General features: G+C 34.9%; 1 pseudogene; it reads left to right on the top strand.

Annotated features, from left to right (window-relative positions):
- Positions 1–38,625: 38,625 nt before the first annotated feature.
- On the top strand, positions 38,626–66,449 carry LOC110656711 (protein TPX2-like; annotated as a pseudogene).
- Positions 66,450–68,169: the final 1,720 nt, after the last annotated feature.

The raw sequence follows: 68,169 nt of genomic DNA, 5'->3' as shown, positions 1-68,169 counted from the left end.
AATAAGTTTACTGTTCACGTGCACTGTTCATGCTGCACTTTTGGGTTTTGGCAGATTTTGGTCCAATTTTGGTCAGTAATTTGATCAAGTTAAGTTCATAATTTGGCCTAACTTTATTCATATGAAATGTTCTACTATGCCTTAGGTTTTCATCGGTTCAAGAATCGCCTAAATCCGAGTTTTCTAGAGAGAGTTATAGCCATCCAAACATTACTGCTCAAATGAAAATTCTGGAAATCTCAGTACAGTAAACTTCACTTTGCTCAATGATTTGATTAGGTTAATGGCATAATTTAGATTGGTGTCCTTCATGAAAGTTGTTTGTCTATATATTATCTTGTTGCTGTAAAAATTTCAGATCAATTGACCGTATCTACAGTGAGTTATGGCCAAATGAACAGTTACTGTTCATTTGGTCATTTCTGCAGGGGCTGTTTGCAGGGTATCCGGATTGGGGCCAAGTTTTGGTCCTCTTGCTTTGGTCTTTTGGGCATGGTTTCTTCAGAAAAAATGTGTCATTATAAGCCTAGTTTCATGTCAAATTGGCCAAACACCAATTGGACCTACACAGCCAAGGATATGGCAGTCCAAACATGCTGGACTCACAGCCTCATTTCTGCTGTCTCTTGGCAGCCTTCCCATTTCAGTTTACCATGCATTAGCTCACTTCAAATTATGATCTACTTGCCTTAAATGGTCACTAATTGACCATTAGAATGTCCACTAATCATTCCATAAGCCAAATCAAATTTTCACTCCAAAAACCCTAGCTTAAATTCAAAATTTACACAATTTACCTTAATTAACCAACTACTTCATTATCCTTATGTTCATACACTTTAAACATAATCTCTAGTGCACTCCAAGTCCATCCAAACACTCAATCTTGTTCCTTCCTTAGGGGCAGCCGAAATCCATGGGCTTCACACACATGAGTTTAGTTCATTTATTTCACAATTTCTTACCTATTACACATCTCTAACATGGAATTAAGGAGTTTTAAATACATATGTGCACTAACCTCACTTTAACCTCTTGTAGGCAGATTTTTCCAAGTCCCAATCTTCACTTTCTTTCTTCTTCTTTGCTGCCAAACACTTCCCAAGAGGTAGAGACAAGTTTTTAGTGAAGGGACTTAGGAGATTTTGTGGTGAAATAAGGGTGAAAATGGAGCTTTGGTTGAGATTCAATGGAGGAAGAGGGGAGGGGGTGTAAAACGTTTTTCTAAGGAGAAGAAGGGCTGCTGATTTCTTTTGTTTTTGGCCATATTTATCTCTTTTTATTTATTAATTAATAGGTTGTTTAATTGTGATTGGTTGGAAGTAAGTGAGTGACATCATAATATGTCATAATTTGCTTAATTTTTGATTTTTCTTTTCTTTTCTTTTCTACCACATTTCAATTTAATTTTTAACAATATTTATTCATATTTTGAGTCATAATAATTATTTACTTAACTGGACAAGTCGACCAAAAATCACCTCTAAAGGCGAAATGACCGAAATGCCCTCCGTTTGGCTTAACGGGTCAAAATTGTCTGTACCGATTGAAAAATTTTTCTAAATATTTTCTTGGCATTCTAATGCCATAGGAACCTCAATGACCCTTCTCTGGAGTCCCAAAAATTATTTTATAATTTTTCCCCCGGGTCTAGGGCTCCTCGTTGCGAGAACCGCAACTTTCCTCTGGGTTACCCCTCGCTAGGGCAACGGCTCATTTGACTTAGTTGTATTTTATTTCTAAAATTTTTACTAAATTTTTCTTATTAATAGTTGAGTTAATTATGGTTCCTGACTTTAGTTTAAATATTTTTCCGGATATTCTAGTTGTCCGGACCGACACTGGTCACCGGAACAGTAGGATGTACGGAGTGGTTACCGGGAGGGTGTTACATAAATAATCTAAATTTTTAATTATTCCACACTTTACCCTTAATTCCTCTTAATTACTCCACACATTTGACTTCAATTTTTTTTTGCATTATTAAATTTTTAACACTACTAATTTTTCATGGAAAATTAAGTCAAAAGTCAACTCGGGGTATCAATTGACCAAAATGCCCTTATTCGGTTTGTATTTCGAAATTTTTAGTGTTACCGATTAAATCCTTGACCCATCGATTTCTAAGTTTTCATTTTTATTTATATTGACTTACTAATTTTTCTTTGACATTTTCCAAGTGTAATATTATTTATTTTTAATGGACATTTAGGTCAAAAGATAACTCGGGATGTCAAGTGACCACAATGCCCCTGTTCGGGTTGCATTCCTGATTTTTCGGTAACACCGGGTTTTGTCCATTTTTCGATTTCTCACTTTTCTTTGTACAAATTAATTAATTTTTCTTTGATATTTCTAATGATATTTATACTTCAATAAATATTTATTTGAGTCCTAAAAATATTTTCCAGGGTTCTCCACAGTCCAGGGCTAGTCAACGGTCCACGCCGTGACTTCCCGGTGCGGTCACCCATCGCTAGGATTCTCGACTCGCTTAACTTGGTTACATTTCTTTGCTATTATTTTTCCTTTGTTTTTCTTGTATTTTCTTTTCTTGTATTTCATTATTTTATGTCTCCTCACTCATAACGAAGTGTAGTTCTAGGCATCCTAGCTGTCCGGACAGCACTGGTCACCGGAACAGCAGAACGCACTACCGAATTTAGGGGTGTTACAATTCTCCCCCCCTTAAATAAATTTTGTCTTAAAATTTTACCTGGTATTAGTCTCTGAACAGCTGTGGGTGCTGTCTCCTCATATCCTCTTCACGTTCCCAAGTAGCTTCCTGGCCTGAATGATGGTTCCACAGCACTTTAACTAGGTGTATCTGTTTATTCCTCAGCTGCTTCACCTCATAAGCCAGAATTTTTATGGGTTCTTCCTTGTATGAGAAGTCTGGATTTACTTCAATCTCTTCAACTAATAGTACATGAGATGGGTCTGATCTGTACGTCCTTAACATGGACACATGGAAGACATTGTGTATCCTTGCTAACTCTGGAGGTAATGCCAACCGATATGCCAAAGGACCCACTCTTTCCAGAACCTCATATGGTCCGATGAAACGAGGACTCGCTTTTCTTTCGCCAAATCTCATAATCCTCTTCCAAGGAGAAACTCTGAGGAATACCTTATCATCCACTGCATATTCAATATCTCTTCTTTTCAAATCAACATAGGACTTCTGACGGTCTGATGCAGCCTTGAGTCTATCCCTAATCAATCTGATCTTTTCCTCTGTCTGCTGAACAATTTCTGGCCCAATCATCTTCCTTTCACCTACTTCATCCCAACATAAGGGAGTTCTGCACTTTCTGCCATACAAAGCTTCATATGGAGGAATCCCAATGCTTGATTGGTAGTCATGTTATAAGCAAACTCAATCAAAGGCAAGTGTGTATCCCAACTACCTTCAAATTCAATCACACAAGCCCGTAACATATCCTCCAATATCTGAATAACCCTCTCGGGTGGCCATCCGTCTGCATGGGTGGAATCTTTGTCTTTGAAGTTCAATCAAGTTCCTTTGGTTCTCTGAAGAATACCCCAGAATCAAGAAGTTAACCTAGGATCTCTGTTAGATACAATTGATACTGCACTCCATGCGCTTTACAATCTCATATATGTACAATCCGCCAATCTTTCTGTGCTATAGTCCATCCGGATCGGCAAAAGTGAGCAGACTTGGTTAGTCTATCAACTATAACCCATACTGCATCATGACTATTCTGTGTCCTCGGAAGTCTCATCACAACATCCATAGTTATCTGTTCCCTTACTATGTTTCATAGGGTGCCACTCGTATGCTAGCTTGACACTTATTAATGTATACAAATTCTGTTGGTGGGATGTATCTGTCCCATCTCCTCTCGGATTCAATGACACAAGTTCTCGATATATTCTTGAGGGCTTATCACATTTTACAGGTTATTATTATCATTTCATTTCATTATTTATAGGAACTCAATGAGTTTCCGAATTTACCTGAATTACTTGTTTCAATTGTCCATCTGTCTGAGGATGATACATTGTACTGATATCTCTAAGCTTATAGCAATTACTGTGGTACAGGTAGTTCACATTATTGTAACCGAGTTACTGACTCCAGCTACCTTACAAGTGTAGTCTTTCGACAGGCTAGTTCTGAAGTTTTAAATTTCTGACTAAAATTTTCACATTTATTTCCAGTAATAGTACCCTATTCGGGTGCAACTGTATCAATTTATAGATTACTTACAAATATTCTTACTTTATTGTACCATGAGGAAGCACGTAGCTCTACACAATAATCCCGTGTTGGTACTGAAATCTGTAGCTTACGATACAAACATCGAGAACATTACATAGTCACTACGTTATAACCTCATGGACTAGGTTTTCTAACATCTTATCTTTCTCGAATCCACTAATATCCCAAATCGATTCTGATTACAATTTCCTTTGACAATTACTAACAGTAACATCTTTGCCCTCAACTAGAGAAATTCTATTACTGTAACTTACTTTTAGGTCCTCTTGCCTTACATTAAGTAGGCTCGCCAATTAGCTTTATAATTTACGGTATGTTAGAAAATACTTTTAGCTAACAATTCTTCCAAAATTAATGTCAACCATACTTGTTATTGTAGTTATTATCCTAAAGGACTAGTCACTAATACATCAAAATTCATTTCCATATAAAGGAATAACAATAGAACATATAGTTCTGACACTAACACACAACTAAGTAGTGCTGGGATCAAATAATATCTAATTGTTTCTTTCAAAAATTAAGAACTTACCAGCAGCTACATCTGAAGTTTTTGCTCCTTTTACTTGGCGCATAGTGGACTCTCCGACTGGTGCGCTACTATATTCGGGTTGATTCACTGTGTTATAATGGTGAGGAGTACCAACTCTATTTCTATCTTGACTCTGACTGACGGTCTGTGAACTCCGGAGAGTAGATCGAGGTGGTTTAGCACAATCTTTAGCAAAGTGTCCAAGTTTTCCACAATTGTAACAGGCTCCAGAGGCCTTACAACAAATACCTCCATGATATCTTCTACAAGTTTCACATTGGCGGGAAGGGTAGGAACTTCTAGTTGTTCGACGACTAGATCTTAGTGGTCTCTGCCCTGATGATCCGCCTCTATCATATTTCTGAGCTCGGGTTTCCTCAAATTCTTTTCTCTTCCCCAAATTACTGTTTGAACTCTGACCCATAGGTTTCTCCCTCTTTTCCATTTCACACTGCCCTTGTGGGGGTTGGGTCTGTACTTGGGCTTGGGCTGACAGATTATCAGCCAGTTGTTGAAAGAAAGTGGCCATTTGCTGGGCCATTTGTGCAGTAATTTGTACCCAGAAATCTGTACAGGCCTTCGACATTTTGTGGAGCTGGGGCCTCAACTTGTTCTTCTGCCATCACAGACTGTTCTATTGTCTCATTCTTCTCTTCCAATTTTTTTTTTCACATAATTTTCTATTCCTGTACAACCAACACAAGGAGATTCCTCTCCATTAGTTCACATTTATGATATAAATATACTATATGTATCAAACATTTGAGCAGTTGTAGTTCTGACAAAAAGATTTCAAATTCACAGTTCGAAATTTACTTTAAAACCATTGCTCTAATACCACTTAAACATGTCACACCCTACCCCTCTGTAAGGCATGACATGATCCCATAGTATACCTAATGAATTATCAACTCCGTCTACTGATAACCCATTAAATACACTACAAGGGATTTTAAAAACTTTTCTAACTTCTTTCACAGTGGTGAGCACTATTTACAGGTGTTAAAAACTTTTGTGAACTGAAGTAATAGAGCTAACACATTTGACTTATTTGGAATTTTTGTAAAAATTTTTGCAGAGTGCCATCTGTATTTTGGATAAAACAGTTCTTCAGAAAACCTGTAAAAAGCACTTCAATATTTTTCCAAATCTCAACTCCAACAAAATTCAACACAATATTTTTCTCAACTCAATCCACAACAATTTTTCAGTATTTTCAAAGGATGAGATAAAAGAAATATAATACAAATTTTACAAATCAAAATAACTCATAATTCACTTTACAACTTCAATGTATAATTTTAATTTACAACTGCTCAAATAATTTACATACATATTATTACATGCATACATCAGACCTATGTACATGGGTATACCTATAATATACCTGGAGCTGGTCTGAAAGTGTCTTCAAAGAAACTTACTCACTGCTCTATGCTCTTCTTACCTGCGACAGCATACAAAGCTATCGCTGAGTGGTGAACTCAGTGGTACACAACTATAATTTAAAACATAGTACAATATACATTGATAAAATTTTCAGTAAATAATTTGGAAATCTGAATACTCATCAAATTTCAAAACTCAAAATATTCATTGCCAATAATGTAAATCATTTGTATAAATGACTTTGATCACAAAATTCAATTTATCAAATCATGACTAACCATTTAAGTAATTCCAACAAAATCAATTATACATAAACCATAATTGAAATCACAATTCTTTACCATTCAAAAGTCATTCTGTATCTCAAAATCATTATGTATCTCAAAAATCAATCCTTATCTCAAAACCATGTTGTATCTCAAAAACCACGCTGTATCTCACAAATCATTCTTTATCTCACTAACTATGCAAGACTAATCCGATAGGGCCATCTTCGATGTGATTCTAACTCCCTATGGTCGGGGAGGTCGAATCAGATTCTAACTCCCTATGGTCGGGGAGGTCGAATCATCATGCACAGTACCATCACAATAATGAATCTTCCGCAAGGGCCATAACGATAAAAAAACTTAGATCTAACCTCAAATCAGAGGAAAATCTAAGCCTGTGCACGTACCATGGTAATCAAAACACAACTAACTCCATTGTCTTCTCAACAAATGAGAGAGACGGGTAATAACCTAGTCAAGCATCTATAGTGAGATATAAAATAATATCACAATCCTTTTAGTGAGCATAAATCACAATATAATTTGATTCAAATTCAATTCCAATATCCAATAATTTTTATGCTTATCACAATTCAAATCATAAATTTGCATTTTCCATGAAAATTACCATCACAATTCAAAACATGTTCTATCACAATTTTCCAAAACATAATTTATTCAATCCATAACAATGCTTAATACTTGTGGAAATACCATTTCACAAAGCTAAATTCATACATACTATAACAATTTCAATAATCATTGAATTAAATCCAATGCTTGTTAAACATAATACATAAGAAAAATATGTCATTTAATCATATGAAATATTCAAAACAAAATCAGTTAAAAACTAGTTGTGCACAAACCTCTGATGACTGTCTCCTGGTCTGGACTCAGTGTTTCCTTCCCTTTCCCTGAGTCTTTACAAACTGAGAAACACAATTTAAAGTGTTTCAGTACTAAATTAAATTGTCTCTATCGATAATGCTTGATAAGTAGTTCACTGAAATCTATTATTTACTTAATCACCTAATATATCGACCCTCGATGTGTTCTAGGTAATTTAGGTTTTAGTGTCACTAATATGTCACATTCGATAGTGTTTTAGGGTTGGTACTCGTTACCAATTTCATTTCCTTGTTTAGTGCATTTTATTGCAAATTGCTGTATTCCGGTATACTAGTTTGACCTAGCCGGACGACCTAGTTCCCTCAGTTTTCGGGTTTTGGTCAAAACTACAAACTTGTAGATTTATGTCTTATGGAACGCGGGGCAAAATTTTAGGTCAATCCGAGTTATGTAGACCAAGTTATGGTCATTTTACTGTTGCTGGTCAAATGGCATCAAATTTGGTCATTTTAGGTCAATTTGGTCAACTTTGGTTCGGCCAGTTTTTGGACCCGAACTTGTGCAAGCTGTTTGACTTGCTTATGGTCATTTCTGGGCTTTGGTGTCTTCATAAGACTTGTAGGTATGGATCTTAACTATTCATGGTTAAAATTTCAGGTCAATTGGACATGTTTTGAGTGAGTTATGGCCTAAACACTAACTGCTACCCAATTGGTCAGTTTTCAGGTTTCAATTGCACCTAATCCGAATTGGTCATTTTTTTATGTCACCTTGCAAGTAGAATTTTGGTATGCTTTCTCAATGAAAGTTGGCACATTTTGTGCCTAGTTTCACCTCCAATTGGTCTCATACCAATTGGAGTCACAACTTTACACTTATAACCTAATTTATACACTGCATTCATCAATCACACAACCTGCACACAATTTGCACTTCCAATTTGGCAATCCTCCTTCTTCCAAACTCCAAATAAGCATACATGGCACTTCTAATACTCATTAAATAGTCTCAATTTCATCAAGTCATCATCAAAATTTCATCATAATTAAACAGCCCCAATTTAACATTAAAACCCTAATAATTTTTCAATTTCAATTATACATACAATTCAACCTATATACATGTCTATATTCACTCTCAAGCATCATTCAGCAAGTTTAATCATTCAAAACCATCTAAACCTAGCTCTCCTCAAGGCTACCAGAAATTAGAAGGAGTGTAGACTTATCATTTCTCTTAAATTTCAAGAGAATTCAACTCACCTCATGAAGCTCATCAACTTTAAAGAAGGAAGGGTGGGGGTTCTTTGCACTTACCTCATATGTGTGACCCTTGCTGCCCCTGACAACTCCACTATTTCCTCTCCTAATGGCTGCCCAAGGATTGTTCTTGATGTGAGGATAAACTTTCATGAAGGGACTTGTTGGATTTATGGCATGAAAGGGGAGAGATTAAGCTTTGCATGAAAGTTGGCTATGGAAGTTTGGAGAGAGAAATTTGAATTCGGCAATGGGTTTCAAAGGTTGAAGAAGGTGACTTGGTTAGTGGAAATTCTGTCCACTTAATGTGTTTAAATAATCCATAGTGCTCCACTAACATAATTAACATTTAAATAATCTAAATTTTAGTTATTCCACACTTTACCCTTAATTCCTCTTAATTACTCCACACATTTGACTTCAATTTTTTTTTTACATTATTAAATTTTTAAGACTACTAATTTTTCATGGAAAATTAAGTCAAAAGTCAACTCGGGGTATCAATTGACCAAAATGCCCTTATTCGGTTTGTATTTCGAAATTTTTAGTGTTACCGATTAAATCCTTGACCCATCGATTTCTAAATTTTCATTTTTATTTATATTGACTTACTAATTTTTCTTTGATATTTTCCAAGTGTAATATTATTTATTTTTAATGGACATTTAGGTCAAAAGACAACTCGGGATGTCAAATGACCACAATGCCCCTGTTCGGGTTGCATTCCCGATTTTTCGGTAATACCGGGTTTTGTCCGTTTTTCGATTTCTCACTTTTCTTTGCACTAATTAATTAATTTTTCTTTGATATTTCTAATGATATTTATACTTCAATAAATATTTATTTGAGTCCTAAAAATATTTTCCAGGGTTCCCCGCAGTCCAGGGCTAGTCAACGGTCCACGCCGTGACTTCCCGGCGGTCACCCATCGCTAGGATTCTCGACTCGCTTAACTTGGTTACATTTCTTTGCTATTATTTTTCCTTTGTTTTTCTTGTATTTCATTATTTTATGTCTCCTCACTCATAACGAAGTGTAGTTCTAGGCATCCTAGCTGTCCGAACAGCACTGGTCACCGGAACAGCAGAACGCACTACCGAGCTTAGGGGTGTTACAAAGTCACACTTGGACAACTTAGCAAACAGCTTCTTTTCTCTCAGGGTTTGCAGAACAATCCTCAAATGCTTATCATGTTCTTTCCTGGTCTTGGAATACACCAAAATATCATCAATAAAGACCACTACGAACCGATCTAAGTGTGGATGGAAGATACGGTTCATAAGGTCCATGAATGCAGCTGGTGCATTTGTTAGGCCAAAGGGCATTACCAGGAACTCCTAATGCCCATATCGGGTCCTGAATGCAGTCTTTGGCACATCTACATCCTTCACCCTCAACTGATGATACCCTGATCTGAGATCAATTTTGGAAAATACTCTTGCTCCCTTCAACTGATCAAACAGATAATCAATTCTAGGCAACGGATATTTGTTCTTCATTGTCACTTTATTCAACTGCCGGTAATCAATGCATAGCCTCAAAGTCCCATCCTTCTTTTTCACAAACAGCACTGGAGCTCCCCATGGTGACACACTGGGGCGTATGAACCCCTTATCAAGCAACTCTTACAACTAAGTTTTCAACTCCTTCAATTCAGTGGGTGCCATCCTATAAGGAGCAATGGAAATGGGTGCTGTACCCGGCAGTGTCTCAATAGCAAATTCAACTTCCCTTTCTAGTGGCAAACCAGGTAACTCTTCAGGAAATACCTCTGGGAAGTCTCTTACTGTGGGTATATCACTCAGGTTTGCCTGCCTAGTATCCACCACATGCGCTAGGTAGGCTTCACAGCCTTTTCTCATCATTCTTCTTGCAATTGTGGCAGAGATGACATTGGACAAGAAATCTGTCCTTTCCTCCACAACAGTGATCTCATTACCTTCAGAAGTTTTAAAAGAAATTCTCTTCAATTTGCAATCAACTATTGCCTGATGACGTGACAACCAGTCCATTCCCAAAATCACGTCAAACTCGTGGAAAGGAAACTCAATTAGGTCTGCCAAGAATTCATAGCCCTAAATCCTTAATGGGCAACCCTTGTATACTTTGTTCACCACTACACTATGGCCCAATGGATTAGTGACCAGAATGTCTTGGTCACTCTCCCCTACTAGTATCCCCCTTTCTACGGGTAAGTTGATGCAGATGTATGAATGAGTGGATCCTGGATCCACCAATGCATGCACAGGTGTATTGTAGAGGGAGAACGTACCCCTGATGACGTCCGGGGCATCTTGCTCCTCCTGGGCTCTAATGGCATAGGCTCTGGCAGGTGGTCTGTTATCTGGCCTCTCTGCTGGCTCAGATGCAGGCCTCTGTGATGGTCCTACTGCCTCAGATTTGCCAGATTTCCTACCCCTTTGTGGTGCAGGGGTAGGCCTGTCTGCTTGTGTTGGAGCAGCTGTAGTAGTTCTGCGTGGACAGTTCTTCAACTGATGCTCTGTTGACCCACACCTTAAGCAGGCACCAGTTACTCTCCAACACTCTCCCTTATGCCATTTCAGACAGTGTGGACATGCAGAAGATGCTGGGGCTGGTCCCCTGAACCCCATCCCTGGAGAGCTGCCAACTGATGGTGTGGACTGACCTCTCCTAGGGGTAAACTGTGGCCTGGGCCCCTGAGACTGACCCTGACCTTGTGGCTGGCCTGAACTCTGTGCAGATGGACCCTTGAACTTCTTTCCTGGTGCAGGAGATGAACTAGACTGACCTGGGCCCCTCTTCTGCTGTCTCTCCCTTCTAGTCTGTTCACTTATTCTTACTTTTTCAACCTTTATTGCAGCTTCCACTAACTTGGTAAAGTCTGTAATTCCCAAGGCAGTGATCATGATCTTTATGTTGTCATTTAGTCCCTTTTCAAATCTCTTACATCTTTCGGCCTCATTAGGGACTATCTCCCTTCCGTATTGGCTCAATCTAACGAATTCCTTCTCATACTCGGCCACTGACAGCTGCCTCTGCCTCAGGTTAATGAATTCCCTTCTTCTCTCTTCTAGGTATACAGTACTCACATATTTCTTCTTAAATTCGGAGAGAAAGAAGTCCCAAGTTACTATTTCTGGCTGTACTTCACTGGACACAGTATCCCACCACTCATAAGCATCATCTTGCAACAGAGATATGGCAGCTTCTAGGTTTTTTTCTGGGGTGCAGTGGAGTTGTTTTAAGACTCTGCCTGTTCTGTTCAACCAATTCTCGGCTGCAACAGAATCATCTTCTCTCTTGCCAAAGAAGTCCACTTCTCCAAATTTTCTCAATTTTTCCAGGTGTGATTTCGGTTGTGGAGGTGGTGGTGGTGGTGGAGCTGGCATTACTCCAGCCATTTGTCTGAAGAATTTGGCCATTTGCTGAAACATGGCCTGTGGAGGCTGAGCAGGCTCTGCTTGAGCTGGCGGAGCAGGTTCTCCCATACCCCCAGTCTCAGCTGCTGCAGGTGGAGCATGACTCTCCATTTCCTCCTCAACTGCTCTCTGTGATGTAGGGTCCATATCCTATTCAAAATAAGAAAGACAAACAGATCTGCATTAGTGTCACCTCGACTCTTACAAATGCAATGCATGGTATGGACTCAATCTAGGCCCAGAAACGCCTAAACCATGTTCTGATACCACTAAATGTGATACCCCTTACCCGTTTACAGTATACCCGAGTAAGCAATGTCACACGGTGTACTGGCACACTCTATTATACCTTAATTAATTTTTATCATGGTTTTGAATGTAACTTATGAAATATAATATATTTGAGCCATTTATCGAAATTATAATTTATTTGAGGTTTCGAAAATTTTATAGAAAATCCGGCAGAGTATCGGCTAAAAATGGAGAAAACAGTTCTTCGGAACCTGTGAAAAACACTTCCAATATTCATATTCAATCATCTCAAACTCCAATATCAAAATCTCAATATTTTTCAATTTCGTTTCTCAATCATTCAGCTCATGTAATAGTCATGTACAAGTCACAGATAAATATTCACTTTTCCATTCACAAACACAATTTTCATTATTTACATGAAAATCAAAATACATTACATAAGTTTCATTTACACAAAGGAAAATAAAAATCAATTACAAAATATCAAAATGAAGCCTAGTGTCCTACCAATGCACTGTAGATGGTGAGGTGACACGGCCACTGTGCAGAACTGCAGGATGGACTCACCCAGTCTGCGGTCTACTGGGCTCACGATCGGTATCTCCAGAACCTACGCGTGGCAAAAGCAACGCGCTAAGCAATGATGCTTAGTGGTGTAATAATAAAATAAAAGAAAATAACAGAAAATAAATATGTATTGAATGTATATGTCTTATTTGTTTTGTATTTGTTATATTCATTTATTTCTTTAACTTTGTCCATTTTCATTCATTTGGTTGCCCAAGTAACCTATCTTTGACGATCGATGGATAAACGGGCAACCGCACCGGGTATCAAGTACCTCGCCGTCACACCATCGGTCACATATGTATCTCCCGGCAATGTAACAGCTAACAAGCTGTAAATAATATTAGGCACAAGGCCAAGTCTCAACACAATATCAAAATGGCTAAAAGCCATAAAATCACAGAATGGCATAATGCCATGTGCAGTACTACTAACTGAACCCTATTGGCATGCCAAACTATCCAAATCAATCTTGTTAGGTATACTAGGGCATTTGATACTTTAAAATTCGTCAATTTGTGAATTTCAAGTTTTGGGTGTCACTATTCACTTCATTAGTCAACAAAAATGTTGACTTTTGGATAGAAAATAGGTGTATTGGTTTTAACACTCCCAATGTACCACATTTTGCATTTAAAACTTGTTAGAATTAATCACCAAATCCATTTCCAAACTTAGCACTAAGGGGCAGAATTTTCAGTTTTTGTATCATAAATTTACTGTTCCATTAGGGACTGTTACAGTGGAAATTTGAGGAAATAGTAAACATGAAAGTTGTTCCTTATTTCGTCTAGTTAAATTTCTTTTTTTGAATCACTCCATTTGGAGTTTTGTAGCTCCAGATATGGTCCAAAAACAACAGCTGGCCGGATTGGAAAACTGCAGAATTTACCAAATCTACAGTATAATGAACAGTGACTGTGAGTGCTTTGTTGGATAGGTTCTGGTCATAATTTGGGGTAGATTTCTTCATGAAAGTTGTTTGTCTATATCTTATCTTGTTGCTGTAAAAATTTCAGGTCAAATGGACCATTTTACAGTGAGTTATGGCCAAATGAACAGTTACTATTCATTTGGTCATTCTACAGAATCTGCTTGCAGGGTATCCGGATTGGGGCCAACTTTTGGTCCACTTGCTTTGGTCTTTTGGGCATGATTTCTTCAGCAAAATTGTGCCATTATATGTCTAGTTTCATGTCCAATTGGCCAAACACCAATTGAACCTACACAGCTAAAGTTATGGCTGTCTAAGTGGGCTGGAATCACAGCCACCCTGCTGCACTCACTAGGCAGCATACACATTTCAGTTTGCCATGCTATATTTCAGTCCAAATTATGGTCAACTTACCTCAAATGGTCACTAATTGATCATTAGAATGTTCTTTAACAATTTCATAAGCCAAGTCCAAATTTTCACTCCCAAAACCCTAATTTCCTATTTCCATTCACCCATACACCTAGTTAAACACTTTCATTCATTATATATGTGTATATACACCTTAAACATAATCTCCAATTCATTCTAAGTCCATTAAAACAATCAAACTCATTCCTTCCTTAGGGACGCCGAAATTCATGGCATGCATACACATAGTTTTTATTCATTTTAGTTACAAATTCTTACTTATTTCAAGTCTATAACATAGAAATAAAGAGCTTTAGGTGTATATGTGCACTAACCTCTTGTAGGGCAGATTTTTCCAAGCTTGAACTTCACTTCCTTTACTTTTCTTGGCTGCCAAACACTACCCCAAGAGGTATGGACAAGTTTTAATGAAAGGTGTTTAGGGTTTAGTAGTGAAATAAAGAGGGAAATTGAGCTTTGATTGAAAAATCAATGGAGGTTGGTCTAGGGCATGTTTCGGCTGGTATGGGAGGAAGAAGATGGCTGCTGTTTTTTTTTAATTCTTTGGTCTTCATTTATCTCTTTTATTAGTTAGTTAATTGGTTGTTTACATATGATTGGTGGTAGCTTTTTAAATGACATCACATTATGTCATAAATGAGCATTTATTTTATTTTTCTTTTCTTTTCATCACTACTCATTTTCAATTTAATTCTTAATAATGTTAATTCATATTTTATGTTATAATAATTATTTACTCAATTGGACAAGTCGGCCAAAAATCACCTTTGAAGGCGAAATGACCAAAATGCCCTCCGTTTGGCTTAACGGGTCAAAATTGTCTGTACCAATTGAAAAATTTTTCTAAATATTTTATTGGCATTCTAATGCCATAGGAACCTCAATGACCCTTCTCTGGAGTCCCAAAAATTATTTTATAATTTTTTCCCGGATCTAGGGCTCCTAGTTGCGAGAACCGCAACTTCCCTCTGGGTTACCTATCATTAGGGCACCGGCTCGTTTAACTTGGTCGTATTTTATTTCTAAAATTTTTTCTAAATTTTTCTTATTAATATTTGAGTTAATTATGGTTCCTCACTTTAGTTTAAATATTTTTCCGAACGTTCTAGCTATCCGGACCGACACCGATCACCGAAACAGTAGAATGTACGGAGTTGCTACCGGGAGGGTGTTACAGATATTGGCAAGAAGGAAAGGTGGATCTCCTAATCTTGCAACAAGTTCAATACATTGACAGATCCTCTGCGTATCATGATTCTGCGTTGCTAACCTATTGAGTTCCTGTACTCCCATACAACAATTCCATGTTGGTTCTTGCAATCGTCCATTGATAAATCCTATGCATGAGCTAAAGTATACCAACACATTCAAACAATCAATGAAATCCTGTGGCATCTGAGGCATGACTGATCTTGAAACTAAGAGAATAACAATTGGAAATGCCACAAGGCGAGTCATCTATAGACTAAGCAAAAATTTTCAAGTCCTAACAAGAAGAATTTTTGTGTGTTTGGCTTTAAAAATGAAACTTGAACAATTCTTTTTTGTGAATAAAAAAGTAGTTAGTTGGCTCACAGTTGGTAAACAAAATGTAATTATCATGCTTTATATATTATTGCTTATTTCTGAAAAGCTCATTACTTGTGTTACATAAAACACAAATTTGCTTGTTTAAACTATCTGCATTGGTAAATCATGAATGGATTTTTTGTTAATCATGAGAAGGGTATAGTTGGGGCAAGAAATAGAGTTGGCGTGACAACATTTATCTATCTGTGCATTGCAGGCTAATGTAATGCATTTGGAATGAGTCCCTACAAATACTTGAGGGAGTTCTTCTGCGCCACACATTTGAAAAGCTTTTTCCGTGTTGATGTTCCATTAGTTCTGCACGCAAAACTTAAAATGTCCTTTTTCTTCTCGCAACCTGTTAACCTTATTTTGAAGCATTAATTCTTTTTTCCCCCACGCATGCACCTACTCAATGTTAAATGGGAATTTCAATAAGTTGAAAGCTTTGCACTCTATTCAATTAAAGAGCAGATTGTCTAACCAATGAATTTAGCTCAGTGGTATTAAGAATTATATTAATTTGATTCCGATGCGATTTATCAATTGTTAAAAAATTTTAAAATGTTCATGCAAAGCTAAACCATTCAAATTTTTTTGGTACAAACCGACTACGATTGCTCACAATCTTGAAGATGACTCCAGTATTGCTCTCCTAAAAGCTCATTGCTATTCTTTTATCATTAAGTAAGCGACCTGAGTCTTGTGAGTTCAGTAAGAAAATCTTTTGCATTTTCTTCCCTTTTCTATTGAGAGTGTTAACAATTAAGGTTCATGCTAGTTAAATTTGAGGACAGAGGAGTCCTGAAAGGACATCAATACTTCTTTGAAATTTTGGAAAAAAATTTCTCCTTATTTGACCTATTAAACACCATTAACAATCTTAAAAGTATCCGTTTTCAATATCAATGACTACTTTTAACTTGAGATTCGTATTTTTGATAAATAACGAGTTCCAATATCAGTTTGATTCTAATAAGTTATTAGTTTCTGGTAAATAGCAGAATTTGCATCTAATTAGGAATTTTCTCTATAGGCCCCTTGAAAGCTATGAAATCTGATGTATTTGTTCAGTTTTTCAAAAATTTTTAAAAGGTTCATGCAAGTGAGCTTTAGAATTAAACCCAAAATGTAGAGTCTTAAGACATAAACCACACATCTTGTTCTACCTTGGTCCATTTGGGCAAAAAAAATTGGGATATTTAAAAAACTATTTAGTTGTTTAGGATTATTTAGTTATTTTAAAGTTATTATAATTAAAATAAATTTAATTTAATTTTAAATTAATTGTTGATATCCTCTAATTAGGCAAAACAAATGGTCAGTCTGGTTTCCAACTTAATTGAATTTGAAAAATTCAAAAACTAAAATGCTATTTTTTATAGTCAAAACCATATCGATTTTAATTAATTAAATCAAATCAAAATAAATCGGTTCGGTTAATTCTATTAATTTGTTGTTCAATTTGTCTGTCAACTCATGATGAGTCTTCGCCATGATTAGTCTTCATCTGCACAAAAACCATTTATTCCCTAGGTTTTGAAATATTTAAAATTGATTATAAGAAAATTATAAGTTGCAATAAGCACGAATAATGCTTTGCAGTTCGCACCCAAAATGCAATTAAAAAATCTGAAAACAATAGTAAATGTGGTGCACAGAAAACTCTCAACTATTTCCATTATTAAATTCCTTGCAATGGAAACTCAAAGAAGGTAAGAAACTCAACATTATTCATACCCATAAACCAATAACAATTAATTAAAAAGAATCTAATCAAACAATGAAAGATCAAAAAGTTATGAGAATCAACACTTAATATTATAAAAAAGAAACAAATCAAACATTCATACCCATATGCAGGCGTAATAGTTACTCAAATTTTCTCATAATCAACGATCAAAAACCTATCAAATCCAATTAATCAATAATAATTAAAAAAAAAATCAACAAAGCCAACTGGGTTTCAACACAAACAAAACTCAACCACAAACACCTAAATGCCTCAAATCTAACCAAAGATTTCGAGAGCAAGGGAATAGTAATAGCAACAGAAACAAAGACTACGAGGCCTCCTTGCTAGTCGCGAGATAGCTAGCAACATAGATTAGAGAAGGAATTGCAGCAGCAGAAGATACCCAATTCGGAGGCCACCTTGCGAGTCGCAAGGCAAAAGAAGTATTATAAAATCTCAATACTCAAGGTTAGAAGATTAAAATAAGAAGAAGAAGAAGAAGAGAGGGGAGAGAGAGAGACAGAGGTGAAGAAGCAACAGCAGCGGAGAGGGAGTTTGGTTTGGTCAGACAGTGCCTTGTATTATATACACATTCTAAACGACGTAGTATAGTGATTCAGTTCGATTTTTCTGTGATCTTTTATGAAAATAATCAAATCAAATTGAATAATAAAAATATTAAAAATAATAATCAAATTATAACGAAAGAATTGAAAAATCAAATTGATTAAACTAAATTATTTAGGTTTGATTTAATTTTTTGATTCAAATTAAAAACTGCTCAGGCCTACCTCTGATTAATATATTCAATAATTTTTTTTAATTGCTGTTTATAAAATAAATTTATTTACTTTAATATTTTATACACTTACTGAAATTTTCAATGCTATCTCAATTACTTTGTTATTATTTTATATCCTCAATAAAATTTCTAATACCCTCTATTTTAATTTTTTTATCTTTTATATTATTTTTTAATTATCAAATTATTATATAATTTTTCAAAAAAGGACAAGTAATAGAACTTGAAATTTTGATTCCTTAAAATCTTAAGAGAAAACATAGGCAAAATTAAGTTCATGCACTTTTTTTAATTTTTTTTAGAAATTAATTTCATTTCTAATTTTTTAAATCAAGTTCAAATATTTTCTTATTAAATTTTTCTTAAAGATAAATTAATTTAATTTTTTTTTTTATCTTATTTTGATTGAAAGATTTCTTAGGAAAACTAAAATATTTTTACAAATATAACTTAATTCTAAATTAATAAAACTTTCCTCTAATTTTTTTTCTAAACCTCCTTTAAACCGCCTCCAAACTGTCCTCCAAATCATCTTGAATCGTTATTTTTTGAGCTACTATTCAAACCCTTTTAAATCGGTGCTCAAACCAGAATCGACGATTTAGAAACTGCCTTTCAAAACATTTCGTGACAGTTTGGTTCAAGTTCATGATTTCATTAAATCTGAATCGACGGTTCGTAAATCGTGGCTACCCCCATTGAAGGGATTTGGATAGGATATTAGCCCACTGAGCTATCCCTACTTAGTGTAAAATATATATATATATATATATATATATATATATATATATATATATATATATATATATATATATGTAGAATTTTACAAATACAAAGGCTCATTTGTAAATATTTATAATATTTAAGGATCGATTTATAAAATATTTTGATGATTTTGTAATTAATCAAAATTTTTAAGGAACTCAAAAAAATTATTCATATTTTTAATAATTATAATTTAAATTTAAAATTTAATGGGATTCACATTTTAAAACTACAAGAGCAAGTTATAGGTTTATTTAAATGTCAATAATTAAATTACTTGGTCTTGAAACTATAGAGACTAAGTTATAGGTTTAACCACACCTCATGAACTAAATTACTAAGAAAATAAAATCACAACTACTAAATTGTTTTTAGAATGAAATAGAGTTAAGGGCATTTGGGTTATTTGTGCTACAATTGATGGCAACTTAATTAAGATTTTAATGGTATAAACTAACTAGTAGGTTTATTAAAATGTGAACTATTAATTGTAAAGTTTTAAAGCTACAGAAACTGTAACACCCTTCCTGTAGCAACTCCGTACATTCTACAGTTCCAGTTACCGGTATCGGTCCAGACAGCTAGAATGTCTGGAAAAACATTTAAACTAAAGTGAGGAGCCATAATTAACTCAAATATTAATAAGAAAAATTTAAGAAAAATTTTAGAAATAAAATACAACTAAGTTAAATGAGCCAGTGCCCTAGTGATGGGTAACCCAGTGGGAAGTTGCAGTTCTCGCAACTAGGAGCCCTAGACCCCAGGGGAAAATTTATAAAATAATTTTTGAGACTCTAGAGAATGGTCATTGAGGTTCCTATGGCATTAGAATGCCAAAAAAATGCTTAGGAAAATTTTTTAATCGGTACAGACAATTTTAGCTCAATAAGCCAAACGGAAGGTATTTTGGTCATTTCGTCTTCAGAGATGATTTTTGGCTGACTTGTCCAGTTAAGTAAATAATTATTATGAAATAAAATATGAATAAATATTACTAAAAATTGAATTGAAAATGAGTAGAAAAGAAAAGAAAAAAAATGAATTAAATGGGAATTTATGACATCACATGATGTCATTAGTATGCCTCCACCCAATCACATGGTGACACATGGTTATAACCCATTTAAAATGACTAAATGGGAAGAAAAAAGAAAGAAAAAATTCAGTTCTCCTCCTTCCTTCAGCCAAACAAAACACTTCTCCTAACCCTTACCACCATTAAAGCTTATCCAAACTTTATAACCCACCCAAATCTCACTTGAAACCCTAAGTCCACTTCAACAAAATTTGTCTCTACATCTTGAGCAAGTGTTTGGCTGCCAAGAAAGCCAAAGAAAATGAAGGAATTTTGAGTGGAAAAATTCTGCTTAAAAGGTTAGTAACCAATCTCTCTTCCTTTCTTTCAATATATGTTTAAGGACTTGATTGAGCTCAAAAATTGCAAGGAATTGGAAAGAAAACCATAAGTATGCACTCTTCAAAATTTTGGAGGCCTTAGAGTATGTTAGGATTTCATTGATTAGATTAATTTATAGTTTTCCATGGCTGCCATCGAATATGAATTAGATGTCTTAATTTATTGCTTGCATGTATATGAAGAATTGAAGTTGATGGAGTTAGGGTTTGGACAAAACCTACGGTTTTGCTCATGTGTTGGTAAATGAAAGTTTAAATGGTCAATTAGTGACCATTTGGCTATGTATGATGAAGAATTGAAGTGAGTTGAGGCTTGGCATTTGTGTATGGGTGAGCTACCTTGGCTGATCTGCAGGACTGAGCATGAGTCCAGCAAGTTTGGGCAATTATAAATGAAATTGTAGAGGTTCAATTGGTGCAAGGCCTATTAGACATGGAACTAGAGACATAATGGCGCAACTTTGGTATAGAAACCTTGCCTATAAAACCAAACCAAGTTGACCTAAAAAATTGCCTAATCTGGGTGACCTGCATTCTGCCTAGGCAAAATGACTAAATGAATAGTGTTTATTCATTTGGTTATAACTCAGTGTAGAAAGGTCCAATTGACCTAAATTTTTATCAGAAGAAAGCTGAGACATAGACCTACAACTTTTATGAAGAAAACAAATCCAAATTTTGACCATAACCTAGTCAAATTGCCAACCAAACTTAAGTTACCCTGGCAGAACCAGTTTTGCCCAGAATTTTGGATTTTGTCCAATCCGGCCAGTTATGGTGTTTAGGCCATAACTTGAGCTACAAAACTCCAAATGGAGTGATTCAAAACAAGAAATGTAACTAGACAAAATAACGAACAACTTTCATGAAGACAACTTTGCCAAATTCCGACTGTATAAATGACCAATGGAACAGTAAACATAAGGCTTGAAATCTGAAAATTGTGAATAATTAATACTAAGCTTAGAAATGGTATTAGCAACCAATACTAACAATTTTAGAATGCAAAATGTAGTATGTTGGGAGTATTAGAACCAATGTACCTATTTTCTATGCAAAAGTCAACATTTTAGTTGACTAATAAAATGAATAGTAACACCTAAACTTAAATTTCAAGAATTGTACAATTTAAAAGTATAACATGCCTTAGTATACCTAGCAAGATTGGTTTGGATAGGTTGACATGCCAATAGGGTTTAGTTAGTAGTACTGCACATGGCAATATGCCATTCTGTGATTTTATGGCTTTTAGCCATTCTGTCATTGTGATGATACTTGGCCTTGTGCCTAATGTTTATTACAGTTTATTAGCTGTTTTGTTGCACACCGGGAGATACATATGTGACCAATAGTGTGACGGCCCGAGGTACTAGATACTCAGTGCCAGTTTACCCATTTATCCAGTCCAGTCATCTAGTATAGGTTATTTGGGTAACCAAAAATGAAAGTGAATAAATTTAATAAAATTATGAATATAACAAGTACAAAATAAATAAGATTACCAATAATGATTGAAAAATTGTCTGCATAAGACATCAGAACATGCACTGCATATTTATTTTCTGTTATTTCTTTTTATTTTATTATTGGCACCACAAAGTATTATTGCTTAGAACGCTACTTTTTGCCACGCGTAGGTTTTGGAGAAACCGACCGAGAGCCCAGTAGACCACAGACTGGGTGAGACTTTCTGCAGCTCTGCATAATGTCCGTGTCACCTCACCGACATTAGTGCATTGGTAGGACACTAGGTTTCATTTTGGGTATTTTGTAATTAACTTTTATTTTTTCATATAAAATTGAGATTCATGTAATGTATTTTGTTATCAATGTAAATAGTGAAAATTATGTTTATGAATGAAAAAGTGAATATTTATTTATGACTTGTACATGAATATCCTATATAATGAATGAATGAGAAATGGAAATGTTGTTGAAAAATATTGAGATTTTGTTGATGAAATGGAGTTTGGGATTGATTGAAAATTTTGGAAGTGTTTTTCACAGGTTCTGAAGAACTGTTTTATCCATTTTTAGCTGGCACTCTGCTGAATTTTCTATAAAATTTGTGGACCCTCAAATAAATTATAATTTCAATAAATTACTTAAATGAATGATATTTCACGAATTATACTTCATAACTATGAAAAAAATAAATTAGGAAGGATAAAAATGATTGAAATAAAATAGGGTGTTCCGATACACTGTGTGACATATCTTACTCGGTTATACTGTAGACGGGTAAGGGGTGTTACAGAAACTAAGTTATAGTTTTGTCACACCCTACCCCTCCGTAAGATGTAACATGATCCCGTAGTACATATAATGAATTACCGTACTTCGCCTACCGGTAACCCATTAAATATACTATAAGGGATTTTGAAACCATTTTCTTACATTTTGGAAGTGATGAGCATTTTGGTACAAATTAAAAACATTTAATTGAAGTTTCAAAATTAGTAAAAATTTTTGTCTATTTTTATTTTTCCTCAAATTTTATAAAAATTTCGGTAGAGTGTCGTCTATATTTTGAGAAAATAGTTCTTCAAATACATGAAAAAAACACTTCCAATAAATTTTTCCACAACTCCCAACCTCCAAATAATCTTAATTCAACTCAAAATTCTCAAATCAAACCATTTCAAAATAATTCCATCAACATTGCATTCACAAGTTTAATTTTACAGACATAAAATCTAAAAATAATATTATTACAATTTATAAATACAACTGCTCAATTTTACATTAATACATAAGAACAATATTTATTTAAATCAAACTAAATTACATTGGTATAAAATAATACCCGTACAAAATCAGCGAAAGCTTTTTCAGTTCAGCGGCTCACTCTGCTTCTTTTTCCTTGCTCCTATCTGCGACAGCAAAATAAGCTATCGCTGAGTATAAAAATACTCAGTGGTGCACAATAAAAATTTGAAATGCAGTACATAAAACATTCATTGATTAATCACAATTTAAATATTACACAAATCATCAAAACTCATTATAGCACAATTTTGGTCAAATAATTTAATAAACATAGTGTTGTCAATTCATACACAACTTAAGCCATGACACAAAATTTTCGATCAATGCTGTGTTGTACACCACGACAAAGCGATCTACAACCCTACTAATCGAAATCAATGAGGGAGGTGGCTAGCTAGCTAATGAGTACTCATTCGATCTACAACCTCAACTGGTAAACCAGAGAGGGAGGAATATAATCGATCTCACCCCATAAATGGATGAGGAATAATAAGGCACTGTCATGCTAAGTGTGAATCAGAAATCAATTTCAAACATTTTATTCAAATAATTCATGAGAAATCCAATAAATTTCCAAAGTCATAGTTTCGTTCATAAAGTGGCAACACAATTCATGATTAACACCAAATTTTCATAAATCATACTAAATCAAATTTTCAATGACAAAATGCTCAAATAATGTTTATTATGCACAAACCTGACGTGAGTCGCCTCTAGGTCTTGACTCAGTCTCTTAGACCTTTCGGGTCCTTTTCAGCTGAAACAAAAAATTCATAGTGTCTTAGCATCCTTGCCTCACAATAATTTCAATAATTAATCCTAATATCCTTAAACTTACATTCTTGCAAATTTTCATGTTGTGGTTACTATTCATGGTACTATTCAAGTCAAAATATTGACTTTCTTATACTTAAAATGTATGGAAACTCCAACTATACTCACATGCCACATTTTGGTCACCAATTTTATTGGTTTTGGTTGTTTTTTCAAAACTTAGGTCTTTTAAGCAAAATTACAAATTTTCAGTTTTGGTGTCCTGTTTTTTACTGTTCCATTGGTTATGTTGCTGTCAAAATTTGGCTAAGTTTTCTTCATAGAAATTGTTCCTTAATGTCTTAACTTTATTCTCCTTTTTGAATCACTCCATTTGGATTTTTGTAGCTCAAGTTATAGCAATTTGAATTATGGCTGCCAGATTAGACTTAACCAGATTTCTGGGCAAATTTCTAGGTTCTGGCAGTTTTAAATCACCAATTTTTAGTGGCTAAATGACTTGGTTAAGTGTATAATTTGGGTTTATGTTCTTCATAAAAGTTTTAGTTCTATATCTCAACTTTCTACTGGTAATATTTGAGGTCATTTAGACCTGCCTAGCCCAAGTTATGGCCAAATGAACAAATACTGTTCATTTGGTCATTTTTGTACAGGTCAGATTGCCTAAGTTCGGATTTGGTCAATTTGTTCACTAGGTTTTGGTCACTTTTTGGGCATGATTCCTAAATGAAAAATGTGTCATTTTGTGTCTAGTTTCATTCCCAATTGGCCTCATACCAATTAGGCTTGTAAATTTTTAGTTTTGGTCCCTGAAAGGGACCTTGGTCATACTGCCTACATACTGCCCATAACCAATCCGAATTTCCATTTGGTTCTAACACTTCCAACATACACCAATTGGTCACAAATGACCATCTCTCACCTCAAACAAGGTCAAACACACCATTTGACCACTTTTCCAATTTGTCTTCCAAACCCTAGGTGCCAAACCCTAATTCCCAATTTGTTACATTCAACTACTACAATGCACACCAACATCACTTCCATACTCATACTAACTTACCTACACTTTGAATTCAATCAAATTCATGCATACACACATCAAAACTCTAGCTGGCCGAAATTAAGGTTTGGTTCCTCACAATTGTTTTTATTTCATTTCTTTAATTTCTAAGTTACTTTAAGTAACTAAGCATGCATTTAACTAGAAATTAAAAGTTTAGCTTACTAACCTCACTTTGAATTTTCACCTCTTCAAACTTCTTCCTTTCTTCTTCTTTTTGTTGTCAAGTTCTCTATCAAAGCTTGAATTCAAGATATAATGATGGAAGTTTAAATTTCTATAGTGGGATTTAGGGTTTGATCAAGCTCAAAATGAGCTTCCATGGAGTTTGGTGAGGGAGAGGGAGAGAGAGACAGCAAAGTGGAAGAGATGAAGACTTTTGCAATTTTTTTTTCTTTTATAAATTAATCCCTTATGGAAGACCACAATTATCTAATTTTATTTCTTTTTTAATTAGTGTTTATTACATCATGCATGATGTCATGCATGATGTCACCAATTTCCACTTTTCCTTTTTCTTTTTTTTTTTTCATTTATTTTTCCATTAGTTCTTTAATTTAATTCGAGATTCTGAAATTTTCTTTTCTTCAATTTTATTTGACAGTTAAGTCAGGAATCAGTTATCGGGATCAATTGACCAAATTGCCCCTTGCTGGTTCTACTTGATTTGTAAATAATTCAATATTTCTTTCGGATTCCTGACCTAATTATTTGATTGGCTTAATAATTCTTTTTCATGATTTTCTCTTTTTCACTGTGTTCGTAATAGTCCTAAGGACCGCAGTGTCACATTTTACAGTTCGAAATTTGAGTTTAAATCGACTTTGTAGTCCTTTCCGAGAAGGTCACCCATCGCTGTAACTCTCAGCTCGTTTAACTTCTTATGTTCTGTTTTTCTTATTTATACTTAACTAATTGGCAATTACTAATTATTTGTGTTTAGGGCTTAACTAGTTATCTTAAATGTGGTTCTAATCCTCTTAATTGTTCGGACCGACACTGGTCACCGGAATAGTGAAATATACCAGGCTATATAAATAGGGGTGTTACAATTCTCCCCCCCCTTAAAATAAATTTCGTCTCGAAATTTTACCTGGTATCAATTTCTGAACAGTTGTGGGTGCTGTCTCCTCATATCCTCATCTCGTTCCCAAGTAGCTTCTTGGCTCGAACGATGGTTCCACAACACTTTCACTAATAGTATCTACTTGTTCCGTAGCTGTTTTACCTCATAAGCCAGAATCTCTATGGGTTCTTTTTCATATGTGAGGTCTGGATTCATTTCAATTTCTTCTACTGGTAGTACATTAGATGGGTCTGATCGATACCTCCTCAACATGGACACATGGAAGACATTATGTATCTTCTCTAACTCTGGAGGTAGTGTCAACTGATATGCCAAAGGACCCACTCTTTTCAGAACCTCATATGGCCCAATGAAACAAGGACTCAGTTTCCCATTTCTGCCGAATCTCATAATTTTCTTCCAAGGGGAAACCTTGACGAATACTTTCTCTCCCACTGTGTATTCAATATCCCTTCTTTTCAAATCAATATAGGACTTCTGACGGTCTGATGCAGCCTTGAGTCAATCTCTAATCATCCTGATCTTCTCCTCAGTCTGCTGAATAATTTTTGGCCCAATCATCTTTCTTTCACCTATCTCATCCTAACACAAGGGAGTTCTACATTTTCTACCATACAAAGCTTCATATGGAGGTATCCCAATGGTTGATTGGTAGCTGTTGTTGTAAGCAAACTCAATCAAAGGCAAGTGTATGTCCCAACTGCCCTCAAACTCAATCACACAAGCTCGTAGCATGTCCTCCAAGATCTGAATTACCCTCTCAGATTGGCCATCTGTCTATGGGTGGAATGCCGTGCTGAAGTTCAATCTAGTTCCTAGGGCTCTCTGAAGACTACCCTAGAATCTAGAAGTGAACCTAGGATCTCTGTCTGATACAATGGATACTGGCACTCCATGTAGTCTCACAATCTCATCAATGTACAACTTGGCCAATCTTTCTAAACTGTAGTCCATCCAAACTGGCAGAAAATGAGCATATTTGGTCAGTCTGTCAACAATGACCCATACTGCATCATGACTCTTCTGTGTTCTCGAAAGTCCCATCACAAAATCTATTGTTATTCTCTCTCATTTCCATTTTGGTACTGATAGTGGATGTAATAACCTAGCAGGTACTTGGTGCTCTGCCTTCACTTATTGACAAGTTAGGCATTTGAAAATAAATTCGGCCACATCTCTTTTCATACCCATCCACCAGTAATGCTCCTTTAGCCCTTTATACATTTTTGTACCACTAGGGTGCATGGCAAAAGGAGACTCATGTGCTTCCTTCAAAATAATCTGCCTCAAATCAACATCATTAGGAACACACATTCTTCCCTGGTGTAGCAATAGATCGTCATCTCTTATGGAGAATTCTGGTTTCTTGCCCTGCCGGACTTCTTTCAACAGCTTTTGATACTTCTGATCATTCTGAGCAGCCATTCTGATTTGATCACTCAATAATGGCTGTACATGCCATGCAACTGCTGTCTACCCCTCATCATCAATCTCTAAGCTGGCATGTAATAATCTCAACTCATGTACCAAAGACAAAGGAGTAACCCATAGACTTGCCATAGTCTTGCGACTTAAGGCATCAGCCACAACATTAGCTTTTCCTGGCTGATATTCTATTAGACAATTATAGTCTTTTATTAGCTTTAACCATCTTCTCTGTCTCAAATTCAACTTCTTCTAGGTGCCCAAATACTTCAAACTCTTATGATCTGTGTAGATGTAGCATTTCTCCCCATACAAATAGTGTCTCCAGATCTTAAGAGCAAACACTATAACTGCAAGCTCCAAATCATGTGTTGGATAATTCCTCTCATGCGGTTTCAGCTGGCGTGATGCATAGGCAATGACATTTCGATCTTACATCAATACACAGCCTAACCCATTATGAGAAGCATCATTGTAAACTGTATATTCTTTACCTGGGGTAGGTAAAGTGAGGACTGGAGCCTCAGTCAAACACCTCTTCAATTCATCAAAACTCTATTGGCATTTATTTGTCTACTGAAATTTCACATCTTTCCTAAGTAGCTTGGTCAATGGAGATGCCAACATGGAGAATCCTTTCACAAATCGGCGGTAGTATCTAGCTAACTCCAGAAAACTATGAATCTCTGTGATATTTCTGGGTGGCTTCTAATTAAGGATAGCTTCTATCTTGCTAGGACCTACCTTAATGCCTTCTACTGATACTATGTGTCCCAAAAAAGATATCTCCTTCAGCCAAAATTCACACTTTGACAATTTGGCGTATAGCTGTTTATCCCTCAAAGTTTGCAGTACAATCTGCAGATGTCTATCATGCTCTTCTGCACTCCTCGAATAGATCAGTATATCATCAATAAACACAACTACAAAATGGTCAAGGTATGGTCTGAAGATATTGTTCATCAGATCCATAAAAGCAGCTAGAGCATTAGTTAACTCGAATGGCATGACCAAGAACTCATAATGGCCATAGCGGGTTCTAAAGGCAGTTTTAGAAATACTCTGCTCTTGTACTTTCAGCTGATAATAACCTGATCTCAGGTCAATTTTGGAGAATACAGCTGCACCCCTCAACTTATCAAACAAGTCATCAATGGGGGGCAATGGGTATCTGTTCTTTATTGTCACCTTATTCAATTGCCGATAGTCAATGCATAACCGGAGAGTGCCATCCTTCTTCTTTACAAATAACACTGGCGCTCCCCAAGGTGACACACTAGGGCAGATGAAGCCCTTGTCAAGCAGTTCTTGCAACTGCACTTTCAACTCTTTTAATTCTGCAGGTGCCATTCTATATGGTGTTATGGAGATTAGGTCCACACCAGGCATAACATCAATTTCAAACTGCACTTCTCTTTCTGGAGGTAATCCTAGCAATTCATCAGGAAACACATCCAGAAAGTCACATACTGTAGGGATGTCCCTCAATGCTGGACTACCCACTTGGGTGTCTATCACATGTGCCAAATACGCCTCACACACCTTCCTAATCATTTTTCTAGTCAGTGTAGCTGAAATGATGTTTGACGGTAATAACTGCCTCTCCCTATGTATTACTACATCACCATACTGAGGGAGACTAAAAGTGACTGTCTTCAGTCTACAGTCAATCATGGCATGATGCCTGGCTAATCAATCCATGCACAAGATAATATCATAATCTCTGAAGGGCATTTCAATCAAATTAGACAGAAAAGTGTGTCCTTGGATCACCAGAGGACAATCCTTATATAGTCTATTTACCCTGACCTCCTGGCATAATGGACTAGTTACTAGCACATCATAGTCCATTAGTACACACTGAATAGCAGTAGAACACATCACACTAGCACTAATATACGAATGTGTGGAGCCGGGATCAAATAACACATACATCTTGGTCAAGGATGGAGAAAATACCAGCTACTATGTCCAATGTTTCAGCCTCCTCCCTCTGACGCATTGTATACACTCTGATTGGTGCGCTACTGGGTACTGGCTAGTTAACAGTACTTTTGTAACACCCCTCACCCGACTACAGTGTAGCCGAGCAAAGTGTGCTACATTCGGTGCCGGAGCACCCTATCTTATCTTACTTTATTCCTTTCATATTTTGATCTCGATATATTTTAATATTAATAAATTTTTCAATGGAGAAACCAGCAGAGTTTCCCCTATTTTATTACCAGTTGACGTATTTTACTTTTTACCTGTTTGAAAGTTTCAATAATATTTTACAAATAAAATCTCATCAATTATTTTCATAACCATCTCATAATTCACATCTCATTCATATATCTCAATTTCATATTCATTTCCATGCATTATCTATATATTTCAAATCTGTCTTCGAATCCATACAATCTCATTCATGCTCAAATCACATAAGTAAAATTTTCAAATTTCTTTAATTTACATAATTTCATAATTTACATGATATATAAATTAATTACATATGAAAAAGCTAATTTATTAAATTACATTACATTTCTATTAATTACCTGCTCATAATCTACATTATAATACAATATCTAGCATTTTATACTAAATACAAAATATGATCTATATGGGCCCTATCTACATGCATTGCTGAGGAGGTGACAACCTTGAATACTCCAGCCACTTCTGCAGATCTGGACTCCAAAAATCTTAGTCAAAGTACCTGCGCGAGGAAACAAATCCATCGCGCTAAGCATTGCTGCTTAGTGGTGCAATAATAGAACAAGAAAATAAAATATACAAATAAAGAAAGAACGAAGCATAATTTGAATATTTAAGAATCAATTTAATTTAATACAATGTGTTTAATATTAATTATCTTTTGTTCTCATTTGTTTCGCTTTGAAAGCGTTTAATTCCGAAATTCACAGGGATAATGTACAACATACAGAATTAATAAAAATACTCAGTTTATATTTATATGGCAATAGAAGGTACATTTAAAATATTTAGTTAAGTTATACCTATTTTTGCAACTCTTTTATCATTTTACTTAACAATTTTTATGTGGTTTGGATCATTTCATAATTGTAACTAATTCTTTTGAAGTCTTATTAACTCATTTATTTGATTTCTAATATTTTTAATTACAAATAGTCTTAATTTATTTTAATAAATTACACTGCCCAAGTAACCTACGACAGGCTGACTAAACTGGATAACGGGTAGTTGGCTCTGGACACCGCGGTGCCTCGGGCCGTCATACCATGGGACGCAGAACGTCAACCACGTATGCAGTCAGTATGGCTAAAAAGCCATGATAACACATAATGGGGCATAAAAGCCATGAATGTTGGCATAAAGCCATGAATACGGGCATAAAGCCATGAATACGGGCATAAAGCCATGAATACAGGCATAAAGCCTTTCGCAGTACTGCTAAAACAATACCCTATTGGCATGCCAAACTATCCAATCTGACACACATGTCTAGGCAATACAAGGGCACATAATATCATTAAACATTAATATATTGTGTTTTATGACTTCATTATTTCATAATAAATTTCAATTATAATTCATACATTCATTTGATCATTTATATGATCACAATTCACATCAATTATCCTTTTTATACCATTGTACTCAAAATACTTCTCCTTTCTACAATAATGAGAACTAATGTCTCATTCATACATTAATATGGTTCATTTATTCATTCTTTATGTTATTCATATTAATCACAATTCTAAACAATGGTTCACATGTACCATTGTATTCAAAACATTTTTCCTTTTCTCATTTATACATTCAAGAATCTACTTATGTAATTGCAAATTTTATATTTCAAGTTGAGTTATTAATATTTTATGAATTCCATTTGTGATGGGCATATAAGCCCTAACTATCTATTCACATCAATTAGGTGACTTATTTTTCATGTTTCAAGTAATCCATGAATATTTCATGGATTTCAAATTTATAGCCTTAATTTCTTTTTAACAAATTTGACTAGGATGCATAGTCCACATTTGTCATACAATTCTAAGCATTTAAGCTTAGAATTGGTTCTAGGTCTTCATCTTAATTTACTAATCATTTTGATTACTATTCACCTTACTAGTCAACCAAAATGTTGACTTTTTTTATACTTAATGGATATATTAATTCTAATTACACCAAGATCCCATATTTTGAGTTTTATATTTGCTAGTATTAATTGCCAATTGCAATTTAAAGTCCCCTAGATGCATTTCTAAATTTTAAACTTTGAATTTCAAGTTTGGTGTCACTATTCACCTCATTGGTCAACAAAAATGTTGACTTTTGGATAGAAAATAGGTACATTGGTTTTAACACTCCCAATGCACCACATTTTACATTTAAAACTTGTTGGAATTGATTACCATTACCATTTCTAAGCTTAACACAAGAGAGCAGAATTTTCAGTTTTTGTGACCCAACTTTATTGTTCCATTGGGCCCTGTTGCAGTGGGAAATTTGAGGAAATGGTAAACATGAAAGTTGTTCCTTATTTTGTCTAGTTGAATTTCTTTTTTTGAATCACTCCATTTGGAGTTTTGTAGCTCCAGATATGGTCCAAAAACCACAGCTGGCCGGATTGCAAATCTGCAGAATTTACCAAATCTACAGTATCATGAACAGTGACTGTGACTGCCATTTGGGTTAGGTTCTGCTCATAATTTGGGGTAGGTTTCTTCATGAAAGTTGTTTTTCTATGTCTTAACTTGTTGCTGTAAAAGTTTCAGGTCAATTGACCATATCTACAGTGAGTTATGGCCAAATGAACAGTTACTATTCATTTGGTCATTCTGCAGAATTGGCTTGCAGGGTACTCGGATTGGGGCCAATTTTTGGTCCTCTTGCTTTGGTCTTTTGGGCATGGTTTCTTCAGCAAAAATGTGCCATTATAAGTCTAGTTTCATGTCCAATTGTCCAAACACTAATTGGACCTACACAGCCAAAGTTATGGCTGTCTAAGTGGGCTGGAATCACAGCCATCCTGCTGCACACACTAGGCAGCATACTCATTCACTTTTCCATGCTATATTTCAGTCCAAATTATGGTCAAATTTCCTCAAATGGTCACTAATTGACCATTAGAATGTTCTTTAACAATTTCATAAGGCAAGTCAAATTTTTCACTCCCAAAACCCTAATTTTCCCTTTCAATTCACTCATACACCTAGTTAAGCACTTTCATTCATTCTATATGTGTACATACACCTTAAACATAATCTCTAATTCATTTTAAGTCCATTAAAACCATAAAAAACACTCCATCATTGTTCCTTCCTTAGGGCTGCTGAAATTCATGGTGGACATACACATATATTTGATTCATTTAATTCACAAATTCTTACCTATTTCAAGTTTCTAACATAGAAATAAAGGGTTTAAGGTATATATGTGCACTAACCTCTTGTAGGGCAGATTTTCCCAAACTCAAACTTCTTTTTCTTTCCTTTTCTAGGCTGCCAAACACTTTCCCAAGATGAGTGGACAAGTTTTAATGAAGAGAAGAAGGGATTTTATGGTGGGGAGTGAAGGGAATCAAGCTTGAGATAAGAGCTTCAATGGAGGTCTCTTTCTTTTTTTCTTTCTCTTTCTTTCTTATTCCAGCCCGTATGAAGAAGGAAACTGCTGGTTTCCTTTGTTTTTTTTATCTCATTTTAAGTCATTTTTATCTCTTTTTATTGGTTTGTCAAATGGTGATTGGAGGGGGCTTTTAAATGACATCATCATATGTCATAATTAAGCATTTTCCTTCATTTTCTTTTCTTCTTTTCTCTACTCATTTTCAATTCAATTTTTAGTAATGTTTATTCATATTTTATGTCATATTAATTATTTACTCAACTGGACAAGTCGGCCAAAAATCACCTCTGAAGGCGAAATGACCAAAATGCCCTCCGTTTGGCTTAACGGGTCAAAATTGTCTGTACCGATTGAAAAATTTTTCTAAATATTTTCTTGGCATTCTAATGCCATAGGAACCTCAATGACTCTTCTCTGGAGTCCCAAAAATTATTTTATGAATTTTTCCCCAGGTCTAGGGCTCCTAGTTGCGAAAACCGCAACTTTCCGCTGGGTTATCCATCGCTAGGGCACCGGCTCATTTAACTTAGTTGTATTTTATTTCTAAAATTTTTACTAAATTTTTCTTATCAATATTTGAGTTATTTATGGTTCCTCACTTTAGTCTAATTATTTTTCCAGATGTTCTAGCTGTCCGGACTGTCACCGGTCACAGGAACAGTAGAATATGCAGAATTGTTACAGTGAGGGTGTTACAACTTTGACTTCCATGAGTGTTACTAGGACCCCTACCTCTGCCTCTACCTCTACCAGCTAGCTGTGACCCTCTAGGTGTAAAGACTTGGGCTGATCCCTCAGATGTAGCAGAAGGTCCAGATCGGCGGGGACTAGTACTATCCTTAGCTAAATGTCCACTCGCTTCACAGTTAAAACATGCACTTGTGGCCTTGAAACAAACCCCACCGTGTGTTCTACCACAAGTTTCACACTGCCATACTGATAGAGCTCCTCGAGGTGCTTGCTGGGTCTGCTGACCAGACCGGGGTGGTTTTTGGCCAGAGAATCTACCTCTGCCAGATCTATGAGAGCTAGAACCTCCAAACTGTTTTCTTTTCCCTGAACCACTTTCAGGTGCTTGACCAGTAGCCTTTTCAGTCTTTTCTTTCTCTTGAGTGCCCTTTTTCACTGCCCTTTTGATTCTATCCTTTCCAGTTCTAGGCTTGTGAAATCAGCTCAGAAAAATTCTGGTGTTTGAATCCCACAACTTGCATTCTTAAGCTAGGCCTCAACCCAGCCTCAAACCTCTTACAACTATCTCTGGGGGTGGAGACTAAGCTTCTAGCATAGTGGCTTAGCCTTGAAAAGTCCCACTCATACTCTGCTATTGTTCTGTCCCCTTGCTTCAGGCTCAAGACTTCTTGCAATTTCATATCTACATAAGCATCAGGAACCCATTTTTGCCTGAATTCCCTCAGGAAGTCTGTCCATGTCAGCACAGGTGGCTCAAACAAACTGTGGGGGATGGTCTTCCACCATTCATATGTATCCCCTTGCAATAGAGATACTGAATATTCAAATTTTAATTCTTCGGCACACTATAATTTTCTAAATACCCTTTCCATTCTTTCTAACCACTGTTCTGCCTCCAGTGGATCCATAGTACCCTTAAACTCGGTGGCCCCAAATTCCATTAATTTTTCGTATTGCCGAGCCGAGGGCTGTGGTTGTGCTGTAGGTGCTTGCATTTGAGCTTAAGGTGGCACATTTCCTGTCATTTGTTGGAAAAACACAGCCATTTACTGTGCAAACTGAGCAGGAAACTGCGATGCTGGAGTGGCTGACCCACTCACGTTCTAGAGTGCTGGGGCTTCCCCTTGAACCTCAGCCTCAACAGATTGTTCCACGGAATGATCTCCCTCTTCCATTCTGTTTCTTAAAAATTTCTACTTCCTGAGATCAAATACAAGGAGGTTGACCTCCGTTAGAGCATATTCATGATGTAAATATGTCATACGTATCAATTAAAGACACTTGAGCAGTTATACTTAAAAAAAAATATTCACATACATAGTCAAAATTTATTGCAAAACCATGCTCTGATACCACTAAACATGTCACACCCTACCCCTCCGTAAGATGTAACATGATCCCGTAGTACATCTAATGAATTACCGTACTTCACCTACCGATAACCCATTAAATATACTACAAGGGATTTTGAAACCATTTTTTTACATTTTGGAAGTGGTGAGCATTTTGGTACGAATTAAAAACATTTAATTGAAGTTTCAAAATTAGTAAAAATTTTTGTCCATTTTTATTTTTCCACAAATTTTATAAAAATTTCGGTAGAGTGCCGTCTATATTTTGAGAAAACAGTTCTTCAAATACCTAAAAAAAAAAACACTTCCAATAAATTTTTCCATAACTCCCAACCTCCAAATAATCTCAATTCAACTCAAAATTCTCAAATCAAACCATTTCAAAATAATTCCATCAACATTGCATTCACAAGTTTAATTTTACAGACATAAAATCCAAAAATAATATTATTACAATTTATAAATACAACTGCTCAATTTTACATTTATACATATGAACAATATTTATTTACATCAAACTAAATTACATTGGGTATAAAATAATACCCGTACAAAATCAGCAAAGGCTTTTCCAGTTCAGCAGCTCACTTTGTTGCTTTTTCCTTGCTCCTATCTGCGACAGCAAAATAAGCTATCGTTGAGTATAAAAATACTCAGTGGTGCACAATAAAAATTTGAAATGCAGTACATAAAACATTCATTGATAAATAACAATTTAAATATTACACAAATCATCAAAACTCATTATAGCACAATTTTGGTCAAACAGTTTAATAAATATAGTGTTGCCAATTCATACACAACTTAAGTCATGACACAAAATTTTCGATCAATACCGTGTTATACACCACGACAAAGCGATCTACAACCCCACTAATCGAAATCAATGAGGGAGGTGGCTAGCTAGCTAATGAGTACTCATTCGATCTACAACCTCAACTGGTAAACCAGAGAGGGAGGAATATAATCGATCTCACCCTATAAATGGAGGAGGAATAATAAGGTACTGTCATGCTAAGTGTGAATCAGAAATTAATTTCAAACACTTTATTCAAATAATTCATAAGAAATCTAATAAATTTCCAAAGTGATAGTTTCGTTCACAAAGTGGCAACACAATTTATGATTAACACCAAATTTTCATAAATTATACTAAATTAATTTTTCAATGACAAAATGCTCAAATAATGTTTATTGTGCACAAACCTGATGTGAGTCGCCTCTAGGCCTTGACTCAGTCTCTTAGACCTTCCGGGTCTTTTTTAGCTGAAACACAAAATTTATAGTGTCTCAATATCCTTACCTCACAATATTTCCAATAATTAATCCTAATATGACTTAAACTTACATTCTTACAAATTTTCATGTTGTGGTTACTATTCATGATACTATTCAAGTCAAAATATTGACTTTCTTATACTTAAAAGGTATGGAAACTCCAACTATACTCACATACCACATTTTGGTCACCAATTTTGTTGATTTTGGTTGTTTTCTCAAAACTTAGGTCTTTTAAGCAAAATTGCAAATTTTCAATTTTGGTGTCATGTTTTGTATTATTCCATTAGTCATGTTGCTGTCAAAATTTGGCCAATTTTTCTTCATAGAAATTGTTCCTTAATGTCTTAACTTTATTCTCCTTTTTGAATAACTCCATTTGGAGTTTTTTTAGCTCAAGTTATAGCTATTTGAATCATGGCTGCCAGATTGAACTTAACCAGATTTCTGGGCAAATTTTTGGGTTCTGGCAGTTTTAAGTCACCAAATTTGGGTGGCTAAATGACTTGGTTAAGTGTATAATTTGGTCATGAAAGTTTTAGGTCTATATCTCAGCTTTCTACTGGTAAAATTTCAGGTCATTTAGACTTGCTTAGCCCAAGTTATGGCCAAATGAACAAATACTGTTCATTTAGTTATTTTTGTACAAGTCAGATTGCCTAAGTCCGGATTTGGTCAATTTATTCACTAGGTTTTGGTCACTTTTTAGGCATGATTCCTGAATGAAAAATGTGTCATTTTGTGTCTAGTTTCATTTCCAATTGGCCTCACACCAATTGGGCTTGTAAATTTTCAGTTTTGGTCCCTGAAAGTGACCTTGGTCAGGCTGCCTGCATACTGCCCATAACTAGTCCGAATTTTCATTTGGTTATAACACTTCCAACATATACCAATTGGTCACAAATGACTATTTCTCACCTCAAACAAGGTCAAACACACCATTTGACCACTTCTCTAATTTTTTTCTTCCAAACCCTAGGTGCCAAACCCTAATTCCCAATTTGTTACATTCAACTACTACAATGCATACCAACATCACTTCCATACTCATACCAAGTTACCTACACTTTGAATTCAATCAAATTCATGCATACACACATCAAAACCCTAGCTAGCCAAAATTAAGTTTTGGTCCCTCACAATTATTTTTATTTCATTTCTTTAATTTCTAAGTTACTTTAAGTAACTAAGCATGCATTTAACTAGAAATTAAAAGTTTAACTTACTAACCTCACTTTGAATTTTCACCTCTTTGAAACTTCTTCCTTTCTTCTTCTTTTTGTTGTCAAGTTCTCTATCAAAGCTTGAATTCAAGATATAATGATGGAAGTTTAAATTTCTATGGTGGGATTTAGGGTTCGATCAAGCTCAAAATGAGCTTCCATAGAGTTTGGTGAGGGAGAGGGAGAAAGAGACGGCAAAGTGGAAGAGATGAAGACTTTTGCAAATTTTTTTTTCTTTTATAAATTAATCCCTTATGGAAGACCACAATTATCCAATTTTATTTATTTTTTTAATTAGTGTTTATTACATTATGCATGATGTCATGCATGATGTCATTAATTTTCACTTTTCCTTTTTCTTTTTTTTTTTCTATTTATTTTTCCATTAGTTTTTTAATTTAATTTCTGATTTTGAAATTTTCTTTTCTCCGATTTTATTTGATAGTTAAGTCAGGAATCAGCTCTTAGGGTCAATTGACCAAATTGCCCCTTACTGGTTTGACCCAATTTGTAAATAGTTTAATATTTCTTATGGATCCTTGACCTAATTATTTGACTGGCTTAATAGTTCTTTTTCGTGATTTTCTCTTTTCCACTGTGTTCGCAATAGCCCTAAGGACCGCAGCGTCACATTTTATAGTTCGAAATTTGAGTTTAAGTCGACTTCGCAGTCCTTCCTGTGAAGGTCACTCATCACTGTGACTCTCGGCTTGTTTAACTTCTTATGTTCTGTCTTTCTTATTTATACTTAACTAATTGGCAATTACTAATTATTTGTGTTCAGGGCTTAGCTAGTTGTCTTAAATGTGGTTCTAATCCTCTTAATTATCTGGATCGACACCGGTCAACAGAATAGCGAAATATACCAGGCTATACAAATAGGGGTGTTACAAGTTTAATCAAACTTCTAGACTAAATTTTAGTTTATCCCTTTTTACTCATGTTTTCTTATCTTATTCTTGTTAGTTTAGTTAATCTATTTATTTTATAGGTACAAAGGCTATTTTGGCATTTAAAGTTATGTTAAATAGTTTCATAAGTCTTTAAAATGTTTTAAGGTCTAATTAAACTCTTCAACTTTTAAAAAAGATCAAATATATACGACTTTTAAATTTTTAAAAATAAATCATTTAAGGCTGAAAGATCACTTAAGGTTGAGAGTTTATGTGGTTTTAATGAAGTAGACCAAATGCCTAAGGTGATGATACTTTTATCTGTAATCGGTATATGTATACTCATTTTCTGAACAACATAGGAGAATGTGATGATAGTGTTATTTGATTTAATTTTTCCTCACTTTGTTACATTGCATTTCACAGAATCATCAGATTTCGCTACTTCTAATTCTTCCTCAGAGATTAAATCTCAATTAGAGGTCATGCCACCTACTAAAACTACGGAGGAACAAAAAACAATTCATAAGGCAAACAAAGAAAATAATGCTAACCTTGTTGTTAATGGTTCTTGTCAAGAAGATGAGGAGACCATATGCACTGACAAAACCAAAAGGTTTCTAGTTTAGGCACTAAAGTATTTTATCATTTGCCAGGACTGAAACCAAATGGGTATCAACTATAAAAAAATAGCTGAAGAAAATATGGCAAGGGAATAGATAATTGCTAGTTTAAAGTTAAAAGTCAAAACAAATTATAACTGTGTGTTGAGTGCATTTTATGCACACTTTTATGCTATAATCCTTAGTCTTTTTGTTGTGTTTTCATGATTTATATAATCTCTTAGGTTAAGTTTTTACGATTATAGGTCACTTAGGATGCTTATGATGAATATGTGTTCAATTGTATAACTTACGCTATTTTTGTACTCAAGGGTAATTTGGTCCAGAAATGTATTTTATGTTTTTGACCTTGATTGATGTTCTTCTGTGTTTCTCTAAGGTTATAGAGAAATTTAGATTGAAAAAGATTCAATCTTGGTTAAGTTTGGGCTTAATTTGCATGTTCTGAATATTTAAGGGCATATATTATATTCTTGTCATGGTGGATGCATAGTAAAATGTGTGAGATATGTTTATTGAGCTTTTAAATGTGTTTTTATGATTTCTTAAATTAATTTTGGGCTTTTGGTCTTAATTTGGACATGTGTCTAATAAAGGTCTTAAGTTAAGCATGTCTTAATATGGACCCACGTGTGAAGTGTTTTATTTAATTTCTCTTCTGGACTTATAAAATGCATATTTCATTTTGGGATTAAGTAGTAGTAACTAATGTTTAATGGGCTTATTAATAAGCTAGGGCTTTTAATTGCATGACATGTTTTATAAACTAATTAAACATGTGCTGATTAGTTCATTAATGTGTTGGCATCAAGTGATTGGCTAAGCATGTGAAGAGTGCACATGTGTGGCGTGTGGATGGATAGAATTAAAGATGAGTTTGCTTTCTTTTCCTTATTACTTTAGGATTACTAATCCCTATCTTAGTTTACTTAAGACTGGATTTATCTTTTTTGTAGGATAAGGTGATGACATGCATGGACTAATGAGAAAAAGACATATGGCACTCCAACCAACCAAAATTTGCCATGCCAACAAGAGCTCAAACAATGATCACAACACCATGGAAAATTTGACTAACATCAGAATTCATGCTTAGAGTTGATTCTGATCTCCACATCTTCATGAACTTTCTTCAACCAATCATATGCAAGATAAATATGCATAAACCAAACCAAATCCTCCCATGAAGAATTCGGCTAAGGCATGAAATCCTCTTCCTAATGGAACTTCACCTAAGCAACACTATATAAAGGGGCCTTAGGAATGATGAGAAATCATCAACTTGCATTAGAAACTTCATTCTTCTCCCCTCTCTCATAGTAGCCAAATAGTACCCAAGGAAATCTAGGGATTTTTACGTTAAAAATTCCTTAGGTTTTTGCAAGTATAAGAGGCTACCATTGTGTATGCATCATAGCATATTTGTGGCTGTTTTTAAGTTAAAGAGTTGAGTTTTTTGGAGCATCATACCCCCGGCAGCAAGGAGTTCATCAAGTTGGAGATTTGTTTGGCATAACCCTAGTGTGGCCGCATATTTATCTTGGTGTATCTTCAAAGGATTTCAAGTGTATTTAATTGGGGAATATGTTTTTCATAACTTTATCTCTTTTATTTTGAGTTTTGTTTTTAGTTATGTGTGAGTAGATTAGATTTTTAGCATAGATTTCATGAAACTACCAAGTTAACATTATGAGACCTTGATTCTGTTTTTTATGAGGAAGGTTAAATTTGTTCATACATTCATATACTTTTGTAATTGAATCAATGAATACATGTTATCAGGGTGCACACTTATTTTCATGTGATTATAAAGCTAGTTTAATTAACTTAATCCGTAGTTGTTAAGTTGATTATTCAAAGTGGTAGCAATTAATATGTTGAGTATTCATCATTATTAATTGAAAGTATATGAGCTAGGATAAGTGTTTATGCGCATGTCATCTACATTACCTTGTTTTGATGATGTCTCTTTGGTACATTAATGCAATAATTGAATTTAATTCACACGCATGATGGGATTGATCATATGATTAGGGGTTAGTTATGCTCATTGGCTAATTAATCTAAGCTTAAGAAGAGATAGGGAGTGATCACGCATGTAATACTCCACAATTAAATTGTATAAACTAAATTAACTTAATTTTGGTCCATGATTAATGTTAACAAACTAGTGGAATTAGTTATCTATGCTAAGGTTTGTCATATCATCTTTTTAGCATCAAACTCATTCATCTTAGTATCTTGCATACATTAGGTATTTGATAGATTAGTTTTTAAATTGTTTCTTCTATTTTCTCTATAAAACCAAATCACACCCCCTATTTAGTTGGTATTAATTAGTTTTAGTTTAATTAGTTTAGTTACTTTTGAGATTGAATTAGCTTAATTACACACTCTCTATGGGAATGATATCCCATTTTCCCTAACCACAAGTTAATTGGATTAGGATAAATAGTAATTTAATTGGTAACCTTAGCACTCATCAAATTTTGGCATCGTTGCCAGGGAGTGTGGTTAATTAAGTAATTAGATTTTAGAAGTGTTTATTTGCTATTTATTTGTTGTATTTTACTTTGTTTGTATTCGGCTATTGCTAAGATTTCATTCACTTTTTGTTTTCTTTTGTTTTTTTAGGTATTAGTATATTTCTGATGAAGACATTGACCCCAAGTTAAGGTGAATTCATGAGTTCATTATCTCAGTTAACACACCTGGATCTTTAGCTCGACATACTCCTGCTATTTCATTAAACACCCCCGTCACTCTAAGATTTGATAAAAGGCTTGAAGAAGAAGTTAGGGTAGAGGACGCTGAAACCGAAACCTTATCATGTAGTGCATCAGAAATTGAAGCTAAAACCATGGCAGTGGATAATGCTAGGTGCATCTTAAAGGAGCTTACAAGAGCCAAACTCAATCAACAACCTTTGTGCATAAACATCCCTGCTGGTGCACCACCTATTGAGCTAAAATCAAGCTTAATTCACTTATTGCCTACATTCCATGGACTTCCTAGTGAAGACCCCCATAAACATCTGAAGGAGTTGCATGTGGTTTACTCTAGCATGAAACCACAAGGTGCTACAGATGAACAAATGAAGCTTAAGGCCTTTCCTTTTTCTTTGGCTGATTCAGCTAAGGAATGGCTATATTACTTACCTTCACGTACCATTAATTCTTGGGTTGAAATGAAGAGATTGTTCTTTGAGAAATACTTTTCCACTTCCAAGGCTATGCAAATAAGGAAGGCAATCAGAGGAATTCAACAATTTGATTAAGAAACTCTCCATGAATATTGGGAGAGATTCATGAAGTTATGCGCATCAAGTCCACATGAATTTGGAGATCAATTGTTAATTTAATATTTTTATGAGGGACTACTTCCAGTAGATAGAGGGATGGTGGATGTTGTTTCTGGAGGAGCATTAATAGACAAAACACCTGAGGAAGTGAGAAACTTGATTGCTAATATGGCTGCTAATTCACAACAGTATGCCATGCACAAAAATGTGCCATCAAAAAGAGTAGTCAATGAGGTAAGTTATTCTATTGAGCAAAATATTGATAATTTGACTTCTCTCATTTCTCAATTGATGGTAGGTAATCAAGTTGCTATTAAAAAGTGTGGGATTCCCTCCATGCAAGGACATCCCACAGATGCATGTCCTACACTTTGTGAGGAAGAATATGAGCAAGTAGGAGCTATTGGTGGTTTTTCAAATCAACAACAAAGGTGGTATGACACTTTAGGGAATACCTACAATCCAAATTAGAGTAACCATCCAAATTTGAGCTATGGAGGAGGAGAACACCAAGGCCGAACACACTAAGGACACCCTTCAAGTTTTGCACAAGCTCTTAATTACCAAAGACCATTCCAAGCACAACCCCAAGCACTTCAGAGCACTCCTGCACAATCTTCTGGTTCATCTCTTGAGGATATTGTCAAAATGTTGGCAACTAGCTAATTTCAATTTCAAAAAAAGAAAAGGGCAAGCATGAGCAATATGGAGAACCAAATTATCCAACTGGCTAATGACATTAGCATGCTTAAAATGCAAAGCTCCAAAAAACTCCTGTTACAACCTATCGTGAATCTAAAAGATAATATGAGTGCTATCACATTAAGGAGTGGAAAGGAATTAAAAGATGCTTCTATATGCTAAAAAGGAGCTTAAAAGCACACTAAAGGTCAGAATGATGATGAGGCCAAATTAGAGGTGGCCAACCCAGCCATGGCTGAAAGCACCACACCCCCTCTAAAGGTAAGTAATTCATCCCCTATGCATGAATATAGAGAACCCCCTCCCTTTCCTTCAAGATTTGCTAAGTCTAAAAAAAAGGAAGAAGAAAAAGCAATACTTGATACATTTAGAAAAGTGGAGGTGAATATCCTATTTCTAGATGCTATCAAATCAATTTCCAAGGATGCAAAATTCTTGAAGAACGTATGCACTAATAAAAGAAAGTTAACGAGTAAAGAATAAGCTAGTGAGGGAGAACATGTTTCTTTGGCAATTTAAAAGAAGCTCCTGCCAAAGCTAACGGATCTAGGTATGTTTACCATTCTTATTCAAATTGGTAATACTAAGATTGAAAGAGCTATGCTAGATTTAGGTGTATCCATTAATGTCATGCCAAGATCTATTTATGCATCACTGAATCTAGGACCTCTTAATGAAACTAGTATTGTCATTCAATTAGCTGCTGACTTTTATGTGCTTGATATGGAAGAGTGAAACACCTCTAATTTTGTTAGGAAGACCATTTCTGAAAACAGCACGGGCTAAGGTTAACACATTTGATGGTATTGTTTCTTTAGAACTTGATGGCGAAATTTGCAAATTCAATATTTATGATGACATGAAATATCCAAGTGATGATAATTCAGTATGCCATCTAAATTTTATTGATTATTGTGTTCATGATGTTATTGATTTTGCTACTAATGATCATTTGAATTTATCACTTATGTATGGCATTTATCCTAAGAATGCAAAAATTTTGAATGATATTTTTGTGATAAATGCCGAACTGAAGGAGACACTTGAGGACTTAGTCCTTGCACCACAGGTAAAATATAGACATAGATTCGAAGAGTTACCTATTTCTCATACAAAGCTTTTACCTTCTATTGTGTAGGCTCCTTAATTGGAATTAAAACCCCTTCTAGATCACCTTAAGTATGTGTAACTAGGAGAAAATGATACACTTCCTGTTATAATCTCTAATAAGCTCACGTTGGAGCAAGAGAAAAAGGTGGTTCAGGTTTTGAAGGAGCATAAGAGTGCTATTGGGTGGACCATTGCTGACATAAAGGGAATAAACCCTTCCACTTGTATTCATAGGATTCTATTGGAGAAGGATGCCAAACCTATTTGTGAGGCACAAAGGAGGCTAAATCCACCTATGATGGAGGTAGTGAAGAAGGGGATATTAAAGCTCCTAGATGCTGGAATAATCTACTATATTTCTGACTCAAAGTGGGTAAGTCCTATTCATGTGGTTCCAAAGAAAACATGTATTACTATTGTAAAGAATAAGGATAATGAGATGGTACCCACAAGGATCCAAAATAGATGGAGAGTGTACATTGATTATAGGAAGTTAAATAATGCCACATGCAAGGATCACTTTCCATTGCCATTTATGGATCAAATGCTTGAAAGGGTGGCTGGTAAGTCTTTTTATTGTTTTTTTAATGGATATTCTGTTTATAACCAAATTTTTATTGCACAAGAAGATCAAGAGAAGACTACTTTCATGTGCTTCTTTGGCACCTTTGCTTATAGGCAAATGTCCTTTAGGTTATGCAATGCACTAGTAACTTTTCAAAGATGTATGGTTAGCACATTTTCAGATTTTGTAGAACGCATCATAGAGGTTTTATGGATGATTTTACCATATATGGAAACTCTTTTGGTGGTTGTTTACCTAACCTTGCATTAGTGCTTAAGAGATGTGTGAACACAAACCTTGTCTTGAACTATGAAAAGTGTCATTTTATGGTTGATCAAGGTATTGTGTTAGGCCATGTAGTTTTGGCCAAGGGACTTACTGTTGATAAATCTAAGATAGATATCATTACATCTTTGCCATATCCTACATGTGTTAGAGATGTTAGATCCTTTTTAGGTCATGCTGGATTTTATCATAGATTTATCAAAGATTTTTCAAAGATTTCTTCACCTTTATGCGTATTGCTTGCAAAAGATGTAGTGTTTAATTTTGATGATAAATGTAAGCATGCTTTTGACAGGTTAAAAGAGTGCTTAACTTTTGCCCCTGTTATCCAACCTCCTGATTGGAATTTACCTTTTGAGATCATGTGTGATGCTAGTGATTATGCTATTGGTTCTCTTTTAGGACAAAGAATTGATAAAGCTTCACATGTAGTTTACTATGCTTCTAGGACATTGGATGAGGCGCAAAAGAATTGTTCCACCACTGAAAATGAGCTTTTTGCTATTTTATTTGCTTTAGAAAAGTTTAGGTCCTATTTGCTTGGAACTAAAGTGATAATATATTCCAATCATGTAGCTTTGAAATACTTGTTGCACAAAAAGGAGGCTAAACAAGGCTGATTAGGTGGATATTATTACTTTAAGAATTCGACCTAGAGATTAGAGACAAAAAAGGGGCTAAAAATAATGTGGCCGACCACTTAAGTAGGCTACCAAGAGAATAAGAGTCTTTACCCCTACATGAGTTTTTTCCTGATGAGCATCTTTATGCTCTACAGAGTAAAGTACCCTGGTATGTTGATATTGTTAATTACATTGTTACTAATACTTTACCCTCTCATTTGACTAGGGCTTAAAAGGACAAGATAAGGAGTGATTCAAAGTACTACTTCTGGGATGATCCTTATCTATGGAAGCAAGGTGGTGATCGAATAATAAGAAGGTGTGTTACTGAATCTGAATTTCATTCCATTCTTTCCTTCTGTCATGAATTCGAAGCTAGTGGACACTTTGGACCATAAAAAGACTGCACTCAAAGTTATGGAGAGTGGGTTTTATTGGCTTATGTTGTTTAGAGATGCATACCTCCATTGTAAGTCATGTAATAAATGCCAAAGAATAAGTAACATCTCTTCTAGAGACAAGTAACATCTCTTCTAGAGATCAAATGCCTCTTACTAATATATCTTTTTGTGAAATTTTTGATGTTTGGGGCATTGATTTCATGGGAACATTTCCCAAATCTTTTGGTTATGAATACATACTCTTAGCAGTTGATTATGTGTCCAAGTAGGTAGAAACTATTCCCACAAGAAAAGGTGATGGTAAGACTATTGTGGAATTTGTCAAAGCTTTTATCTTTAATAGGCATGGAATTCCTAGAGCTCTCATTAGTGATAGAGGAACTCATTTTTGTAATAAAACTATTGAGGCTCTTTTGAAAAAGTATCATGCTTTACATAGGGTATCTACTGAATATCATCCTCAAACTAGTGGATAAGCTGAAATTTCAAATAAAGAGATCAAATCCATCTTAGAAAAGACACTCAATCCTCTTAGGAAAGATTGGAGTTTGAGGTTAAATGATGCATTATGGGCATATAGGACAGCTTACAAAATGCTAACAAGTATGTCACCATATAGGCTGGTTTATGGTAAAGCTTGTCACTTACCTATGGGACTTGAACATAAGGCTTATTGGGCTACAAAATGTTGCAACATGAACATAGATGAATGTGGTACACATAGGAAGTTGCAATTACAAGAATTAGAAGCCATAAGGAATGATGCCTACAAAAATATGATAATTTATAAAGCAAAGACTAAGGCATTCCATGATAGGAGGCTTCGATGTAAGGAGTTCAAGGTGGGGCAAAGAGTGCTTCTCTACCATTCTAGACTTCGTCTATTTCTTGGTAAGCTTCATTCTCATTGGCTTGATCCTTATATTGTTACTAATGTTTATGATTATGGTGCAGTGGAGATCAAGAGTGAATTCACTGGAAAAATGTGCAAAGTTAATGGCCATCGTTTGAAACCCTACTATGAAAAATTCCAAGAGCAAAAAGTTGATGAAGTAATGTTGGGGATTCCTTCCTATGAGGAGCCAAATATGGAAGAGTGATCACACATCATTATGTATAGGTATAGAGACAATAAATAAATGCACTACATGGGAGGCAACCCATGCCATTTCAGATTTGCTTTCTCATTCCCCTTCTCTTTTATTTTTATGTTTAGTCTAGTTTTCTTTTCCCTTACATTGAGGACAATGCGAGTTTCAAGTGTGCGGGAGGGAAATTGTGTTGAGTTTTGTGTTTATGTGTGATTTTGTGCATCAATTTTGCTTTCATTAGATGTTGCGCATCATATAGAGAAAAATTGGTAGAGCATTAATGCATATGGGATTATGGGGTGGCTATGAAATAAGAAGAAAGGTGGTGATTATGTGTTGCATCATTGTTATCAAAATAAAAGTGCAAGTACATCAATTCAAAAAGAAGACCGAAAAAAAAAGAGAAGAAAGGAAAAAGAGAGCCCTCAAATACAAAAGAAGCACTAATAAATGCATACTTTAATTATCGTGATATGACACATGAGGAAGTTTGTAATGAGCTCAATGTATAAAGGAGTAGAGGAAAGAGCTCATGGAGTATATTTACACTCTAAAGAACATATCATGAATGGTATATCCTTAGTGTTCTTCATGCTCTACTACTTTCATTAATATTGAGCTCTTTACCTTAAACCTTCTATCTTGGTCCCATTACAACCAAATGAAAAGACTTTTGGATTTTTGCATGTGTGCAATTTTCTAGTAGTGGAGATTAGATGGACAAGCAAGCTTATGGTAGGACACGATTATGCAATGAATATGAGAGCTTAAACACTTAATCAAAACACATGAGAGAGAGTGCTCATTGAACCCTAGTGAGGATTCTCTTGGTGGGTATGCTTTGCTTTTGAGGAGATTAATATTAAGTTGAGATTACACTTTACAAGAAGAGGAGATTACCCTAATATGAATGATTTCTTTAATGGTTTAATCAAAATTGTGCATGGCAAGCATGATTTTTTTATATTCATAGTAAGATGTTTCAGTTGAGTTTAGATTTAGATTTGTTTGAAGACAAATAAAGGCTAAGTGTGGGGAAATTTATTGAGTGCATTTTATGCACACTTTTATGGTATAATCCTTAGTCTTTTGTTATGTTTTCATGATTTATTTAATCTCTTAGGTTAAGTTTTTATGATTATAGGTCACTTAGGATGCTTATGATGAATATATGCTCAATTATAAAAATTTAAGCTATTTTTGCACTCAAGGGTAATTTGGTCCAGAATTGTTTTTTATATTTTTCACCTTAATTGATGTTCTTCTATGTTTATCTAAGGTTAAGAAAAATTTTGGATTGAAAAAGATTCAATCTTGGTTAAGTTTAGGCTTAATTTACATGTTCTGAATGTTTAAGGGCATTTTGGGCATATATTATATTCTTGTCATGGTAGATGCATAGTGAAATGTGTAAGACATGCTTATTGGGCTTTTACATGTGTTTTTATGATGTCTTAAATTAATTTTTGGCTTTTGGTCTTAATTTGGACATGTGTCCAATAAAGGCCTTAAGTTAAGCATGTCTTAATATAGACCCACGTTTGAAGTGCCTTATTTAATTTCTGTTGTGGGCTTATAAAATACATATTTTATTTTGGGCTTAAGTAGTGATAACTAATGTTTAATGGGGTTATTAATAGGCTAGGGCTTTTAATTGCATGACATGTGTCATAAACTAATTAAACATGTGTTGATTAGTTCATTAATGCGTTGGCATCATGTGATTAGCCAAGCATGTGAAGAGTGCACATGTGTGGTAATATGGATGGATAGAATTAAAGATGAGTTTGCTTTCTTTTCCTTATTGCTTGAAGATTCCGAATCCCTATCCTAGTTTAGCAAGATTGGATTTATCTTTCCTATAGGATTGGTTTTATTAAGGGGATGACATGCATGGACCAATGAGGAAAAGACATATAGCACTCCAACCAACAAGAGCTTAAACAATGATCACACCACCATGGAAAATTCGACTAACATCAGAATTTATGCTTAGAGTTGGATTCTGATCTCCACATCTTCATGAACTCTCTTTAGCCAATCATATGCAAGATAATATGCATAAACCAATCATATTTAAGCAAGAACATCCAGCCAAATCCTCCCATGAAGAATTTGGCTAAGGCATGAAGTCCTCTTCCTAATGAAACTTCACCTAAGCAACACTATATAAAGGGGCCTTAGGAATGATGAGAAATTAATAACTTGCATCAGAAACTTCATTCTTCTCCCCTTTCTCATATTGGCCGAATATTATCTAAGGAAATCTAGGGATTTTTGCATTAAAAATTCCTTAGGTTTTTGCAAGTATAAGGAGGCCACCATTATGCATACATCATAACATATTTGTGGCTATTTTTAAGTTGAAGAGTTGAGTTTTTAGAGCATCGTACCCCACGACAACAAGGAGTTCATTAAGTTGGAGATCTGTTTGGCACAACCCTAGTGTGGCCGCATATTTATCTTAGTATATCTTCAAAGGATTTCAAGTGTATTCAATTGGGGAATATGTTTTCCATAACTTTATCTCTTTTATTTTATGTTTTGTTTTTAGTTATGTGTTAGTGGATTAGATTCTTAGCATAGATGCCATAAAACTACCAAGTTAACATTGTGAGACCTTGATTCTATTTTTTATGACGAAGCTTAATTTTGTTCATACATTCATATACTTTTGTGATTGAATCAATGAATGCATGTTATTCGGAAGCACACTAATTTTCTTGTGATTCTAAAGTTAGTTTAATTAACTTAATCCGTAATTATTAAGTTAATTATTCAAAGTGGTAGCAATTAATATGTTGAGTATTCGTCATTATTAATTAAAAGTATATGAGTTAGGATAAGTGTTTATGCACATTTCATCTACACTACCTTGTTTTGATGATGTCTCTTTGGTACATTAATGCAATCATTGAATTTAATTCACACACATGATGGGATTGATCTTAAGATTAGGGGTTAGTTATGCTCATTAGCTAATTAATCTAAGCTTAAGAAGAGATAGGGAGTGATCACACATGTAATACTCCACAATCAAATTGTATAAACTAAATTAACTTAATTTTGGTCCATGATTAATGTTAAAAAAGTAGTGGAATTGGTTATCTATGCTAAAGTTTGTCATATCATCGTTTCAGCATCAAACTCATTCATCTTAGTGTCTTGCATACATTAGGTATTTGGTAAATTAGTCTTTAAATTGTTTCTTCTATTTTCTCTATAAAATCGAATCATAGCCCCTATTTAGTTAGTATTAATTAGTTTTAGTTTAATTAGTTTAGTTACTTCTGAGATTGAATTAGCTTAATTACACACTCTCTGTGGGAACAATATCCTATTTGTTCTAACTATAAGTTAATTGGATTAGGATAAATAGTAATTTAATTGGTGACCTTGACACTCGTCACTGTGTTCATTATAATAATCTTCTTGATTGTGTTTTCAAGTTCTGACCTCATTTTTCTTGCCAGAAGTCCTAGTTCTATCCAAATTGAGCCTGCCCATGGTAGAGAGAACAATAAATTTGAAACTTGCTGCACCCTTAAGCCACCAGTGTTTTCTCAGAATAAAGGCCGATTGACCAATTCCAAGAAGCATCAATCAGCTAAATACGTAGCCAGTTTGGTTAGGAATCCATCTGTATTGAAGGCAAAGGGTCAACAATAGTCCTCGCAAGTTAGAGGCTCCAGACCAGAAATGTTAGAACGTTTGGTTCTTAAATAAACTTTTTGTGATCTTCTGTATTGAAGTTTGTTTGTTTGGTAGCAAGATGATGAGGTGCTATTACTTGTCTTATTATATAGTGATGCAACTATAAAAAATGCTACTGGGACTCCCAATTTGGCTCATGAGAACCAGGCCATTAAGAGGCAGAAGCATAAAAGAGGGAGATCCAGACAGGGGATTTGAACTATTATTTATTTTAATTTGACTTGCTTAAACAGTCCCTAATTTTATTAAAATTCCAGATTCTTAATGTTAAACCCCCACAACCATTGCATCACAAGTTAAAATTGGGTGTCATCAGCGGCCATTCCAATTCATCTGTTGCCAATAAAATGTAGAAAGAAGAGAGAAAGGTTTGTTGTCTTTGTGAAATTGAAATCTTCTTATGTTTGTTAGTTGTGAAAATTCGGGAACTGAATTATTAAACACTATTTTTCCATCTTAAGGTTTATGTTCGGGAACCAGCAACACCAACAACATTTGTTTCAATGGCAGAGATGATGAAAAAGTTCCAATCAAGTACTTGAAACTTGTTGCTGCCACATATTAGAAGTTCTCTCTCACATGTGTAAAATGGAAACTCTTATTATTCTTGCTTCCTTTTTTTCCCCTCTTTTCCAAATTCCTTTCATTATTTAAATTCAGGATGATGTTGCTTCTATTATCCAGAGGAAATCTCAACTCACATTGACAATACCTAAGGAACTTGAGCTTGAAACAAGTCAATGTGTTTGTTCAGTCAACGTAAAAAGTACTGCTGAGTTTGAAGAAGAGATAATGGCGAAAATTCCAAAGTTTAAAGCTAGACCACTAAACAAGAAGGTAATTTTCTTTTCTCTATTGTCTTTTTATGAGGCAAGTATGGTTCCTTTTGCGTGAACTGAAATTTTCATTTATTCATGTAGATTTTGGAAGCTCCAACACTACCTGCATTATTGAGAAGTAATCCACAGCCACCTGAGCTTCAGGTAAATGTTGGGAAATAAAGATGATTATGAAGTTCATGCCATTTTCTATATAGATAGATTAGGTTGATCTGTCTCAATTTCTATAGGAATTTCATCTGGAGACTGTAACACCCCTCACCCGACTACAGTGTAGCCGAGCAAAGTGTGCTACATTCGGTGCCGGAGCACCCTATCTTATCTTACTTTATTCCTTTAAAAATTTTGTTCTCGTTATATTTAATATCGATTATTTTTTGACGGAGAAACTAACAGAGTTTCCCATATTTTATTATCATTTGACGTGTTTTACTATTCACCTGTTCGAAATTCAACAATATTTTCAAAATAAAATCTCATCAATTATTCTCATAACTATCTCATAATTCACATCTCATTCATATATCTCAATTTCATATTTATTTCCATGCATTTCCATTCGTGCTCAATCTATATATATAAATTCTCAAGTTTCATTAATTTACATGATTTACAGACTGATTACATAAATTCATAATTTACATGATCTACAAATTAATTACAGTTCTATAATCTATATTTCAACATACAATTTATAATTTACATTACAAATAATAACTAATTATAATGCTCAAAATACATAATATAATCTATATGGGTCCTATCTACATGCATTGCTGAGGAGGTGACAACCTTTGACACTCTGCAAATCAGAACTCCAAAATCTCTGTTTAGTATTCATTGGGTTTTAACTTCAGTACCTGCGCGAGGAAACAAATCCATCGGGCTAAACATTGCTGCTTAGTGGTGCAATAATATAGCAAGAAAATAATATACAAACAAAGGTAGAAATAAACCATAATTCGAATAATTTAGATTCATAATTATTTTAGTTTCTAATATTAACTTTCCTCTATCCTGCCATGTTCTTCTTTGGAGGTACTCAGTTTAGAAATTTGCATTAATAACGTACCAGATACGAATAATCTAAAATTTAAACTTATATTCTTATGTAAGTCACATTTGTAATATTATTTAAGTTATACCTCTTCTGCTAGTCTTTTCATCACTTTCTTGATACTTTTTAAGTTGTTTACAATCATTTCGTAATATTTAAAATTTTTAGAACTAATTTAATTTACTTCAGATCATTCTAAGGAACAAATTTTTGAAGCTAATCTAATTTATTTCAGAACTTCTTCTCATTTATTTTCTTTTTAGCATTTTTAATTGTTAATATTCGTAACTTATTTAAATAAATTGGACTGCCCAAGTAACCTATGACAGGCTGACTAAACTGGATAATGGGTCATTCGCAGTGGACACCGCGGTGCCTAGGGCCATCATACCATAGGACGTGGAACGTCAACCACGTATGCAGTCAGTATGGCTAAAAAGCCATGATAACACATAATCGGGCATAAAAGCCATGAATACGGGCATAAAAGCCATGAATACAAGCATAAAGCCTTTCACAGTAATGCTAAAATAATACCTTATTGGCATGCCAATCTATCCAATCTGGCACACGTGTCTAGGCAATACAAGGGCACATAATATCATTAAATATTAATATATTGTATTTTATGATTTCATTATTTCATGATAAATTCCATAATTTATACATTCATCATAATATTCATACTAATTTCAATTCACATTCAGTTAGTTTCACGTACCATTTACATTCATCATCTTTCCTTTCTCTCTTAATGGGAACCTAAATCCCAAATGACACTTTTATCTCATTTATACATTCAACAATCTATTCATGTGAAGTACATTTCATACTTCAGGTTCTATTGCTAATACATTATGAATTCCACTAGTGTTGGGAGTATAAATCTCAATTATCTATTCCAAGTAATCCATGAATATTTCATGGATTTCAAATTTCATGCCTTAATTTTCTCTAACAATTTAGTTATTACACTTTGTGTCCTTGTATTACTATTTACATTACTATTCACTCAAATTATTGACTTTTTAATACATAATAAATTTGTTGAACCTAAGTTCACCAAGATACCACATTTTGCATTCTAAAGTTGTTGGTATTGGTTGCCAATACCATTTCAAAGCTTAGTGTTAGTTATTCACAATTTTTAGATTTCAAGCACTAAGTTTACAGTTCTATTGGTCATTTGTACAGTAGGAATTTGGCAAAATTGTCTTCATGAAAGTTGTTCCCTATTGTGTCTAGTTACATTTCTTTTTTTGAATCACTCTATTTGGAGTTTTGTAGCTCAAGTTATGGCCTAAACACCATAACTGGCCGGATTGCAAATTTTCCAGATTTTCTGGACAGAACCAATTCTGCCCTTTTTTGTACATTGACTGCAAGTCAGTTTTTGGACATGTTATGGTCAAAATTTGGGTTTGTTTTCTTCATGAAAGTTGTAGGTCTATATCTCAAATTTCTACTGGTAAAATTTCAAGTTAATTGGTCCTTTCTATACTGAGTTATGACCAAATGAATAAATACTGCTTATTTAGTCATTTTGCCCAGGCAGAATGTAAGTCACCCGGATTAGGGCAATTTTTAGGTCAACTAGGTTTGGTTTTCTGGGCAGGATTTCTTCACCAAAGTTGTGCCATTATGTGTCTAGTTTCATGTCCAATTAGCCTTGCACTAATTGAACCTATACAACTCCATTTATAGCTGCCCAAACCTGCTGGACTCATACCTAGTCCTACAAGTCAGCAAGGGTAGCATGCCTAAACTCCACTCCATTATCCTTACTCACTTCAATTCCTCTTCACACACATTCAAATGGTCACTAATTGACCATTACAAGGTTAATATACCATTTCATAAGCAAAACTACAATTTTTTCACAAACCCTAATTTCCAAGTGTCCATTTCATGCTTTTCATGTCATCTAACTCATCCAACACACATAGTTCACAAACCACTTCTAAACAATTCAAGTCATACAAATAAAAAATTCTCATCCTTCTCCCATGGCTGCCGATTTTCATACATACTTCAATATAATTGTTTTGTTCACTTTTACAATAAATTCACATTTAATTTATCTTCCTAACAAGGATTAAAAAGATAGGGACGTGAGTATAGGCACTAACCTCAATTGCTAACTCTTCCAAGTCTCCAAAACTTCCTTTTTCCTTCTTCTTTTTGCTACCTAGAGGTTGTTCAAGATGCAAGATCAATTTTTTGTGAAGCAAGGTAGTGGTTTCAAGGTGAGATAAGGTGCGATTTAAAGCTTGCTTTAAGCTTCCATGGAGGTTGGGTTGGGGAAGGGTGACGCTTGGTTTGGTTAGGGAAGAAGGTAGATTGTATTTTGTTTATTTTTACCTCATTTTACCTCTTTTTAATTGGTTTATAATAGCTTGTTCAAATGTGATTGGTGGGAGCACTTTTAATGACTTCATGGTGATGTCATAATTGACATTTTTCTCATTTTCTTTTCCTTTCTTCTCTACTCATTTTCAATTTAATTTTAGCAATATTTATTCATATTTTAGATTATAATAATTATTTACTTAACTAGAAAAGTGGGCCAAAAATAATCTCTAAAGATGAAATGACCAAAATGCCCTTCGTTTGGCTTAACAGACTAAAATTGTCTGTACAGATTGAAAAATTTTTCTAAGCATTTTCTTGGCATTCTAACGCCATAGAAACCTCAATGACTCTTCTCTAGAGTCCTGAAAATTATTTTATGAATTTTCTCTCGGGTTTAGGGCTCCTAGTTGCGAGGACCACAACTTCCCACTGGGTTACCCTGTTAGTAGTATGCCCTAGAGTATATCATTTAGTATGTATCTTGTATATATTTTTATTAATAAAAGGCATTTCCACTTTTTCGTTTACATAATATATTTATGTGTAATAGAAAAGGTCCAATGATATTTTGTTAGAAATATTATTCTTAAGTTGTTAAGAATATGAGTGACAATATTTGTAGCACAAAGTATCATAAATAGGTTCACAATCGAGGATACTTCATAATAAGGACATGACTTATCCAGAAAGATTGTATTCATGTTTGTTCCCAAGTTATTTCTATGAGATATAAATAAGATGGAATGGTGAGTCTCATGCCATATGACAAACATGATAGGCACTTATAAATGATAAGTAGGCCGAACCAGTGACATTTATGACAAGCACATGGAGTTTACTCTTGTCAATGTTTTGTCATAAATCATATCAGTGCATATAATCTTTAGACCTGAGATAGCACAGTTATATTGTATATAGGTAGTTTGAGTTTGATACTGCTTTCATACTTGTACTGTGTATGGGTATATGGGCATATGTTGGCTCCTACTAGTTATATATGGAGGTAGGTGTTGATCAAGATGGAATCTGTTCCTCTAAGTAAATAGAGATAAAATCCTATGTTCATTTAATTGTTCTTGATGTTTCAAGTTCCTGGCCAGGACAGATAGATTTATTCAGAAAAGAGTTTCTGATGAGAAAATCTTTTTAATCAAGAACTGGAATTAAAAGAGAACATAATATTCATAGCAAATGGAGTTTGACATAAACCATGACTCCAGCTTGAGTTGGGATTTTGTAACAGAGATTCTAGTGCATGGTAACATATGATTATAGGTTCATTTAAGGTAAACCTTATTACTAATTGGGTGGCCATGGCATGCTATGCTAGGTGTTAACCATGGTCTATGAGGTTCATAAAATGATTTAGAGAAATCATTTATGGTAAGAAAGAGTTCTGATGATATTAAGAGTTGATATCATGTCTCATTGCCAATTAGTGATGAGCCTAGTAAGTCACATACATACACAAGTTATCACCTATTTAAATATGATTTAATTAATTAATTAAAGAGTTTAATTGATTAATTAAATAGGTTTGGTTTGCAATTAAATTGCAAAGTTCCTAGCATGACTTGAAACCAAATCTAGATTATTGGATGTGTAGTATAAATTAAATTTATATTTAAAGTGTTTAAATATGAATTTAATTAATGAGAAATTAATTAATAGAGATTAATTAATTAATTTATATTTGATATAAATTAATTAGAAGAAGAAAAATAATTATTTTGGGTTGAGAACTCAAAATTAAGACACAGGGGCATTTTGGTCATTTTGCAGTGTTACACGTGGCACCATGAGATGGTGACACATGGGATTACACATAAGCTTGCCAAATGTTTTTTAATCATGTAAGATGATTAAAATCAAGATTAAATATAGGTTTGACACTTGGCACAATGTGATTGGGTCACTTAAACCTAGAGCTAATCAAAGGGTGACATGTGGCAAGGGTTTAATGTGTTAACCTAGCTATTTAAGTGTTGTTATGAGAAAATAAAACACAACCAGCAGCCACACTCCTTTGTCACGCCACTTTGAGGGTTTTCATCTCTTCTTCTTCATCTCTTATCAATTCAAAGAGATTAGCCATCAATCTTTTGAATTAAGAACACTAGAAATTGTTTCTAGTGTCCTGTTTACATCTTTAATCTCTTAAAAGGTAGAACTTGATTTTCTAATTAATAGAAAAAGCTTTAGAAGCTATTCAAGGGCTACCATAGGTGTTCTTGGTGTGGACAAGCTAGAGGGACAACATCTGGTGTCCTGAAGATGAATCTCAAAGGCGCAGAACCATTGCAGTGCATCAAGAGGTTAGTGTAATCGTTCTTGATTTAATCTAGGGTTCTAAAATTAATCTGATTAATTTTAAAATCTTAAATGGCAAATATAGATCCAAAAACATATTAAAAGAGTTTTAATATGTTGTTTATCATTGAAATCAAATAGATAAAAATAAATCTTGCATGATGCATGTGACCCCAGGTGAAAATTTTTGAATTAAATGGTATAAACTTGTGTTTTTCACGCTTCCGTTCCTTCAATTGGTATCAGAGCCACTATATTTGCCATTTAGATTGATGTTTATATGATTTAATTGTGTGTTTGATCATGAGATCAAGAGTTTATTGCTGGTTGCAAAGTCAAAGTGGTGGCACAAATGATGAACACCATGGTGTGCATGGTTGATGCATCACAATGGTGTGCAAAGGTAAATGGATGGTGAATGTGCTATTGTTGTATGATTTAAGATCCATTTTATGTCTAATTAAATTGTTTAATTAGAATTTTTATCACACAATTAAATTATGATTCAAATCAGAATTTTAAAAATTGTTTGAATGTGATTCAAATCTGAATTTTAAAAGTTGTTTGAATGTGATTCAAATCTGAATTTTTAAAGTTGTTTGAATCATATTTAAATCTGATTTTTTAAAATTGATTGAATAAAATTCAGATCTGATTTTTTAAAAAATATTTGAATGTGATTCAAATCTGATTTTTTAAAAAATGTTTGAATGAGATTCAAATCTGAATTTTTAAAGTTGTTTGAATGTGATTCAAATCTGAATTTTTAAATTTGTTTGAATGAGATTCAAATCTGAATTTTTAAATTTATTTGAATCATATTCAAATCTGAATTTTTAAGTTGAATATGAGATATTCAATTTAATTTAAGTATGTATGTTTTATTTAATTGTTAAATAGTGATATGCATGATGGATGATCATGGACTATAAAAGACCAATGTGATTGGATTTATTTCTTTTATGTTTCTTTGGGATTGTAAATTAATTAATTTATTTTAATTTATTTTGGGCATGTATTATTAAGTTTGTAATAATTTTTGGGTTGTAATTTCATTTATTTAAGTTCTTGTAAATTCGCCTTGGTATGCCAAGGATTACCATATAATATTGGATTGCAAGAAGTTTAAGGAGGTCAAGAGCATTGGTGGGACCAGTGGGAGGAATTCAAGATCAAGTGTTGATTATGTACTCCTTCAGCAACTCTTGTAAAATGAATGAATGAAATGCACCTAGGAATGCCCTGATTCAATTCTTGGTGGCTCAGAATTGAATCCCTTAGAAAGTCCATGATCATACCATATTTACTGCTTATCCATGAATGCATGAGATGTATGGGAATGTATGCAATTATATGATATATGCATGCTAAATGGATAATGTGCAAAGTGAGACCTTAATAGTAAATAGAATGACCATAAAATCTTCCAAACAAATGATTAAGTTGGAAATGCTATAATTAAAGTAATTATAACATAGGCCCTCCATTGGGGCAATTATTTTAAGAAATTTTAAATAGTTACATAAGATGCAATTTATTTAAGAGATTTTCTTAAGAATAATTGTTAAGCATGAGATGTTGTAAATATGTAAATGGTTTAGTGGCCAATATTGGATGTACCTGAGGACATTAAAATTATTTGCATAATTACTGGCTCAATGGGATCAACTTAACTAATGCAAGATAAGTCAATAATGGATGTACTTGAGATTTTGAGCATTAGGGGCTAGGTAAAGGATTGAACCTCACATGAGATGTGATGGGCAAAGAGTTGCTCACTTATAGTTTATTGTAATTCCAATAATGGATGTACCTGAGGATGATCAATAGAATTATAAGAATTCAATCACCCACTAGAAATCCATCCAACTAGGATTTTCGTTTTCTACTTTGGAAGTGTAGGATTCGCTAAGTTAGTGGGAGGACCAATTTGATTAAAAGACCATAATCATTTTGGTTAATTACATGATACATTTACTAATTAATCTGGTTATTTTATGCAGTTAATTTTCTGATAAAAATGATCACAAAACAACCACCACCATCCAATATCCTTGCAAGCATACTTGATCACAATAGGTTGACAGGACCTAATCTGTCTGATTGGCTAAGAAATTTGAAACTTGTCCTGAACCTTGAACATATAGGATATGTTCTAGATTCAAATGTTCCTGGTCCCTTACCTCCAGAGGCCACACAAGAGGAACATGAAACTTTGGATAAGTGGAAGGAGCATGATATGAGAGCTAAGTGTTACATGCTTGCTTCCATGAGTAATGAGTTACAGAAGCAACATGAGAACATGCAGAGTGCGAGTGAGATCCTCCTTCACTTACAAGAGTTGTATGGTGAGCACAGCAGGAATGCTAGGTATGAGATATCTAGGCAGCTGTTCCGCATGAGGATGTCTGAGGGACAGAATGTTGGGGATCATGTCCACAAGATGATTCGGCTGATTGAGCAGTTGGAATATCTTGACTTCAACATGGATTTCCAACTATAGACGGATTTGATCCTTGATCCCTTCACAGGTCTTTTGGGAAATTTTGTGACAAATTTCCATATGACTAAACAGGAATGCACCTTAGCTGGTTTACTCAATATGCTGGTTATTGCCCAAAAGAATATGCCAGGCAATAAAAGAAAAGAGGTAGCTTTGGTTGCATCTTCTTCTGCTGGAAAGTCCAACAAGAAGAAGGGGAATAAGAAAAAGAAACCTCAGATTCCTGGTCCTTCTAAGAAAATAGCTAAACAGAAAAGGAAGACTAAAGCTGATGAAGGCAAAGGAAAGTGTTTCCACTGTCAACAGGAAAGTGTTTCCATTGCCAATAAGAAAGTGTTTCCATTACCAGTAAGAAAGTGTTTCCACTGGCCAGAGTATAGCAATCTAAATGAAAGCAATGCCGTGGTGAAAAACAACTCAAGTTCAAAATATATTTGGCACTTAAGGTTATGTCATGTTGTAGAAGATAGGATTACAAAATTGGAGAAAATGGGGATTCTATCCTTATTGGACTCTGAGCCTACTCCAACTTGTGAATCTTGCCTTCAGGGCAAAATGACTAGATCACCCTTTGTTGGACAGGGCCTAAGAGCTGAAAATATTTTGGAGCTAATACATAGTGATGTATGTGGTCCATTTAAAGAAATGGCTAGAGGGGGCTTTCATTATTTTATTACCTTTACTGATGATAAATCAAGGTTTGGGTATTTGTATTTGATGAAATACAAACATGAATCTTTTGAAAAGTTCAAAGAATTTAAATCTGAAGTAGAAAATCAAACCGGAAAGAGTATTAAAGCTCTTCGATCAGATCGTGGAGGTGAATATTTGAGTACTGAATTTGATGAATACTTGAGAGAGCATGGCATTGTTTCTCAGCTGACTCCTCCAGGAACACCACAACTGAATGGTGTATCTGAAAGGAGAAATCGTACCCTATTGGATATGGTACGTAGTATGATGAGCTATACTGATATGCCAATCTCCTTTTGGGGATTTGCATTAGAATCAGCTTTGTATATTCTGAATAGGATTCCATCAAAATCAGTTTCTTCCACACCTTATGAGATATGGCATGGAAGAAAATCAAGTCTTAAGCATGTTAAGATTTGGGGTTGTCCAGCTTATATCAAAAAGCTGAACACTGATAAATTGGAGACCAGATCAGAAAAGGGTCGATTTGTTGGATATCCAAAAGATAGTTTTGGATATTATTTTTATTTGCCTACTTCACAAAAGGTTGTGATAAGTAGAGATGCCACATTTCTTGAACAATAATTTGTTCAAGAAGGAGGCAAAGGAAGGCAAATAGAGTTAGAATTGGAGAATTCTGACCAACCAACATATCAGATGGATATAGATCCATCTAGTCAACCTATACCCGTTGATGAAACATCTACAATTTGTTCCTCGTAGAACAACCAGGTATCTCACCCACGATGAGATATGATTTTCTTCATGAAGAAGAACAAGAGTTGTCTACTCATGAAGAAGTAGATCATGGAGATGATCCACTTACCTATGAAGAAGCTATATCAGATATAGACTCTTCAAAATGGATTGATGCTATGAAATCCGAGATTGATTCCATGTATAAGAATCAAGTTTGGGATCTTGTTGACCCACCTGAAGGTATTGTACCTATAGGGAACAAATGGGTTTTCAAGAAGAAAATTGGTTCTGATGGAAAGGTAGAGACCTATAAGGCAAGGCTAGTAGCGAAAGGGTTTCGCTAAAGGCAAGGAATCGACTATGAGGAGACTTTCTCACCTGTTGCCATGCTTAAATCAATTAGGATTTTATTAGCAATAGCTGCGTACTATGATTATGAGATTTGGCAGATGGATGTCAAAACAGCTTTTCTCAATGGATACATTGAAGAAAACATTTTCATGGAACAACCTAGGGGATTTGAATCCCAAGATGGTTCCAAGGTATGCAAGCTAAAGCGATCTATTTATGGGTTGAAACAAGCTTCGAGGAGTTGGAACATCCGTTTTGATGAAGCCATTAAATCCTTTGGTTTTATAAAAAATGAGGATGAGCCATGGGTATATAAGAAGGTTAGTGACAGTGCTATCACTTTCCTTGTCTTATATGTGAATGACATACTATTGATGGGTAATGACACAGGTATGTTGACAACTATAAAGGTATGGTTGTCAAATACATTCTCCATGAAAGACTTAGGGGAGGCAACCTATATTCTTGGGATTCGCATCTATAGAGATAAACCGAAAATAATTGGTTTATCCCAAAGTCTATACTTGGAAAAAGGTGTTAAAGAGGTTTAACATGCTTGATTCCAAGAGAGGATTGTTACCAGTGAGACATGGTATCCATCTTTCTAAAGAGATGTCTCCAAAGACACCTGAAGAAAGAGATAAGATGGCCAGGATTCCATACGCTTCGACTATTGGAAGTATAATGTATGCAATGTTGTGTACTAGGCCGGATATCGCATATGCTGTTAGTTTGACTAGCAGGTATCAATCCAATCCAGGTTTGGAACACTGGATAGCTATCAAGAATATCCTTAAGTACTTGAGAAGAACTAAGGATTTATTCTTGATTTATGGAGGTGGAGACTTGCAATTGGATGGTTATACTGATTCTGATTTCCAATCAGATATTGATGATAGAAAGTCTACCTCTAGATATGTGTTCATTTGTAATGGAGGTGCAGTCAGTTGGAAGAGTTCCAAACAGAGCACGACTGCAGATTCCACTACAGAGGCTGAGTATATTGCTGCATCAGATGCTGCAAAGGAAGCTGTTTGGATAAAGAAGTTCGTGACAGAACTTACAGTAGTTCCTTCCATTGAGTCAACAGTTCCACTACACTGTGACAACAATGGAGCAGTCATACAGGCTAAGGAACTAAGGTCTCACCCAAAATCCAAACACATAGAAAGGCACTACCACATTATCAGACATATAGTTGGGCAAAGGCGATATAGCCATGCAGAAAAATAACATCAGCTGAAAAAATTCAGCTGATCCATGCACTAAGCCTTTGTCACAAGCTCAGTTAGACTGACATCTTGAGAAGATGGGTCTAAGGTATTGTAATGAATGGCTCTAGTGCTAGTGGGAGATTGTTAGTAGTATGCCCTAGAGCATATCATTTAGTATGTATCTTGTATATATTTTTATTAATAAAAGGCATTTCCACTTTTCCGTTTACATAATATATTTATGTGTAATAGAAAAGGTCCATTGATATTTTGTTAGAAATATTATTCTTAAGTTGTTAAGAATATGAGTGACAATATTTCTAGCACAAAGTATCATAAATAGGTTCACAATCGAGGATACTTCATAATAAGGACATGACTTATCCAAAAAGATTGTATTCATGTTTGTTCCCAAGTTATTTATATGAGATATAAATAAGATGGAATGGTGAGTCTCATGCCATATGACAAACATGATAGGCATTTATAAATGATAAGTAGGCCGAACCAGTGACACTTATGACAAGCACATGGAGTTTACTCTGGTCAATGTTTTGTCATAAATCATATCAGTGCATATAATCTTTAGACCTGAGATAGCACAGTTATCTTGTATATAGGTAGTTTGAGTTTGATACTGCTTTCATACTTGTACTGTGTATGGGTATATGGGCATATGTTGGCTCCTACTAGTTATATATGGAGGTAGGTGTTGATCAAGATGGAATCTGTTCCTCTAAGTAAATAGAGATAAAATCCTATGTTCATTTAATTGTTCTTGATGTTTCAAGTTCCTGGCCAGGACAGATAGATTTATTCAGAAAAGAGTTTCTGATGAGAAAATCTTTTTAATCAAGAACTGGAATTAAAAGAGAACATAATATTCATAGCAAATGGAGTTTGACATAAACCATGACTCCAGCTTGAGTTGGGATTTTGTAACAGAGAGATTCTAGTGCATGGTAACATATGATTATAGGTTCATTTAAGGTAAACCTTATTACTAATTGGGTGGCCATGGCATGCTATGCTAGGTGTTAACCATGGTCTATGAGGTTCATAAAATGATTTAGAGAAATCATTTATGGTAAGAAAGAGTTCTGATGATATTAAGAGTTGATATCATGTCTCATTGCCAATTAGTGATGAGCCTAGTAAGTCACACACATACACAAGTTATCACCTATTTAAATATGATTTAATTAATTAATTAATTAAAGAGTTTAATTGATTAATTAAATAGGTTTGGTTTGCAATTAAATTGCAAAGTCCCTAGCATGACTTGAAACCAAATCTAGATTATTGGATGTGTAGTATAAATTAAATTTATATTTAAAGTATTTAAATATGAATTTAATTAATGAGAAATTAATTAATAGAGATTAATTAATTAATTTATATTTGATATAAATTAATTAGAAGAAGAAAAATAATTATTTTGGGTTGAGAACTCAAAATTAAGACACAGGGGCATTTTGGTCATTTTGTACAGTGACACGTGGCACCATGAGATGGTGACACATGGGATTGCACATAAGCTTGCCAAATGTTTTTTAATCATGTAAGATGATTAAAATCAAGATTAAATATAGGTTTGACACTTGGCACAATGTGATTGGGTCACTTAAACCTAGAGCTAATCAAAGGGTGACATGTGGCAAGGGTTTAATGTGTTAACCTAGCTATTTAAGTGTTGTTATGAGAAAATAAAACACAACCAGCAGCCACACTCCTTTGTCACACCACTTTGAGGGTTTTCATCTCTTCTTCTTCATCTCTTATCAATTCAAAGAGATTAGCCATCAATCTCTTGAATTAAGAACACTAGAAATTGTTTCTAGTGTCCTGTTTACATCTTTAATCTCTTAAAAGGCAGAACTTGATTTTCTAATTAATAGAAAAAGCTTTAGAAGCTATTCAAGGGATGCCATAGGTGTTCTTGGTGTGGACAAGCTAGAGGGACAACATCTGGTGTCCTGAAGATGAATCTCAAAGGCGCAGACACGCTACAGTGCATCAAGAGGTTAGTGTAATCGTTCTTGATTTAATCTAGGGTTCTAAAATTAATCTGATTAATTTTAAAATCTTAAATGGCAAATACAGATCCAAAAACATATTAAAAGAGTTTTAATATGTTGTTTATCATTGAAATCAAATAGATAAAAATAAATCTTGCATGATGCATGTGACCCTAGGTGAAAATTTTTGAATTCAATGGTATAAACTTGTGTTTTTCACGCTTCCGTTCCTTCATACCCATCGCTAGGGCACCAGCTTATTTAACTTGGTTGTATTTTATTTCTAAAATTTTTCCTAAATTTTTCTTATTAAAATTTGAGTTAATTATGGTTTCTCACTTTAGTTTAAATATTTTTCCAGACGTTCTAGCTGTCTGGACTGACACCGGTCATCAGAACAGTAGATAGAGACAACAGTAAGGGCCACTCAGAATGCAGAATTAGCTTCAGTGGCTTCAACAGAGGTGTCCTATCGAGTTTTGGAATAGCCACAATCAAAAAGTGGTTATCATTCTATGTCCTACCAGAAAACAATTCTTGTTTACTTACTCCCAATTGTCCAATTTCATTACAGAATAATCAATAGAAGCCTCATCTTACTGAACCTAAAACTTCCCTTCTTCACATTACTTTAAGGGCTAGGCCACCAATGGTGAAAAGTTCTTTAGAACTCAAGAAAGAAGAACTTGAAAAAATCCCTAAATTCAAGGCAAGGCCTTTAAATATGAAGGTAAAACTCATCTTTTCAATGGATATTGATATTCACTTTACAACCTTAGTATCCTCAACAAATTTATTAAATTATCGCGTAGATATTTGAAAGTAAAGGAGAAATGGGGATTTTTTGCAATGTAAGGAAACAAGTCACCATACCTCAAGAATTTCACATTGCTATAAATGAGAGGATTCAACCATCGGTTGCTGTTGCTGATGTGTTTGACAAGGTAACTTCATGGAAGTGCAACTTCTTGATTTTACCTAAAATTTATAGAGAGAGATTCTCATCATATTTTTTTTTCTTCCTTTCTTCAACTTTCATTAAACTTAGAACCTCGCCATGACAATCCAATTCTGATGAGAATCAAGCTACATCCATGCCAAAGGAGTTCATTCAAGGTCCAATTACTAGAGCCACAACTAAATCACTTCAGAATTTAATTTGTGAAGTTTTGAAGAATGGGAGCACGGATCATGAGCTGAAATTACAAAAAGAGCACTTTAAAGGCTTAAATTTGGTGGAAATTAAATTTGGAGCTGCCATGTGGGATCGTAAGACCCACATGGGCACCCTTGTTTCCTAAATTAGCTCCATGCATGTGTTGCGCAAGAGTACACGCACTTGAAGCATGCAAATGCAGCTGGCATCTTTTTGAAATTCCATGCACATGTGCACAAGAATACAGTTGGCACCTTTTTGTAGAAATATTTCATGCTGTTATAACTACCTCCCTTATTGGACTTAAATGCCTTTATTGCTGTTGTTTTAAATTTGCTTTTATTTGGGACTTCTTAGTCTTTTAGTATTGTCGACACCATATTTTGGCTGACCCCCGAAGTCAATCGACTTTGAAATCGATCCCCACCCGACATTTTTCGATTACAAATGACTCGACCAGGAAATAAACAGATCTCCCATCTAGTCGATGGCTTTCCGATCTCTCGTCAAAGGAGGTCAAACAAATGTCAAGTCTCCATGCCATCCAATCTCATTTCCAATCTCTCGTCGAAGGGAATCAAACCAACACCCGATCCCCATGCCATTGGGTCTCGTCTCTGATCTCTCTTTATAAATGTAGTGGAAAATCATTTAGCTAATGCTAGAATCGGATCCCGCGCTTGTGTGCTCCAGATATTTTTTAAAATAAAGTTAAAAGGTTTATGTTAGGTCTATTTCTCAAAATAAAGCTAAAGGTTTATGTCCGGTCTATTAATGATCTCGATCCTAAAATTCAAATCAAGTCTTTCCAATGTTTTAAAGATTTACTGGGTGTTTGGTCAGGGCTCAGCCCGATCTCAAGCTTATCCATAATGTTTTTCCGATCTCTCATACTTTGGTTAATGGTTGCTTTTAAAGTTTACTGTCCAGTGCGTGCAAAACAATTAAGTACTCATACAATTTGGACATTTTCTGATCTCAACAAGAAATTGAGCAAAAAGACTTCATTTCATTCCAAAGTAAACATTTACAAGTCATTCGGCTGGAGGATCTCCCCCAGCCTGATCTCTCGGTACATTTTGCTCATTCTCCCTCTCTCTCTCTGATTCCTCCTCGCTCTCCTCTTCTTCTCGAGGAGCCAGGTCTACCATCCAAGAGAAGTCTTCCTCAGGATAACGCCTCCCGAGCTCAGCCAAAAGGTCACTGTAGGCATTCACATAAGGACCAGCTTCCCTCGTCACAACCTCTTCTTCTTTCACTCTAAGTTCTTCAGTGAGGTGAGCGACGTCAACAGTTCGGAGCGCCTGAGCCTCTCCGAGTTCATGAGCCTGTTCGGCCAATTTATCCTCGTAGGACTTCATCCGACCTTCGAGTTCGGCAATATAATCTTGGGCAGATGAAAATTGAGCTTGGGCAGAGGATGCGTCCTTGACTGCTTTTAGAATTTCCTGCCTCAGAAGATGAGCTTTTTCACTGATTATATGTTGGTTCACCAAGCTCTCTACTTTCAAACTCATCATCTGGGCCAGGAGATCGTTAATGCTACCTGGGGTCAGCCTATTTCGATCCTCCTGAAGGCATATGGTAGCGCCTAGAATTTTGGCCAAGCCTGGATTCTCCCGGATAGATCGGTTCTTCTCCAGAGAGTGAATGAGGACCTGGGCGCCACAGGAAAGGGTCCTCACGGTAGGTTGGGAAGGTCCCCTTTCCGCACTTGTGGGAACAGGTGGAGACGGTGGCCCTTCTGGTCGAGGGGGAGAAGGAGCTACTTCTACTTCCGGGACCGGTTGTCCCGAAGGTCGGGACAAGTCTCCTAGCACTTCTTCTGAATCTCGCCTCGGCGTCTGTGATACCGCGATGATCTTCATTTCCCACACCATTCTGGAGATCTCCCTTTTCCACTTACGGCTTTCCTTGGAAGCCTCGCCGCCCGCCATACCTGCATAAAGAAAAGTCAGTGAGTTTGCTAAGGTTCAGAGATCAG

This window comes from Hevea brasiliensis, chromosome 7 (genome assembly GCF_030052815.1).
Source record: "Hevea brasiliensis isolate MT/VB/25A 57/8 chromosome 7, ASM3005281v1, whole genome shotgun sequence".
In the NCBI taxonomy this organism is placed as follows: domain Eukaryota; kingdom Viridiplantae; phylum Streptophyta; class Magnoliopsida; order Malpighiales; family Euphorbiaceae; genus Hevea; species Hevea brasiliensis.
This window is presented reverse-complemented; position numbering and strand designations above follow the sequence as displayed.